Here is a 72,089-nt window from a genome sequence, read left to right as displayed (position 1 = left end):
GAAAATACTATAAATGTTTGCTGTTAGATTACATTACTTATGATAATCATGCAATATTATTTTTCTGTGCAGTGTTAATAAATTTAAAACAAGAACAATTAGATATAATACATAAACAATAATTCTAGTTTAATTAATCTCATACATTAGTAGACAACAAAGAAATTATAAGCATTTCTGACTTATCAAAAATTAAATAATAAATCGATTACCAACAGTTTAAATATATTTAGAACATTTTAAATTTTGAAAACTTAAGCACAGTATAAAGCTATACTAGTATAAACAAAATGTTTAAAATTTATTGCAATATTTAAACGTACAGTACATGTAATTTTTTTTTCTAGTATGAATTTATGCCTGAATAACAATATCTTATTTAATTTTAATCATTTTTATAACATTTTTATAAATACATTAACTATTGTCCTCTGAATACATTACCCTAAAGCTTGATAAAAAATTTATGTTTTTATTCATGCTTGATTAACAATATCTTATTTAGTTTTAAGCATTTTTTAAAACAATTCCTCTACATACATTAAATATTTTACTCTAAATACTTTACCCTTTAGCTTTATTTAATACTATTCTCCTTGTTCATGCTTGAATAACAGTTTTTTTTATTAAGTTTTAAACATTTTCTAAAAACAATCATTTAAATACATTAACTATTTTTCTTTGAATACATTACCCTTTAGCTTTATTAACTATTTATTCTTTTATCAAAGATTTAGAGTACAGAGCTAGAAGTAACAAGTTATGTTTTTAAAGTAAAAATAATCAAGTTCAAACACAAAACTCCTTGTTAAATATTCAATCTTAAATATAGAATAACTTTAATCTCCCACTCTATAGAAAACCAAAGAAAAAGTATTTTTATGTTACAAAACGTAAGTACAAAATGTAACAAAAAAAAACTTTTTTGAAATTGAATATTTTTCAAGTTAACTCACGCACACTATAAAAAAACTTACGACTTTTTTTACATTAAATTTAAAATCCATCTTGCTTGAAGTTGTTTTTTAACTTAAAAGCTGAATAGGACACTTTGTAAATATCTTGTCGTTTATAGAAACTTTTTTTTAAACTTATTTTATATTTTATTATAAACCTTTTCTTTTTAGATTTAAAATACAATTTATTGTTGTGATTTAGAAAAAAAATACAATGACAAACAATTTAGGCTTGTACTAAAATTTAAAAGTGGAAATTTGATAAATATAAAAAAAAATTGTTCTAAATGCCAAATAATATAAATCATTTTTAACTTATTTTTAATTGAAACTAATTAAGAGCTTTAGTTACAGTTACTAAAAAATAAAAGTATAGATTAGCAGAATGCTTATTTTCAATATATTTGTATCTAGGATAGCTCAAAGTAACAGATTAAGTATAAAACTAAAACATTTTTATAAAATGAAATTTAGTTTTAGTTTCAAGTCTGTAACATACAACGCAGACCTTTTTATTGCTCATTTGAACCTGCTTAGTTTTTAGTATTTCGTCCGTTACAAATATCTCTCATGTCAGTTTACAACCGTTTCTGCATTTGTGTTTCTACCTACTTTGAATAAAACTTTATACTTATTTTACTTAATAAAAGTACTATACTTAAAAAAAGGTTCTAAGTAAAAGTATTTATGTATGATAATAGTTTTATTAATATGTAACATTCTAATATGTAATTAGCTTTTTTAGGGTCTTTGCTCCAATGCTCCAACCCACACCACGACCCTGGTTAATATTTGAAATTAGTTCCTTTGAAAATATACTAAAAAAAGCCACAATGTCCGTTTTACATTTTGACTACCATTAATTTAGTTTGTCACAAAGTTGAAGACGGTAAGGTGCATAATAGAAGTAGTGATAGTCAGATAATATCTTTATCTGGCTAGCACTTTATTTTAAAAATGGAAATTAGATAAGTATGAAAAAGGAATTTTTTACTAAATTCCAAGTGTTATTAAATTTTTCAATTTATTGTTAATTGATACTAACAAAATGTTCTAGTTACAGATATTTTATTTAAAAAATACTGATTCTAAACAAAAGTATTTGTAAAAACTAATAGTTTTAAGAGTTATTTAACAATATAATAGGTATTTAAGCTTTTTAGAGGCTTTAGCTTTAATTCTCCAAACTAAAGTACGCCCCTGATTTGTATATAAAACTAGTTCCTTTGAAAATATACTAAAAAAAGCCACAATGTCCATGTCATTATTTGGCATCAATGATTATATCCTAAACTTTAGGTCGGTGAGGTATAAATCAAAAGTAGTGATATACAATATTAATTTTTAGTCAGACAGTTTTCTTTTTTTAGTTTTCTAACTACCAGTTTAGTCTATCTGTAATTTCAAGAACCTAATAACAATAAAGTTAATAACTCTAGTATATTAAGCTATTAGCATTAGTAGATGTGAGTTTGAAAAGTAGGTATAAATCAAATCAATGGTGACGAAATATTTCAATTTGATTTAAAAAATTTTATGAACTTTACATTTTTAAGCTACGTAATTTAACTAAAACAAAAAATTGTAAAGTAGATTATTTAAATTTAAAGGTTAATTAATGTGCTTATGGTATAAAATTAATTTCAGACTTAGACTTGTAAATTACTTTCATTCCCTTTTTACAAATTTAAATTACTAATTTTTTATATCCAGTATTCTTTGAATTAGAATTTAAAAAAGGGATAAATCAAAAAAATAAACAGAATGTATGCTTTATTAAAAAGATATGTTTACAAGTTTTTATTTGTTAATTTTGTCTATTTAGTAGGCAACATTTTTTTTCATTTATATACAACTTACTTTCCTCACATTTAAAATTATCATTTAAAAATATCCATCAACTATTTTAAAGTGAAACATCAAGTGCGTGTTGTGTTGGTATACTGGCAACTTCCTGTTTGACAAAAACTGCATGTTAAATATTTAATATAAAATAAATACAAGTCTCTGCTCTAAAGTAAATCATAGAAAAAGAATTTTTACAAAGTGTAAAACAAAAATATTTTTGAATTTGAATAGTTTGCAAGCTAGCTAACGCATATTAGACTAAAGTTTTAAGATATTTTTTTTAGATCAATTTTAGAATCTAGCTTTCTTGGAGATTTTGTACAACTTAAAGGCTACATTTACATTTCATAAAATTTTATAAATTTGATTTTAAGCATACAATTTTTTGTTAAGATTTAGAATAAAAATTTACAATTACAAACAGTTTATGCTGGTACTTTATTTCAAAAGTGGAAATTTGATAGGTTCAAAAAATAACTTTTCAAAAATTTAAAGTAATATAAAACATTTTTAACTAGTTTTTAATTAAAACTATCTATGATTTTTAGTTACAGTTATTAAAGAATATAAGTGTAGGTTACCAGGATGCCTGTTTTAATATATTTTTATCTAGGATAACTTGGAGTAAAAGATTATTAACACATTTTTAAAAATGAAGTTCAGTTTTAGTTTTAAGTTTGTAACTTACACCTTAGACCTTTTTATTGCTTATTTTAAACTGCAAAATTCTTATCGTTTCCTCCGTTACCAAATATTTCTTCTGTCAGTTTACAACAATTTCTACATTTGTGTTTCTACCTAATTTACTATATACTTATTTTACAGAATAAAAGTATTATACTTAGAAAAAAAATCGTAAACAAAAGTATTTAAAAAATAATAAATATATTAGTAAATATTATTACATTATGTAATTTAGCTTTTTTTAGGGGTTTTTTTTCTCCAATGCTCTAACCCACACAACGCCCCTGGTTGGTGTATAAAACTAGTTCCATGGAAAATATACTAAAAAAAGCCACAATGTTTATTTTGTATTTTTGAAAGCAAAAATTTAGTTTGATTTATAATTTAGGATGGTAAGGTACAGATTAAAAGTAATGATAGTCAGATAACATCTTTGGTTAAGGGTTTAGTTAATTTTGAAACTGTTTAGTTTAGGCTATGTATAAATTTTAGAAGTTAATGATAATCAAGTTAATTGTTTAAGTGTATTTAGCATTAGTGAATTTTAGTTAAAATAAAGGAATAAATTTAATTGTTGGTAAGGAGTTGCTTTGATTTTACTTTCAAATAATGTTTAGAACTTTACATTATTTAGCTAAGTGATTAAACTAAACTGAAAACTGTGGAGTGGATATGCTACAAACATAAAAAATAATTAATGTGTTGTTGGTATTAAACTAAATTTGGACACAGACTTGTAATCTAATTTCTAGCTTTTTTTGAAGTTCAGTTTTAAAGTTTTATTTCTTTTTTATATCAACTTTTCTTTAAACTATACAGTAGAAGAAATTTAATTCTAAAAAAAGAAAATACTTTTGTGTTTCTTTTGAAAATATGTTCAAAAATTTATATTTGTTGCTTTTATTTTTAATATAGGCTTTTTTGTTTCATTAGGTATAACTCAAATATTAAGTTTAACAAATATAAAAATAAATAAGTTTACATTAATTATTTGTAAATATCCAATAAAATATTAAATTAAAACATACTGTGTGTGTTATGTTATTTAATTACAAAATATGTACAATATTATGCTACATAAAACCTAAGTTCATCTAGTATTGATTAGTTAAATGTAAAAAGCATAAAATTGAATGCAACTAGAATGTTTAACCCTAAAATTGTAGTTTAAATTGTAAACACGCTAAGTAGAATAGTTATAAGATTTCAATCAATTGAAAGCCACAAATTACTCTTGCACAAAAGTTTAAATTAATACAAACATCGTTTTATTTAGTATTCAGCGTTTAGAAAATATAGCAATGTTAGCATGTGGGAAATGTGCTCACTAACAGTATTGCCATTATTGCCTTATGCATAAAGCTATTTATTAATCTTGTACCACTAAAATTTATTAAATATGGTGAATTATTTTTTGTAATAGTAAATTTAAATCCTTTAAATTTAAGTATATCAGGTAAAAGAAATATTAAAACCTTGATTTCAATTTTTTCTTTAATGTTTAAAGTAAATGGGGGAGTAATTAAGAAAAATTAAAACTAATTATTTTTTTCTATATACATTACCCTTTTTCTTTATTTAAGATATTTTTCAATCTTATTAAGTTGTAAGCGTTTTCTAAAAAAAATACACAAAGTACATTCTATTTACCCTATAGCTTTGTATAAGACTATTGACTATTTTTATTATTCAAGCTTGAATAAAAAGTTCTTAATAAGTTTAAACTATTTCTTAAATTCTTAAATATTTGAATTTAAATTATTTTTATAGAGTTTCTTAAGTTTTAACAATAAAAAATCAAACACTATTAAAAACTTTAACAACTTTAACTATAAGGATATTTGTTATTACTGAAATCAATTATAAAAGATTACTCTATCAATTTTTTATATAATAGAAATAGTAGCAAATTTCTTTTAAGTTAATATGTAATGGTAAAGATTTTTCATATTCTTTTTGATACTTTATGATTGAATAATGAATTTTACAAGTTGAGCTCAACCAATGAACTTTGTAAACCTTACTTATTATATGCAGGCCATAAAATTTAATCAATTGTAATTAACAGTGCTAAGAATAACAACTTAAAAAATTGTAACATAGATAATTTAATAAATTAATAAATCAGTTTGTTTTGATCCTTAATGACAGCTTTATTTGATTTAAAAGTTAAACATTTATTCAACATAAAATTAAACTTAATTAATGACTTTTAAGTTGTTTCAGATAAGTTTGTAAACTTTTAATACATAAATTTTTGTCTCTTCAAGTATTTAAACCTTTTTTCAATATTTCAGAAATTTAATTAGAAGCGTTCAATGTCATTTATTTACACTCAAAAATGTCTGAAAAGCCTAAAATCTCAAACCAACCTGTCGAAAAAAGCAAACAAAATGTGCAAAAGTGAACACGTCAAAATAAAATACAAAATGTTGAAACTAAGAAAGATAATGTTAAGGTTAGAATTTTTTTTTAATGTTTTTTATGTTGCTCTACTTTTTTTAACAGATTAGACAAGTTGAAATGTATTTAAAAAAAATTTTTATGTTTTTGTCAAAGTATGATGTCAAAGTATTCATAATTCAAAATCAAAAATAATAATAAATATTTAATATTTTATTAATATTTAGCACTAAGCATTATTGCTAGTTTTAAAGTCAAGTTAAAGCTTACAATAAGCAGATTTTTGATTACGCAAAACTGTTGAAAACAAAACACCTAAATGATAATAAATTAATTGTAACAAAAAAGGTTATCAAAGAATTGATGGAAAATAAAAACAAGTACAGTCCAATAACGTGTAGCAAAATGATCTACAAACACAGAAGTTTCATCAGAAAAGAAAGTTATCAGAATGAGTGCTTACGAAAAAGACTTCATCGAAAGTCAAAAAGTTTTAATTTAATTGATGCTAAAGATATTATTAAAGTAAGCCCACTTTTAAATTAATTTTTATTTCGATACTGTACATATTTTTTCTTAAACTTTTAGAAAAGACATAAACTGTACATAAGAATAGCTCAATACTGTTTTATAATTATTTTCTACTTCTTTTATAGTAAACATTTAAAGTAGACAACATACTCTAAATCTATGAGCATATTTAATACAGAATCTTTTAATTAAAAAAAATCTGATAAGTGTAGCTTTTTAAGTTAGACATAATATCATTATGCATTTTTGATATATATAATTTTTATTTTATTCTAGGTTTTGATATTGTTTGAAAACAAGCAGATGTTAAAATTTACACTAGTTATTTAGATATACATGTTTAAAGTTAGTATACCTTTTTTATTTTTTGTTAGTTTCAATTTTTTTTTTTCACAGACGCAAAGTTATAAAAACAGTTGGTTTTCAAATAAAACAAAAAGTTGTTCGAATAAAATAAGTGAAACTAAAACAGAAGTAGAAAACGAGAAAAAAAAAAATCCAAAAGTGTAAAATACGTGAGTTTTTTAAATTATTTGTTATTTGAAAGAAATCTAAAATATCTTTAAAATTGCTTGTATCATTTTTAAAACTTTTAAAAGTTTAACTAATAATAACAATGAGACAATTAAAGTTTTACTGTTTATTACTTTACATAGTGTTTCATATGCTTAACCAATGATCACACTCAACTAACTCTCGAGCTTGCTTTGTAGAACAATAACTTGTCTTAGTTTTTCTTTTAAAATATTTAAAATCATCATTTTTTAGATGCAGTACTTTGAACACTGTTTTTACTCACAATCAAAACGAAGTGACTGTTTAGAGCAGGGTTTCCCAAAGTGGGCGATATCGCCCCCCTGGGGGCGATTTTAGTATTCTGGGGGGCGATAATTAGTAAGGGGGCGAAAGGGTGGGCGATAATTAGTAAGGGGGCGAAAAGGGGGCGATTTTAAAATTTTGGGTTGTCATAAGATTTTTACTTTTTTTCTTGCTATTTTTCCATTTTTAGCTTGCTATTAATTATTGACCCTTAGGTAAAACTTAAACAAAAAAGTTTATTTTATTTATGAAAAAAAAAAAAAAATCTAGTGCTTATGACTCCTACTTTCAAGTAAATACTATATTTTCATTTATATATTTCCATATTTAACAATTACATATATCATAGACGATTGGAATCCCTCTCACTATTTTATAACCTGACATACATGTTATTTGGGGTTATAAATGATTTGTAAAAATCTATGTTATTTATTACTAACTATCACCTCATGATATTTCCAGTTGCTTTTTGAAAAGTCACTAAGTTAGACTAAGAAATAAAACTATACAGGGTTGCCAATTTAACTAGAAACCTGGAAAAACCTAGAATTTGACAATTTAAGCAAAAAAAAACCTGGAAAAAATCTGGAATTTTTAACAATTTTAACATATTAAGTAGTAAAATTTAGATTTGACACAATAAAGCTATCATATTGAAAAAAGTATGGATTCCTTCGAGGCAAATACTTTTGATGTAAACGACTTACAGGAAACCTTCTCAGACTTACAAACTGACCTTGAACTTTAAGTAAATTCTTCCAAAGAACGATATAAAAGCTTTTGGACTCAACAAAAACTAAGGAAAAAGTATCCTATCATTTGAGAGGAATTTAGATTGTTGTTTATAGCTTTTCCTTCTAGCTATGTTGTTGAGAAAGTTTTCAGTTCAGATATCAACATCTTGAGCAAAAGGTCTAATCTAGATATTTATAAAGTAGGTGACTTAAGGCTCTATTTTACTAATTAAGAATCAGATTAGAAAAACTTGCAGGCATTCAGTTTCCTCATCCTTCACATTATATAAGACTTTAGTAGCAGACATTATTTTATGAAAGTTTTTTAATTTTATTTGACCTTTTGAAGTACTTCTTATTTAACCTGGTTTGTATTGTATTTAAGTAGTCTTTTTATAATAACAACTTTATTAAGCTATTTATTCTACAACAGGTTTGCATACTGCCTAATAAATATTATTTACGGTAGACTTCCTCTTGAGTTTGCACTTTTTACCCAAAAAAAAGTGCAAATTTATATTTTTTTAAATTTAACTAAAGTAAAGTCTATTTATAACTAAATATTAATAAAACAAAAAATATATAATATTTAATAGCTTATATAGATTTTTTTTTATGAAAGTTTGTTTTATGTTTTAGTGGATTTCATGTTTATTCATAAAATCATTGCATATAACATATTGAAATTTGTCATTTTGTAAAAAAAAAATGGTAATAATTTTTTGAGTTTGCACTTTTTGATTTTTTTCAAAGTGCGGTCTACTATATTTATTAAATGGTTTATGTTTTAAAGATTTTATTAATTTTATTTTGACCTGGTTAATTTTGTAGTTGATATCCGTTGTTTTACATTACACTAAAAGTTTTTATAGCTTAGTGATTAAAATATTTGTTTGAAAGACCTTTATTTGACAGGTTTTGTTATTACTAGTTTAATCTGTATACAACTTATATCATTACAAAACTATTATCTGATTGTAATATTTTGACAACCATTAAAGTTTTTATTTCTAAAAAGTTTTTTTTGGTTTTAAAAGAGCATAATTTTTAGGTCTCTATTTGAAATGACTTCTACTTTTTCATTTATAAGTTTCTTAAACACAATTTTATTTTCGAACTTGATTTATTATTGTTCAAAAGTTTATTATAATATAAGGAGTTTTAAACTATTAATACAACTGTTTTTTGTTTTATCTTAATTCAATATATTATAGCAAATAGAATATACTTAGTTTATTTTAATACTTCAACACTGGCTTTTAGTTTTTTACTATTTTCCTTTGCTAAATTATTGTAGGCTAATAGCTTGAAAAAAAAACTTTTTAAACAGAATTAGATAAGCCATCAAAAAGACTGCTACAGTTACAAAACAAAATTTAAACCTAGTCAAAAGTGTTTTTAATTGATTACTTTCTGTTCACAGAATTAATTGTAAAACATTGGATTTTTTTTTGAATTTAAATAAAGAAAAAAAAATTGTTAGAATTAAGGTTTAGTTCCCTAAAGATTATTCCAAGTCAAATGCTATTTCATAATATTCTACTACAAAACAAATAGGGTAAAAAGTTAAAAATTAAATTTTTCACTTTACAACTAACTTGCTTACAATATATCTTAACATTGAAATTAGTAAATTTACTGCATTAACTGAAGCTGTTGATGAAACCACTTTTCATGTGAGATAATCAACCAGTCAGTCAAACTTCCTTTAACTAAATCAGAAATAATGTTTTAATGTTTATTTCATTATGTGTAAAATAAACTGTTAACTCTTTTATAGTTTTTTAATCTCTGGTATAGATATTTAAAAAAAGCCTATTTATAAAGTAATTTAAGTATTTTGTGCGGCTTAAATAAGTTACTTAGTATTAACTTCTAAATGTCCGGAATTTGTTATATGAGATATTATTAAAATGTCAGGTTTAAGTTAAGATTTCAGGTGGGTAACGTACGGCTCAGATCCAGTCGCAGATCCATTTGAATTTTGACCCGCTAAGTAAATTGAAAACTACTTGTTCAAAATAAATAAAACTTAGTTTTCTTTTTGATATTTAATATTTTTATATACGCTTTCATTTCATTTTCATGTCACAAAAGTATTTCCTAGATAACTATACTAAATCATTTTATTACAATTTTGCTCGAGTTTTTTAATTTTTTTTATTTGTAATTTTTCTAAATCATGCAGCCCGCAATTACATTTTCTAACGAGTTTAAAATAGAAAATATTTTTTAGTAAATATGAATTGCTGACTACAAAAGTTGTCCACTACTGAGCTAGAAGTTTCAATAGTTTCAAAACAGATCATATTTAAACAGGATTGATTACAGATTACTCAAGGCTTTTTAATAATTAAGTATTTTAATACACTTTACTGGGCTCATAAGAAAATAACTGTAAATTATTTTCTCAAGCCCTGTAAACTACTTTGAAAACAAAAGTGCGTGCATAAGAAGTACAAGACTAAATTACATTTCGAACACAACTTTTTTTAGCTCAAAAGTTTGTACTCAAAAGAAATACTACTTTGTAAAATCGTGGGGGGCGATTTTTTTTCAAGTTACTGAAAAGGGGGCGATTTAGTAAATGAGTTTGGGAAACCCTGGTTTAGAGTCAGAAATACAAACAGAATACAAAAGTGATGATACGTATGCAAGAATGGTTGCGCAGACTGAAGTTAAAACTCCCAAAGAAAAAACTGTTGAAAAATATGTCGTGCCAATTTAATTTTCAAAATTAAAAGGTGTCTTGCCTGATAAAAAAATACAGAAAAGTCAAACTTAAGTTTACTTGAAAAGGAAGACGAAACTTCTCTTCAGACTACAGAAGAATCAACAAAATATACATTGAAAAGTTGTACAAGTTTTTTATTAATCTGCTTGACAATTTTATGTATAATTTGTTTCTACTTATATTATTCAGTCTTCACAAATTTCTTCTATTGGACAATTAACTATGCTTGTAGTTGCACAGGATACATTGTTAAGTTTCCTTGTTCACAAAGGCTCAGAACATTGTTTTCTTATGAGAAGTTTGCTGAATACACAGAGAAAACCATAAAGAGTCTTAGCTCGTGTTTCAAAGCAAAAATATTCAAGACTGCTCTGAATTGGTTGTCAACCTTTATAAGAGATTGTGTTTTCTCTTGTAAATTTTTTTACGTTATTTACTTCTTGTTGTACAATTTTGTTTATGACGCTTCATACGCACTTTTTAGTTGTTTTATAAGTGCCTTAATTAGTTCAGCACTAAGATATTTTGCTGTCCCAGTTTATACAAAATAAAAAAAAATAACCAGATTTACTGTATTTTTTATTACTAAGTTAAATTTAGTTTATGCAAAGCAAAGCAAATATGTTTTATTAAAAAATCTCCTTTTGGTATACCTCTATTTATAAATATATTTTCTTAATATATATAACTAGTTCACAGTAGGAAATTGTTAAGTTTAAATATATTTCTTAAAATATTTTTATTTAAAACTGTATTTAAGTCTGAATCGTTATTTAATAAAAGTATCCTTTAATCTTTCGAATAAAAAATATAAACCCTAGGTTTTAGTTTTGCCTAAGACATGATAAAAATGTTTCATTAAATATTTTAAGTTTTAGGTTGTCGATCCCAAGTAGAAATAAATTTAAAATTGTTTTTACAACTAAACTTGAATAAAAAAGCAACGGTAAAATTAAATAGATAATAAAATAAAGTTTAAAATGGTGCATTTGAAAGTAGTTACTAAAATAGATAATAAAAAGACAAAACTATTTTTGCTTGTAATATTCAAAACAAAAGAATATACTATTAATCATTCAATCATATTATGCGAACGATTATACTTATGGAATCATAGTAGCAAGACAATATTAAAAAATGAACAAAACGCTGAAAAAGTTGCTTAAGCTGAATGACTGAACTAAACTAATAAACATAATTGGTATCTTTAATGAAGATACCAATTTAAAAGATTCAGTAAAAGAAGCATGAAATATAAACAAGTTTTATTTCTATCAAAATTGTTGTTAGAGGTTTGCATTTCAAAAATAGGCTGAAGTATTTGTAAAAGTTTACAAAAACTATATACAAAAATTAAAAATTATCAATAAAAATTAGATTATATCTAATAAAGTACTTATATTACTTAAAAATTAAGTAGCTAATTAATAGAATAAAACCTGCACTATACTTAAGAATTTTTATATTTGTAGCAGTTATTGGTTTTATCTTCTCAGTATTTACTATAAAACACAGCTTAGTTATACAGTTCTTAGATTGTATCACTAAATATTCTAGTAACATATAAAGTACTATATTTTTGTAATCCAATTAGTAATCCAAGTATATGTTTGGTAAATAGGATCATTGCAACAAAGAAATAATAAGATAGTTGAATGTTTTGTTTACAAGTCCCCGAAATCACTTTGATAAATTCGGCCTGCCGATGAGAATAGTCGCCCGAACCTAAATTAGTTTTGACTGCACAAGTTTTAAAACTCTTTAACATAAACGGTTTTTAAATGTACACAAAAACGGCCAGTTTCTATGTTTAAAAAAAAGTTACTGTAAGAATTTTAAGTTAAAAAATTTAATTAGTATATAAAAAATTAAAATTATCTTTTTATACCTTGTCTTATTTTAATTTTTACGACATAAATAGTTGTTCTTCAAAGAGAAAAATAATTTATTTTTAATCTGAGAATTTTTATAAGTGGTTAAGTTTAAAGTTTTACTTATACAGTCTTTCTCGTATGCAATGACTATTTTTTTATAAAAGTAAAAAAAAAACAAACGCTCTTTTTCGCACTTTTCTAGAAAAAAAAAAAATTTTTTACTCAAATTATACAGTAACTTGTTAATAGTCTTAAAATACTTAAGTTCTATCAGAGTTGTTGTTGTTTTATAAAGTAATGAAGATAATTTGAGTTCTAAATTTTAAACAGCCTTGTCTTGATTTTTTAGTGTTTCGCTAAAATTCTTATAAAATAAACAAGTAACAAAAATAAATTCCTTGAATAACTCCTTGTCAATTTAGTTAAATAAATTATTATCAATGTAAAATCTGAAACGAAAACAAGTATAAATATAAACACTAAAATGAGCTATAGTCTAATTATTCTACATCCCCTCTAGTTTATTTAAGATAATAACAAGTTTCAGGCAATGACCAAACTCGTAAAGAGGGGATTTAAACAAGTAACAAAAGTAGATTAATAAAATGAAATTTAATTTTATGCATTAACAAAGCTCAATTGACTTAATAAAAAAAAATCTTTAAACAAGGGATGTATCTAAAGAAAATCAAAACTGCAATAAAACGCACTAAATAAATCCAATACAATTTAAATTCATGCAATTCCACGCTGAATCCTTCCTGGCTCGGCAATCATCACTAACAGCAGCAAATGAACACTCAGCACCAACTTTTGTATAAACAGGAACAAACAGACTTCACTTAAGGTGATTTCTACTTTGGAGTACTCCACTCTCAAGCTTCCCTGGCACATTGAAGTCTTTCAACCTACGAAAAGCAAGTGGCACCTTATTTTTTTAAGAACTATAGGAGCAGGAATGTACTCTTCCTCAACCTCTTTATGATCCGCTTCAACCTCAATAGTTTTACCAGTACTGGCACTGTTGGAATCCTATGTGATCTTTAAAGAAAAATCAGGACGTTGATTACCAACATTGCACTCATGTGAGCTTGGTAGATTACTGCTCCAACCATGGGAAGATTTTGCTTCAATGCTTGTTGAGGCTGGGTTGTACATCCTCAAAAACTTACTGTTCCTCCAAGTAAGTCTCTGTGAACCATCAACTCTGACTACATACTGATCATGTGGAAGCACTTCCATTACAACTCCGCTTCAGTCCCATTTACGTGGATTAGTGCCACTCTGGTTCTGTAGTAGACACCTACTGCCAACATAGAGAGGTCGCAAATCCCTGGCTCTCTGGTTAAGTACTTCGAAATTCTTAACAAATCTTGTACGGAGCGCCTCTTCTTTAAACTTCCATGCTTTTCTCCACATTGGTCGCATATTAGGATTTGAAGTTTGTCAATATTGTTCAAAAATGAGAAACTATCTCGCAGCTGACGTCCATATATGATCTCGGCTGGAGACACTTGACAATCGCTTTCAGGAGTATTTCTCAGATGGAGCATCGCACTTAAAAACTTGTCATTGTCCAAACTTCCGGAAGCGTCAACTTTTGATCTTAGCAACCTTTTTGCCTGTTTGACGGCTACTTCCGCTCTACCGTTTGATCCTAGATAGTAAACTGAAGATATTCGATGCGTAACATCCTAGGTTTTAAGGAAATCCTTTGTTGCACTTGACGTAAATTCCGGTCCACCATTACTTGATATTTCCTCGGGTACTCCAAACCTAGAAAACAAAACAGGGAGGCTTTTAATCAACCCACACGAACCTGCCTGAGAGGTTCCGTGGGTGTGAAAAATATTTCTGACAAACACGGTAAACTGTCACCAAATACCAAAAAATTATTTCCGGTAAACTGGAAGAAATCCGCGATTATTTTTTCAAAAGGGTTTATAGGAGGATCAGATACTTCTTGTGGCAATGATGATTGAGAAGGTGAATTGCGGTTGCGGCTTTGACAATTGGCCCAAATTACTTCAATGTCTTGTGTAATACCAGGCCAGAAGACAATCTGTTGGGCACGATTATGCATTGATGTGACTCCTTGGTGCGCCGAATGTAACTTGTTGAGGACCCGATATCATAAACTGACGGGGATCTCTATACTGTCCTTGTAAAGTTTAACTCCATCGCTTAAGTACAATGCATCATCGTATCTAAAATACGCTGACAAAGATTCATCATGCTTCAAGCTTCGACCTTCTTCAATACACCTGGATACTCTTGAAAAACTTTGTCATTTAGTGTCTCTTCTACAATTTCCTCCTAAGTGAATTAAATGGCATACTTCATTACTCAATGAAGCAATTAGAAGTCACATGTCAGTCAAATCACTATTATGTGAATTCACTTCATTAATTAAGCTTGGATAACGTGATGCTGCATCTGTCGCTAGATTAGTTTTACCTGGCATGTAATGCACTTTAAAAAGCCATGGCAAGGGCCTTTGAGCCTGAAAATGCGCGTGTTGTGAATTTCGTTTAAGGTGCAATCACCAAAAATTTTTACCAGTGCTTTATGATCCGTTACAACTACAAGATCTTTGCAGCCCTTAGTGAAATACTTTGTCTGTTCTAATGACCAAGCAATAGCAAGCGACTCCCCTTCTATGGCAGCATAATTATTTTCTGCCCCATTCTGAAACCTTTAACCTGCAAGCGTCCTTTTCCAGCCGTTAATGAAGCAATCTGGTAACCGGCTATTGCATTTCCAGTGCTTCTGCATAAGGAAGTAGCCCAATCCTTGCTTTTACCAGTCTGGTCTAAGACAAGTCAGTTTCCCAAGATCAAAAATTTCACCGCTCCTTATTGCGTCAATGATTATCTCTTTTGACTCATTAAATGATTGGTTTTAATTCTTCTGTCCACATAAACTTACATTTTTGACTGAGAAAATCTCTAAACGGTGCCACGACTTTACGAAGTTTGGCATAATTTGCAACTTGCTTTATCAGACCAAACCAGATACGTAAATTTGTGGCAGACTTTGGGGTTGGGAAATTGCGAATGGAATCTAGATATTTGGGCAAAGGTTTTACAAGTTCAACAGAAATCCTTAATCCTGCAAAATCAACGGACTTTTGACAAAACTAAAGCTTTTTTGGATTTAGAATGATGCCTGCATTGCCAACTTTTGACTGAAAATTTCGACTTTTAGTGAGCCACCAACGTCCGAAGCCCACAATGGCGATCTCAGGTGGGCTTCGGACGTTGGTTGCCCACTTAAGTTATTATTACTACCCATCATAATTAAACCCTGCCCTATTTAAATACTACCTAATAAATACTAATTTCTAATTGAGACAACTTTATATAATTAGACACGACAGTTTCGAGTGATGAATCTTTTATATAAAACACAACAAGAAGTACGAGCATATACAAAATCATAAATTACTATTATAACACTATAAAAACTGGAAGCTATTTAAATCTTAATTGAAAGACTTAAAATTCATCTTTAATTAAAATAAAATTGAAAGAATCTTTCATATTCTTTTTAATTTATTTTTGAATAATGAATTTTACAAATTGAGCTCAACCAATGAACTGTGTACACTTTACTTATCATATGCAATGCCTATTACTTGATCAGTTGTGATTAACAGTGTTAGAAAAAACAACTTAAAAAATTGTAACTTAGATAATTTAATAAATTTATAAATCAATTTGTTTTAATCATAAATGAAAGCTTTTATTTGATTTATATCAAAAATTCTTTAAACATAATAATCTATTTAATTAACCTGTTTTAAGTTGCTTATATTGTTGTATATTTTTTAGATAAAGACTTTTAATTTACAAATGTTTAGTTTGTTCTTTTTAACTACAATTGATATACTAACAAAAACAATTTATTTATAAGTTTTGGTTTTAAAATTTAAGTTAAACTAAATATGTTTATTATTTCTCTTTTTAATAATTAGTGTGTGATGTAGTTTTTTGTGTGTTTAGTAGGTACACTAAAATAACTTTTTCAGTACTATTTATAACATTTAAAGTAAAAATATTTATTTAGGGTTTTTATTAGTTTAAACAACTGAAAATTAAACTTTTTATAGAACTTTAATTACTTCTACTTTTAGAATATTTGCTTTTACTGAAAATAATTAAAAAAGTTACTCTATAAATTTTTTAAATAATAGAAATAGTTGCAAATTTCTTTTTAGTTTAAATGTAATGGAAAAAATCTTTCATATTCTATTTAATATTTTATTTTTGAATGTAGAATGTAGAATTATTTTAGAGCTCAACTAATGAACCGTGTAAACTTTACTTATCATATGCAATGAATACAATTTGGTCAGTTGCAATAAACTGTGCTAGAGGTAACAGCTTGAAAAAACATAGATAGTTTAGAAAATTTATAGGTCAGTTTGTTTTAATCATAAAAGACAGCTTTTATTTGATAAAAAGTTAAACATTCTTTTACTATTATAATTTATTTAATTAAGAAGTTATATGTTGCTTATAAAGTTGTACATTTTTTAGATGTACACTTTTAGTTTACAAATAATTAATCTATTTTTTTTAACTACAATTGATATACTTCTAACAAAAAAAATAAATTATAAGATTTGGTTTTAAAATTTAGCTTAAGTTAAATTTGTTTATTGATTAATTTTTTAGTTAGTGTGTGATTTAGTTTTTGTGTGTTTAGTAGGTACAATAAAATAATATTTTTAGTATTATTTATAACATTTAAAGTAAAAATATTTTTTAGGGTTTTTTTAGTTTATAAATTAATAGTTAAACATTATAAAAAAACTTTAATTACTTTTACTATTAGAATATTTGCTACTAGTAAAAATAATTATATAAGGTTACTCTATCAATTTACCTATATAATAGAAATAGTTGCAATATTTTTTTAGTTAAAACGTAATTCAAAGAATTTTTTATATTCTTTTTTATAATTAATTTTTGATTGTTGAATAATTACAATTGAGCTCAACTAATGAACTGTGTAAACTTTACTTATCATATGCAATGCAAATAATTTGATCATTTACGCTTAACACTGCTAGGAGTAACTGCTGAAAAAAACTCTAAGATAGATAATTTAATAAATTTATGATTCAGTTTGTTTTAATCTTAAATGATAGCTTTATTTGATTCACAAGTTAAACATTAATTCAACATAAAACTATACTTAATTAATGACTTTAAGTTGTTTTAGACAAGTTTGTAAACTTTTAATACTTAAATTTTTGATCTACTGAAAAATTATTTATAATTATTATCTATATGTAATAATTTTAAGAAAAAAGTTTGGTATACAAATTTGGATTTTTAACTGTTATTGAATAAACTTGTTTATAAAATTTAATTCTTCATAGCTAATGTTTGATGTAGTTGTTATTATTAAAACTTCATATTTTTCATAATCTTTAGTGTTTTTGAGTAATTTTAATAAAAAATAAAGGATAAAAAAAAAATAAAATCTAAAAACCTGTGAAAAAATTTGCTGACTCAACTAAAATGCAATTAAGTCTGACCTTTTAATTAATTCTCCGATATAAACGTTATTACTAATAAATTTAAATACTCGTTATAAATAGAAATTGTATTTTACAACTTCTCCATTTTTTATAAGTTACACAAATTTTACTAACTTTTCAAATAATTTTATAACTCATTTTGTAAAAGTTTTCTAAATGCTTACAATAATCTTATTGTAAAAATTTAGTTTTCTGAATAAATCGTACAAGCCCAAGAAAATTTTTTTTAAAGTTTAATTTGAGTTTTTTACGTTAATGGTTTTAAACAACTTTGTTAAGTAATATTTTTGTCTCTTCAAGTATATTTAAGCTTTAAACCTTTTTGTAATTTTTCAGAAACTTAATTAAAAGCGTTCAATGTCATTTATTTTCACTCAAAAATGTCTGAAAAGCCTAAAATCTCAATACAACCTGTCGAAAAAAGCAAACAAAATATGCAAAAGTGTACACATCAAAATAAGATACAAACTGCTAAAACTAAAAAAGATAATGTTAAGGTTAGAAATCTCTTTTTAAATATTTTTTTATGTTACTCTACTTTTCTTAACAGAATAGACAAGTTAAAATGTATTTAAAAAAAATGTTTTTATGTTTTTGTCAAATTATGATTGTTATTCATGTTTCAAAGTCAATAAAGATATTAAATATTTAATATTCTACTAATATTTAGCATTAAGGCTATATACATGAGTAAAAAAAAACTAGTACTTGTTTTAAAGTCAAGATATAGCTTACAATAAGCAGATTTTTGTCTACGCAAAATTTTTGAAAACACAACATATAAGTGATAATAAACTATTTATAACAAAACAGATTATCAAAGAAAAGATGGAAAATAAAAACAAGTACAGTCCAATGACGTGTAGCAAAATGATCTACAAACACAGAAGTTTCATCAGAAAAGAAAATTGTCAAAATGAGTGCTTACGAAAGAGACTTCATCGATAGTCAAATAGTTTTGATATAATTGATGCTAAAGATATTACTAAAGTAAGCCTACTTTTAAATTATTTTTTATTTGGTACTGTACATATTTTTACTTAATCTTTTATACAAGACGTAAGACTATTACATAAGAATAGCTTAATAAGTGTTTTATAATTGTTTTCTAATTGTGTTATATTAAACATTTACAGTAGCTAACATACACTAAATCTATGAGTATATTTTATAAAGAGTCTTTAAATTAAAAAAAAATTCGATAAGTATAGCTTTTTAAGTTAGACATTATATCATTATGCCTTGTTGATAAAAAACATTTTTATTTTATTCTTGGTTTTGATATTGTTTGAAAACCAGTAGATATATAAATTTACATTAGTTATTTAGATATACATGTATAAAGTTAGTATACCTTTTTGATTTTTTGTTAGTTTCAATTTTTTTTCACAGACGCAAAGTTATGAAAGCAGTTGGTTTTCAAATAAAACAAAAAGTTGTTCACATAAAATAAGTGAAACTAAAACAGAAGTAGAAAACAAGAAAGAAAAAATTTCCAAAAGTGTGAAAAACGTGAGTTTTTATATTATTTGTTATTTTAAAAATCTAAACTGTCTTTAAACATGCTTTATCATTTTAAAAAACATTTTAAAATTTAACTAAAAAAAAATTGGACAATTAAAGTCTTTCTGTTTATTACCTTACACAGTGTTTCATGCGCTCAAGCAATGATCACACTCAGTTAATTCTTGGGATTGCTTTTTAGAACATTAACTTGTCTTAGTTTTTTATTGAAGATATTTAAAATCATCATTTTTTAGATGCAGTACTATGAACACTGTTTTTATTTACAATCAAAACAAAGTGACTGTTTAGAGTCAGAAATACAAACAGAATACAAAAGTGATGATACGTATGCAAGAATGGTTGCGCAGACTGAAGTTAAAACTCCCAAAGAAAAAACAGTTGAAAAATATGTCGTGCCAATTAAATTTTCAAAATTAAAAGGTGTCTTGCCTGGTGAAAAAAATACAGAAAAGCCAAACTTAAGTTTACTTGAAAACGAAGACGAAACCTCTCATCAGACAACAGAAGAATCAACAAAATATACATTGAAAAGTTGTTCAAGTTTTTTATTAATCTGCTTGACAATTTTATGTATATTTTGTTTCTACTTGTATTATTCAGTCTTCACAAATTTCTTCTGTTGGACAATTAACTATGCTTGTAGTTGCACAGGATACATTGTTAAGTTTCCTTGTTCACAAAGGCTCAGAACATTGTTTTATTATGAGAAGTTTGCTGAATACACAGAGAAAATCATAAAGAGTCTTAGCTCGTGTTTCGAAGCAAAAATATTCAAGACTGCTCTGAATTGGTTGTCAACCTTCATAAGAGATTGTTTTTACTCTTGTATATTATTTTACGCTGTTTACGTCTTGTTGTACAATTTTGTTGATGACGCTTCATACGCACTTTTTAGTTATTTTTTAAGTGCCTTAATTAGTTTATCACTATGATATTTTGCTGTCCCAGTTTATACAAAATAAAATAAAATAACCAGATTTGCTGTATTTTTTATTACTAAGTTAAATTTAGTTTAAGCAAAGCAAAGCAAATATGTTTTATGAAAAAACCTCCTTTTGGTATACCTCTATTTATAAATATATTTTCTTAATATATATAACTAGTACACAGTAGGAAATTGTTAAGTTTAAATATATTTCTTAAAATATTTATATTTAAAACTGTATTTAAGTCTGAATCTTAATTTAGTAAAAGGATCCTTTGATCTGTTGAATAAAAAATATAAATCCTAGGTTTTAGTTTTGCCTAAGACATAATAAAAATGTTTCATTAAATATTTTAAGTTTTAGGTTGTCGATCCCAAGTAGAAATAAATTTAAAATAGTTTTTACAACTAAATTTGAATAAAAAAGCAACGGTGAAATTAAATAGATAATAAAATAAAGTTTTAAATGATGCATTTAAAAGTAGTTACTAAAATAGATAATAAAAAGACAAAACTATTTTTGCTTGTAATATTCAAAACAAATGAATATACTATTAATAATTCAATCATATTATGCGAACGATTATACTTATCGATACATAGTAGCAAGACTATATGAAAAAATGAACAAAACGCTGAAAAAGTTGCTTGAGCTGAATTACTGAACTAAACTAATAATACATAATTGGTATCTTTAATGAAGATATCAATTTAAAAGATTCAGTAAAAGAAGCATAAAATATAAACAAGTTTTATTTATATCAAAATTGTTGTTAGAGGTTTGCATATTAAAACTAGGCTGAAGTATTTGTAAAAGTTTACAAATTTCTATACTATGATTCTATTTTTAAATTTTTTTTTCAATATATTGTTAGTTAAGTTGGAACCTAGTAAAGTTTTTTTTAATGTGTTTAATGTGCACATTAAAATTAAAATTAAAAAAAAACTTTTAATAATTTTAGATTGAATTGATCAGGTAACTGCTCACTTGGTTTATTTAAAAAACATTAATTAAAGAAAAATGCATTTTATTATCTAAAAAAATTGAAATATTTAAATTGGATAAAAAAGTTAATTAGTTTAAAATGTTTTAGAAAACATGTTATCAACAAACATGCAATAGCGCTAAGATTTTAAGTAGGAAGTAAAGCATTTTTATACGCAAGTATTGTACGGTTACAAAATTAAGTTTTGTAGAATAACAGTTTGTTTATTAATTTACTAATAACAGACTAATTTATAAATTTTCTAATGGTACATTCAGTTTAATTAATTTTATTTTTCCTCATATACTGAAAAATCAAAAAATTTTACAGTACTTTTTTTATTTGTTACTTACTTAATATCTTTTAAGATTACATTTTGTAAATCAAATAATGAAATAAACTTTTATGTTTTATTTTGGTTATTTATGAACAATGATATAAATAGTTATATCATTTATATATTTATTGAGCATGTAATAACGTTATGAACTATAAATAAAAGTAAAAAAAAATTGAATTTCTTTTTATAAGTATAGAATTATGTTCTCAACAGTTATCAAAAACAAAAATTTAAAATTATAAATAAAAATTAGATTATATCTTATAAAGTACTTATATTACTTAAAAATTAAGTAACTAGTTAATAGAATAAAACCTGTACTATACATAAGAATTTTTATACTTGTAGCAGTTATTGTTTATATCTTCTCAGTATTTACTATAAAACACAGCTTAGTTATACAGTTCTTAGATTGTATCACTAAATATTCTAGTAACATATAAAATACTAAGTTTTTGTAATCCAATTAGTAATCCAAGTATATGTTTGGTAAATAGGATCATTGCAACAAAGAAAATAATAAGATAGTTGAATGTTTTGTTTACAAGTCCCCGAAATCACTTTGGTAAATTCGGCCCGCCGATAAGAATAGTCGCCCGAACCTATATTAGTTTTGACTGCACAAGTTTTAAAACTCTTTAACATAAACGGTTTAAAAATGTACACAAAAACGGCCAGTTTCTATGTTTAAAAAAAAGTTACTGTAAGAATTTTAAGTTAAATAATTAAATTAGTATTTAAAAAATTTAAATTATATTTTTATACCTTGTCTTATTTTAATTTTAACGACATAAATAGTTGTTCTTCAAAGAGAAAAATAATTTATTTTTTATCTGAGAATTTTTATAAGTGGTTAAGTTTAAAGTTTTACTTATACAGTCTTTTTTGTATGCAATAACTATTTTTTTTATAAAAGTAAAAAACAAAACCAAACGCTCTTTTTCGCACTTTTCTAGAAAAAAAAAACATTTCTTACTCAAATTATACAGTAACTTAATACTAGTCTTAAAATACTTGAGTTTTATCAGAGTTGTTGTTGTTTTATAAAGTAATGAAGATAATTTGAGTTCTAAATTTTAAACAGCCTTATCTTTATTTTTTATTGTTTCGCTAAAATTCTTATAAAATAAACAAGTAACAAAATAAATTCTTTGAATAACTCCTTGTCAATTTAGCTAAATAAATTAATAACAATGTAAAATGTGAAACGAAAACAGGTATAAATATAAACACTAAAATGAGCTATAGTCTTTTTATTCTACATCCCCTCCAGTTTGTTTAAGATAATAACAAGTTTAAGGCAATGACATAACTCGTAAAGAGGGGATTTATACAAGTAACAAAAATAGTTTAATAAAATGAAATTAAATTTTATGTATTAACAAAGCTCAATTGATTTAAATAAAAAAATCCAAAAACAAGGGATGTATTTAAAGAAAAACAAAACTGCAACAAAACGCACTAAATAAATCCAGTACAATTTAAATTCATGCAAATCCACGCTGAATCCTTCCTGGCTCGGCAATCATCACTAAGAGCAGCAAATGAACACTCAGCACCAACTTTTGTATAAACAGGAACAAACAGACTTCACTTAAGGTGATTTCTACTTTGGAGTACTCCACTCTCAAGCTTCCCTGGCACATTGAAGTCTTTCAACCTACGAAAAGCAAGTGGCACCTTTTTTTGTAAGGACTATAGGAGCAGGAGTGTACTCTTCCTCAACCTCTTCATGATCCGCTTCAACCTCAATAGTTTTACCAGTATTGGCACCGTTGGAATCCTATGTGATCTTTACAGAAGAATCAGGACGTTGATGACCAACATTGCACTCATGTGAGCTTGGTATATTACTGCTCCAACCATGGGAAGTTTTTGCTTCAATGTTTGTTGAGGCTGGGTTGTACATCCTTAAAAACTTACTGTTCCTCCGAGTAAGTCTCTGTGAACCATCAACTCTGACTACATACTGATCATGTGGAAGCACTTCCTTTACCACTCCGCTTCAGTCCCATTTACGTGGATGAGTGCCACTCTGGTTCTGTAGTAGACACCTACTGCCAACATAGAGAGGTCGCAAATCCCTGGCTCTCTGGTTAAGTACTTCGAAATTCTTAACAAATCTTGTACGGAACGCCTCTTCTTTAAACTTCCATGCTTTTCTCCACATGGGTCGCACATTAGGATTGGAAATTTGTCAATATTGTTCAAAAATGAGAAACTATCTCGCAGCTGACGTCCATATATGATCTCGGCTGGAGACACTTGACAATCGCTATCTGGAGTATTTCTCAGATGGATCATCGCACTTAAAAACTTGTCATTGTCCAGACTTCCTGAAGCGTCAACTTTTGATCTTAGCAACCTTTTTGCCTGTTTGACGGCTACTTCCGCTCCACTGTTTGATCTTAGATAGTAAGCTGAAGATATTCGATGCGTAACATCCCAGGTTTTAAGGAAATCCTTTGTTGCACTGGACGTAAATTCTGGTCCACCATTACTTGATATTTCCTCAGGTACTCCAAACCTAGAAAACAAAACAGGGAGGCTTTTAATCAACTCACACGAACCTGCCTGAGAGGTTCCGTGGGTGTGATAAATATTTCTGACCAACACGGCAAACTGTCACCAAATACCAAAAAAATTATTTCCGGTAAACTGGAAGAAATCCGCGATATTTTTTCAAAAGGGTTTATAGGAGGATCAGATGCTTCTTGTGGCAATGATGGTTGAGAAGGTGAATTGCGGTTGCGGCTTTGACAATTGGCCCAAATTACTTCAATCTCTTGTGTAATACTAGGCCAGAAGATAGTCTGTTGGGCACGATTATGCATTGATGTGACTCCTTGGTGCGCCGAATGTAACTTGTTGAGGACCCAATATCGTAAACTGACGGGGATTACTATACTGTCCTTGTAAAGTATAACTCCATCGCTTAAGTACAATGCATCATCGTATCTAAAATACGCTGACAAAGATTCATCATGCTTCAAGCTTCGACCTTCTTCAATACACCTGGATTCTCTTGAAAGAACTTTGTCATTTAGTGTCTCTTCTACATTTTCCTCCTAAGTGATTACCATTGAATGGCATACTTCATTACTCAATGAAGCAATTAGAAGTGATTCGTCAGTCAAATGTGATTTCACTTCATTAATAAAGCTTGGATAACGTGATGCAGCATCTGCCGCTAGATTAGTTTTACCTGGCATGTAATGCACTTTAAAAAGCCATGGCAATGACCTTTGAGCATGAAAATGCGCGTGTTGTGAATTTTGTTTAAGGTGCGATCATTAAAAATTTTTACCAGTGCTTTATGATCCGTTACAACCACAAGATCTTTGCAGCCCTTAGTGAAATACTTTGTCTGTTCTAATGACCAAGCAATAGGAAGCGACTCCCCTTCTATGGCAGCATAATTTTTTTCTGCCCCATTCAGAAACCTTGAACCTGCAAGCGTCACTTTACAGCCGTTGGTGAAGCAATCTGGTAACCGGCTATTGCATTTTTAGTGCTTCTGCATAAGGAAGTAGCCCAATCCTTGCTTTTACCAGTCTGGTCGAAGACAAATCAGTTTCCCAAGATCAAAAATTTAAACACCGCTCCTTATTGCGTCAACGATTATCTCTTTTGACTCATTAAATGATTAGTTTAATTCTTCTGTCCACATAAACTTACATTTTTGACTGAGAAAATCTCTAAACGGTGCCATGACTTTACGAAGTTTGGCATGATTTGCAACTTGCTTTATCAGACCAAACCAGATACGTATATCTGTGGCAGACTTTGGGGTTGAAAAATTACGAATGGAATCTAGATATTTGGGCAAAGGTTTTTATAAGTTCAACAGAAATCCTAAATCCAGCAAAATCAACGGACTTTTGACAAAACTAAAACTTCTTGGGATTTAGAATGATGCCTGCATTACCAACTTTTGACTGAAAATTTAGACTTAAGTGGGCCACCAACGTCCGAAGCCCACAATGGCGTCCTCAGGTGGGCTTCGGACGTTGGTGGCCCACTTAAGTTATTATTACTGCCCATCAGAATTAAATCCTGCCCTATTTAATTACTATCTAATAAATACTAATTTCTAATTGAGACAACTTTATATAATTAGACAACATACTGTAAAAAGTTTAAAAAACTATTAAACTATAAACCTGGCTTAAATATTTAAACAATTAAACACAGTTGAAATATTTACTTTTAAAACAAAACAATAATTACAATAAGCATTCAAAAATAATTCAAGATCAGTTGTTGCTTCCAGCTGCACACCAAAACAAACTGACTAACTGCTTACATATAAACTTCTGATGTTTTGTTGCATCAGTATTTAGTTTAAAACATTTCGTCATATGATTTTCATTGAGTCGTTCATTCAAGCGTATCTAACTCAAAATATTCTCTGAGCTTACCTTTAAACAATGAATAATGCAAGTATTCATTACATCTTCTCTTGTAGTCTTTTTTGAAGCTGAAGTTGCCTGCAGCGGGTACTGAAAATAAGCCTGTTAGAAGGTCACCCCGCTTGCAGGAAAAGTATGACCAAAAAGGTTAGGTAGACTATCTGCCAACAGTTAGTCAACCTGACCCAACTGAGGCTTTAGATGTTGGCCCACCAACGTCCTTATTTAGTGGGCTTCGGATACTCCTTGGCGGGCAATCACATGCCACATCTTTATGCGAGTCCAGTCTATTCAGATCATATTCATTTAAACTTACAGCGACTAAAAAATTTCGATGAGGCAGTTGAGACCCAATGGTGGGAAAATCCTTTTTAATAATCAGGAAGTCAACCATGGTTTCATTAGAGAGAAAGAATCCAGTCACTGAATCGCTTACATAAACAATTCCATCGCATCTGATAACCTCCTTCTTTTGAGACATTCCGCTAAAAGTAGCTTTGAAAGCCTCTAGAATGTTACTAGAAATTTTAATGGCAGCCCCAATTTTGATTGATACAGGCATTTAATCCTTCTTACAAAAACCAGCCTCCTGAAAGTTTTTCCGACCCCAAAGGTTCGACTGTGGTCAAGTATCAGCTAAAGTTCTTACCCATGCAAACTTGTTTTTGCCATGTAGAGCAATCTTTACTGATGCACGAGGATGATCAGTCGTTGCCTTGGCTTTACGAAAGGAGTTCTTGCTGAATCTGGTGTTATTCAACATGATTTTTATACTTGCGTGTAGTGACAGTATTTGGGTATCTTGTTGCATAAAATAAGAATGATCAGCTTGGATTTGAACAGAATTAACCTTTTTTGATCGACTACGCCAACAAGATAGACAATATTTGAAAGGCTTTTTATTTCGGTTAACTTTTTCGTTGAAAAGATAGAAACGCTTTTTACAGTTCTGGCATGGAACATGTTGGGACTTATCTCCTATGTTGAAACGTTTCTTCTTCTGACTTGAAAGAAATAGACTGCAGATATAGTCCGCAAGTTCTCAGTTGTATGGCGTCCCATTAATTTACTTTCAATAAAGAAAACTTTATCAAATGATGACCTTGATAAGATATCTTCAGTACTGAGAACTTCTCTTCTTATGTCATCGTCTCCAACACCAGCGAGCATCACGTCTTTTATTGCTTCTTCTGTGCAGCTCGTCGCATTGCTTTTCCCACAGTCACACTCACTGACTGTAGTGAAATTGCAGGTTTCTGCTTTGCTTCGTACACGTGTGGCAAACGTTCTAAACGGTTCATCATGGTCCTGATGTAGGTTCATAAGTTCTGCTCTCTTTACACCAATAGCAACGTTTATAACTGCAATCGAATCCATCAGTTTAGCAACGTAACTTTCTGATTTGGCCATCAGTCGAGGATCACTTGCTAACATAAGATCGCCAAGCTTGTCCTGCGCACACTGAAAAAGCTGTATGCTTGCATTTTGGTTGCTTATATTCGAACAAATCTTGAGTGCCTCCCACCTCCGAATGAAAGCAAGCCATGTCTCTTGGCTGATCCCCTGGTCAACCCTTGGTCGAATCAATCGAGGTGCATTTGGCATTACTCCATTATTGGATAATCCAGAATCTTGCTGATGCTCCACTTTGTGGAGGTTGAGAAGGCTACTCACTACATCACCGGATAGATCTGGCGTCTGAAACTCGCATCCACGGATTGGGATCCTTACTACAACGATTTTACTTTTCTAAGATTGTTATTACAATTTACATGAAAAATAATTGCTTGTCAATTTAGTTTGATAATTTTTTAACAATGTAAAATCTGAAACGAAAACAAGTATAAGTATAAACACTAAAATGAGCTATAGTCTAATTATTCTTCAAACAACTTGTTTTAATTTACATTATTTAGAAATCAAAAATGAGAATTAAGTCCTGGATGTTAAATTTTGTGTTAAATTATTCTTGATCTAAATTTAGTTTTGGCTAAAGTGTAATGTTTAAGGAGACAAAACTTTTTAGATTCAATTTTGTTCATTGTTGGCTTTGCATACCACCGAAGTATAACTAGATATGAATATTTCGTTATTTTAAGCAAAAAAATGAAGCTCATTCTTATGTTCTTGCTTAAAATACTGAGTGCATAAACTTAAGCAAGTATTGAAACTTTCTTAAAACTAAAAAAGATAATATTCCATATCACTTTCCTTTAATGATAAATAATCAATATAAAATACTATTGACGTTAGTATTGAAAAAAGTCTTTGTACAGTATAAACCTTACATAGAGGACCTAACTTAAGCTATCTATTTAATAATTATTGAATTTTTGAAATTAATTTAATCTAGAGTCTTAAGTATAGGTAATATTAACAGTGTTTTCTATTAGCTACCCAAAATGTGTTTGATTATTTCGAGGCAGACTTCTATATTGCTGTATAATCGTTTCTCAATCATTAATATCAAATAACTGTTTAATTTTTTCAGGTTGTAAAAAACGTTCAATATCTGGTGTCCTATTTATTAACGCCTAAAAAATAAAAATTTTATTTTTGTTTTAATTTGTCTTATTTAATTTTTAAATACTAACAAACCATTTCTATAACCCGCAAGGCTATAGAAAATTTTAATAACCATCTCCAAATTGATAAAATCACGTACTTGAACAAAATTGTTTATATTGAAATTAAATCAACATAATCTCTTGCGAAATATAGAAAAAAAATCGGCCTTGATATTAAAAAAATCTTTAAATTATTCTTAGACTTTTATAAAAAATTAGAAACTATCCTGAGTTATCCTGAGCAGAGTTGTCTTAACGCACGGTCAGAGGCAATTTAATTCTAACTTTTTTAGGAAAAATGTGAGCTACAAGCTGTAAATTAAAATTAAACAAATTAAATAAAGTCAACAGCTACAGCTAGTAAATTTATTTTTCTGACAAGTATGATCTTAAGTTTAAAAAAGGACAAAATAATCTAAATTAACCTGAATGTCCGTGAGATTTTCTAGAATTTTAAACACTCTGAGTGTAACCCTGTCATTTATTTAACTTCTTCATCAAAAAATGATTCGCTGAACTAATAAAATTAAAGATATTTATAGTTGAAATAAATTTCAAACGTTAAAACAAAGATAAATGAAAAAATTAACACAAATTTAGAACTAATATTTAAACGCATAACAAAAAATAATGAACAAAATGTTAAAATTGATAAGGATAAAATGCATATATGTACATATATATTTTTTTATTGTACCAGTATTTCAATAATCATACTCTTCCAATAAATAGTATAAAAGCCCTTTAAGTGGTCTCTGTAGAACGTGATAAAGGTTAATAATTTTGTCTAAAATCAACTATCTATTACTACGTAATACCTAATTTTGTATAATTTTATTGCTTTACTTACAAGTTTGCTTTTCATTGAATAAAACTTAGCTAAAGACGCGTATTAAACGCAGAAACAGCTGTCCCAAGCAAAAGTTTATTTTGTGTATTTTAATTTTATATATATGAATATATATATAAAAGAATATTATTCTAATTATATAAAAACAATAGATTAGACAGCTGTTTTGTACATGAAATATATAACTTCATTTACTCCTCAGTAAGCTAAAGTTTTTTACAAATGTAAACAGAAACTTGAATTTTGAATTTTTTAACAATATTTTTGACGTATAGTACAGTTTATTTTACGTTTAGCTGAATTTGAAAAATACACTGTGCTTGTTAATTTATGAATTTTAGTAAGTTTAGAAAAAGTTATAGAATGAAGTTTCAAACTATTAGAAATGTTTTTTAAGCTATTAGAACAAGTTTTTTATTACTCGTATTTGCGTCATAAATTTAACTTTGTTATAATATTTGGTTAGTTTTTAATTTTGCTAAAACGTATTTTTGTTAATGAATGCATATGTTTTGTCTTTCGCTTTTTTTATTTAAATTTATTGTTTCTCTTTTATAAACAAGAATATACTCTTAAAAAAACAAAAATAAAATAGTTAGTTTATGATATGTAATTTGTTTTTTAAAAAGAAAATAGTACATAATAAACAAGCGGTAAGTTATTTAATAATACAAAATTTAACATCAAATATTAAGTAAAAGTGAATTACCCCTTATGGAATTTTTTTTAATAACTTAAATCATCAGTGCTAATGTTGTATTTAAAGCAAGCTTTTATATAAATTTACAACTACGTGCATTTTTTTTAATACTTGAAATATCTATTCAAAACCAATAAAGTGTTCAGATTTGTGTTTGATAATGTTTAACTGATGTTTTACCAAGTTTTTGAATAACAAAACTGAATTAGATATAAAAAACAGATAATTAAACTGTAGTTGTTAGATAAAAAATAGATTAAATTCCTACAACAGAATAAATATTTCTTAAGTACAAAGTAAAACAGGAATATTAATTAAAAATAATTATTTATTAAACATCAAAACAAAATATAAAGTAAAAATAGTTAATTACTAAAGCAACAACTAAACAATTTAAATATGCTTTTAAAAGAGCTTTAGAATTTTTTACTAATAAAATGTTAAAAAAAACACAGGCTAGGTACTGCATAGGTGTAAAAAGATATCAAAAATATTTGGCTTCTGACTTATAAGAAATAAACACTTAACTTTGTATTATAGATTACAATTACTATACTTAAGTACTGATAAACATACCTTTAAACTCAAAAACTGATTCCCAAGATTTCAGATACTTCTTATTTTTTTGTTCTTGAAACACATATAGGTAGTAAATCCTCTAATGGTGGTGGAGCTTCTAGAAAGACTTCTACTGTAGTTACCTACAGAGCAGCAGGTGTTTATGATTTATTTTTAATAAGTAACTTAAAAACTAATTACTGTATTACAAACAAAAATAAAAAAAACTGTTAGTATTCATTACAAAAAGATACATGGTCAACACAGGGTTGCCACAGACTTTTGGCAGTTTTCTCCAGGTTTTTTAAATTCTTTCAGGTTTTTTTAAAGTACTTGTTTAAAAATCTAATTTTAGTTTAAACTTAAGTTTAAGATAAAAAATTGTGTTGAAAAGCATAAAAGCATTAAAAACATACTGTAAAGCTACTTTAAGTGTTTTTTTAATAAACTAATTTTTGATGATAACAAAAATAATGTATATAAATGCTGGATTTATTGTGTCAAATGAAAGTTTTAAAACTCACAATGTACAATTTGTTTAAAATGTCAAGTATTAAAATAATTTGTGTTCATAATTCTAAGCTTTTTAAGTTTTTTTCAATTTTTCTCAAACTCCAGGTTTTTCTAGGTTTTTTTTTTTGCCTAAACTGTCAAATTCTAGGTTTTTTCAAAAACTTTTTTGGTTATTTTTAAACTATGTTGAAATTTAAATAAAAAGCTGTAGGATTTAAACATAAAACTATCCTTTAATATCCTTTAATTATAGATTACAATAAAATACCTAAATTATATTCAAAGCACATAATTATAACATAACTTAAATTAAAAGTTATAATAACTACCGTAATATTTATAAGTTTTCAAAAGGTGGCATAATCAGGGTGGCCACATATTTTGGAAAAATTTCTCCAGGTAAAAAATTTTTTTAGGTCATTCAAAGTACATATGTTTTTGACACTTTTTTGTTGTAAGTTAATCTCAACTAAAATAAAGTTTTTTTTTTGATAGATTTAAACTACTTAAATATGCTTTTTAGAACTTTTAGTGCTTTTAATGTTTATCCTTAAAAAAATTTGGTACAAAAAAAATATCTATTTGAAAGATGTTTTGTCTCTACACAAATTTTCACGTAAAACCTCCACGTTTTTATCTGCTTTAATTTTCAAATACCAGGTTTTTTTTATGTTAATAATTTTTGGCCACCCTGCATAAGTTATTCGAGTTATACACCAATTTAAAGTAATCAAAGTTGTTTCAATTTATTAAATTTAATAAAAAAAATTAAATAGACTGAGAAATATAATTCAAATAAAAGTACCATATTTAAAGTTGTCTATATTTACAGGGTTGCAACTCGTTTTTCAAAATTATTTCCAGGTTTTCCAAATTTCTTCTAGGTTTTTTAAAATACATAATTTTATGTCTTTTTTTAGTTTAAAGTTAAGTTTAAGGTAAGAAAATGTGTTAAATATTATAAAAACATTGATAAGACACTGTAAAGCTACTCTAAATATGTTTTTAATAAAAACAATTTAGATGATAAAAAAAAATATTATTTACATAATAGATTTTTTGGTTAAAATCGAAATTTTACTACTGAACATGTGAAAATTGTTAAAATTCCAGGTTTTTTTAGTGATTTTTGTTCAAAATTTTAAGTTTTTCCAGGTTTTTTCTCAAAATTTCTAAAATTCCAGGTTTTTTACCCTAAATTCTCAAATTCCAGGTTTTTTCAGGATTCCAGGTTAAGTGGCAACCCTGTATTTACAGAATTGATTGTTACGGATTATGAATAAGTATAAAAATTTATAATAACATTATCAAAGATAAGTGTGAAAAAATTATGTATTTTACAAAAAAATATCTACTGACTTTATTTTATAATGACTATAATAATTTAAGTAGGGTAAAAATAATCAAATAGTAAATTCAAGTTTGTAAATGAAATCTTAGAATCATTATAAAATACTTTAAAATAAGTTCCTAAAATAACTATTTAAATTTCTAGAAATCTGAAAAAAATATGTCATTTTGAATTTTTTTAATAATTTTTAATTGAATTTTTTAAATTTGTATATATATCTACATTTCTTTAGTCAAAAAAAAGTAGGGTGACATAAACAAGCATTTAAAAATTAGTTTAAGCATAAAAATAATATTAAGCTATAAACCCTCATGTTTGTCAGTTCACTTATATTTATAAATAAAGAACAACTTAAGATAACAAAAACACAAAAAACATGTGTTTCTCAACCCCAAAATTGCTAGAAATAGATTAATAATATTTTATAGTCAAACAATTTTTTATTTTTAATTATTTTAACCTTAATAAAACTAATAAAACATAAACCAAAATTATGTGGATTCATACTTCTGGTTAATAAACTATTCTTAGTGTTAATCATTTAGTTTATGTTAGCAATAGTTATGTTTTGTTTGTAACATTACATGTTGTTTCTTGACTGTATCATTTTCCTACTACCGGGGATTTTATAACCTTAAAAAACAATGCTTTATAGCATGTCTGCCTCAGACTATTTTATAATTTATTTATGACCCAAAAAATTTTCAGTATTTCCTCCATTACCAAATATTTCTATTTTCATTTTACAACCATTTCTGCATTTGTGTTTTTACCTATTTTACTAAAAACTATATTCTTATTTTTCTGAATAAAAGTAGTATAGTGAAAAAAAAATCATTGAAAACAAAACTATTTATGACTAATAATAGTTTTATTAGTACATAACATTATAATATGTATTTCATTTTTTTAGGGGTTTCTGCTCCAATGCTTTAACCCACACAACGCCCTTGGTTGGTGTAAAAAAACTAATTCCTTTGAAAATATCCTAAAAAAAGCCAAAATGTCCAATTTATTATTTGGCAATTAAAATTTAGTTAATCTGAAATTCAAAGATGGTAAGGTTAATATTATAAGTAGTGACAGTCAGATAACATCTTTTGTCAGACAGTACTTTTTTAGTGTTTGAGACAGTAGCTAATAATAATCAAGTTAATAATTTTAGTGTATTAATATATAAGCACTAGTAGATGTTAGTTTAAAAAAAAAGATGTAAATGTAATTAATGGTAGGGAGATACTTTTATTTAATTATTAAATGCTTTTAGAAATTTTACACTTATTAGAACATAACTTAACCTTTATAAAAATTTGTTGAGTATATTTTATAAACCTAAAGATTAAACAAGGTGCTTTTGGTATTAAACTAAGTTCAGAAATAGACTTGTAAATTACTTTCATGCCTTTTTTAGAAATTTAGTTTAAATTTTTACTAATTTTTAATATCCATTTTTTTAAATTAAAAAGTAGAAAAAGAGGTAAATCAAATAAAATAGATAATGCTTTATTAATAAGATATCTTCAAGTTTTTATTTGTTAATTTTTGTCTATTAAATAGGCAACATTTTATTTTCACTTTTATACAACTTATTTCCCTCACTTTTAAAATCATTAGTTAAAAATATCCATCAATTATTTTAAAGTGAACCATGATGTGCGTGTTGTGTTGGTATACTGACAATATCCTGTTTGATAAAAACTGTATGTTAAATATTTAATATTAAATATAAAAATATCTAAATCTTTTCTCTGTAGAAAATCATTGAAAATTACTTTTAGTAAATGTATAGCGAAAAAGCTTCTTTAAATTTGAATAATATGCAAGTTAACTCATGCTTCTTAGAATCATTTTTTAGGTCAATTCTAAAATCTAGCTTGCTTGGAGTTATTGTACTTAGGGGCTAAACAGGACACCTTATAAATCTCAATTCATTTATAATTTATTTCTTAAACTTAATTTTTATTCTGTTTATAATATCACTTTTTTTTTTATTGAAGTATACAACTTTTTTTTGGTAATTAATATTAAATACTACAATTACAAACAGCTTAGGCTGGCTTTATTTTGAAAGTGGAAATTTTATAAGTATGATTTTTTTTTGTCAAGTTATAATAATTGTTTTTAACTAGATTTTAGTCAAAACTACTTAGGAGCTTTAGTTTCAAGTATTTAAGAAATTAAAGTATAGATTAGCAGAATGTCTATTTTTAATTTGTTTGTATCAAGGATAACTTGGAGTATCAGATTAGGTATAAAACTGAAAATGTTTATAAAATAAAATTCAGTTTTAGTTCAAAATCTGTCACTTACACCTTAAACCTTTTTATTAATTATTGCTAACCTAAAGGTTTTTAGTACTTCCTCCATTACCAAATATTCTGCTGTCTGTTGACAACTGTTTCTGCATTTGTGTTACTACCTATTTAACTTAAAACTATGTGCTTATTATATTATATACTAATACTTTACTATGAAACAATAGTTTTATTAGTTTATAACATTATGATTTGTATTTCAGCTTTTTTAGGGATTTTTGCTCCAATGCTGCAACATTATAACGCCTCTGGTTGGTATTTAAAATTAGTTCCTTTGAAAATATACTAAAAAAAGCCAAAATGTCCATTTTATTATTTGACAACCATTTATTTAGTTTGTGTCAAAGTTGAAAATCGTAAGGTGTAGATTAGATCTAGTGATAGTCAGATAATATCTTTAGTCAGACAGTATTTTTTTATTAAATTTTTAAACTATTTAGTTGAGTCTATGTTTAGTTTCACCAAGCTAATAATCTATTAGCATTAGTAGATGTTAGTATGAATAAAAGGTATAGATTAAATTGATGGTATGGAGATATTTTCATTTGTCTATTAAATGCTTTTAAGATCTTTACACTTTTTAGAACATGATTTAACTTGAACAAAAATCTGTAGAGTATATTTTATAAACTTAAAGATTATTTAATACGCTTTTGGTATTAGACTATTTCAGACACAGACTTGTAAATTACTTTCATGCCATTTAAAAAACTTGGTCTAAATTTTACTAATTTTCTATATTTTTTATTTTGAACTCAAAAGTAAAATAGAGATAAATCAAATAAAATTTTGCATATGAATTATTCATATTTTGTCTCTTTAGTGGGCAACATTTAAATTTCATTAGGTTTTTTACAACTTATTTCCCTTAAAGTTAAAATTATTCATTAAAAATATCCATCAATTTTTTTAAAGTGGAACATGATATGCGTGTTGTGTTGGTATACTGATAATTTCCTGTTTGACAAAAACTGTATGTTAAATATTTAATATTAAATATAAGAATAATCTAACTCTTTGCTCTTCAGAGAATCATAGATAAAGTAATTTTTCAAAATGTAACACGAAAAGTTTTCTTTGAATTTGAATAATTTGCAACTTAACTCACGCATATTAAAATGAAGTTTTATAATTTTATTTAAGTTAGTTTTAAGGAGTTTTTGTACAACTTAAAGGCCAAACAAAAAAAAATTATAATTATCAAACGTTTTAAACTAAATGTTAATTGAAACTAAAAAGAAAAGTAACAAATCAGGTATAAAAATGAAATATTTTATAAAATGAAGTTTAGTTTAGCTTTAAGTCTGTAACTTTGACCGCAGACTATTTATAAATCAGTGCAGACCTTAAAATTTTTACTATTTACTCCGTTACCAAATATTTCTCCAAATATATAAAAATAAATAATAAATTATTTACTCAAACAAAAAGTGTTTATAAAAAGTAATAGCTTTGTTTGTTTATAACAATATAATAGGTATTTCAGCTTTTTTTAGGGGTTTCTGCTATAATGCTCTAATGCTAACCCATACAACCCCCTGGTTGGATTTAAAAAAAGTTCCTTTGAAAATATACTAAAAAAGCCACAATGTTCATTCTCTTGTTTGACAACTATTTTTTAGTTTATAATATGGTAAGGTTTAGATTAAGAGAAGGATAGTCACATAACATCTTTAGTCAGACAGTTTTTTTTTAAGATATTTTGAAGGTGTCTTTTTATAATTTTAAGAAGCTAATAATAATTAATTTAATAATTATAGTGTAATAAGTTAATAATTTTAGAAGAGTTTAGCAAGAAAAGTAAGAATAAATTTAATTAATGGTAAGGAGTTGTTTTGATTTTACTTTTAATTGCTGTTTAGAACTTTTCCTTTTTAAGCTAAGTTATCAAACCTAATAAAAACCTTGGAGTTGATATTTTGTAATCCAATGGAATAATTATATGTTAAACTAAGTTTAGTCATAAACTAGTAAACTAATTTCTTGTTTTTTTTTTTGAAATTTAGTTCAGAAATTTTACTACTTTTCTGTATCAATTTTTCTTATAATTAAATAGTGGGAAAACTTAAGAACATATGTGTTTCAATTAAAAAAATCTTCACAAGTTTAATTGTTGCATTTATTTTCAAGAGGCATTTTTCTTTCATTAGGAATAATTATACAATGCATAAAATTAAATGCAACTAGATTTATAAACTGTAGAATTCAAGCTAAAATTGCAAATACGCATAGTAACATAGTTGTAAGACTTCAATCATTTGAAAGTCACAAACTAAGCTGGCACAAAATTTTAAATTAAAAAAATCATTATTTTATTTAGTATTCAGTGTTTAGGTGGTTATGTTAGCAATGTTAGCAATCTTAGCAATGTTAGCATCAGGGAAATATGCTCACTACCATAATTGCCTATTATTGCATAAGTATAAAGCTATATATGAATCTTGTACAAGTTAAGTTTTTTAAATATTGTGAATAGTTTTTTGGACTGATAAAAAACAAGTTTACATTTTAAAATTATTGTTTTATGTAGTAATCTGTTTAAACCTTTGAATTTAAGTTTTACACATCAGGCAGATAATTATTTGTAGTAAGTTACTATAATAAAAGTACTATAAAATGAATTATTTTTTTATAATGTCTTAAATGTTCATTATTAGGGACAAACTAAACATTTTAATTAGGAATGTTTGCCTTCAATTATACCTCAGACCTTTTTATTGATCATCTAAAATTGCAAAATTCTGATATTTACTCAATTACCAAATATTCCTATGTCAGTATACTACAATTTCTTTGTTTTGTGTTTATATCTATTTCACTTAAAGCTATTTATTGCTGACTATTCTTCCTATATTTACAATTTTTAAATAAAATCTTTGTTTTTGGTATTTTGTTAACGTCTAAATTGTGTAATTGAATAAAATTCAGCGTAGAAAAACTAATAAAACTTTATAAAATGGAAAACAAAGTGTACATCAACAACATTGACAACAACATCAGCGCAAGTGACATTGAGGAATTTTTGAATTCATCCATTGGAAATGTGAAAAGTTGCAAGGTAAATTTTATTGGTATTCATGACTGATAACTTATAAGTTTGTTTTTCTCAATTGTCTACAATATTTTATATCGATTAACTTTGTTTCAAAGTGCTAGAAAACTTATTAGCGATCAAATAAAATAAACAAGACTTAATCTTAATGAGTAAACATAAAAATGTTTGTATATATCAATAAATGTTTTTTTTTATCATAAGTAAATTTAATAACTTTAAGATCGTTTTTATATTATTCACTTTCAATGATTTCATTCTTATTAATATTATAACAGATAGCAAAAAATAGGAATGAAGTTTCAAAAGGATATGCTATCGTGGAATTTCAATCTATAAGTGAAGGAGACAAGTGCGTTGAAAAATATCACAACACTATTCTATATGAAAGATTGGTAAGTTTTTTTAAATAAGAACAAGTTAGAATTTAGGCTGTTGATATTAATTTCTAAGTAATTTATACTGCTATTTGGCTAAAGGACAATCAAAGTTAATAATTAGTTCCAACTAGAAGTTTAATTGATGGTTTCATTCTCCTATTTTAAATGTTAAATTTAAAAATCTAGTCTAAGTATTTTTTAGCACTGTTGCTTGCCACTGAATTGCAGTTTAAAAAAGCTTAATTAAAATTTACATGTTATACAGGTTACTGTATGTAAGTACAGAACAAAAGAAGAACTGCAAATGGATAAAGAAAAGAGGATTTATGTTGCATTAGGAGACAAAACTGAAAATTATTTTAAAGAAATTTTCAAGGTAAGCATAAAATATATTTTGTATTGGTCAAAAAGCTGTTAAAGTTGTCATGCCATCAAATTGTAGAATTAATAGTTACATTTCATAGTTTTTAATTTAAAGTGTTTATCATAATAAGATATTTAAGTTATCTATTTCTTTTTTAGGTATACGGTGAGGTTGAAAAATGCGAAGTGGTGAGGAACTTGGACAAAGTGATGATTCAGTTTGCAGAAAAATCATCAGTTGATGTTGTGTTCAGCAGAATATTGATAGATAACAATTTGAAAGGTTTGTTGTTGAAATTTTTTTAATAAGGACTTCAAGAATGGAAAGTTATTAAGAGTTTTCACGTGATGTTTTTTTTCAAATTTTTATATATTTTTCACATTAAGTTTTAGATAACCGCTATTTTATGAAAATTATATTTAATTCGACTGTAAACCAAAGGTTTTTTAACAACTCAAATCTTAGTTCAGTCGTTCCTTTAATATTTATGTAGTGTAATATTTTCTTATCAAAGTCCAATAGTTGTGTTGTCTCTTAAATTTTTAAAAGTATAACCTACTTTTTTTGACCTATAAATTCTACCTACAAATTTTAAACTTATTAAATATTTTTAGAACTGGAAATTAACAGAACTTATGGCATAAAACCGAAAAATCCTACAGACCCAACCTTGTTTTACCCACCTCAAATTATCAGGCTTCGTAGTGATATCGATCCATCGGCTTTCATGCGAGCCCTAGCCTCAAGGCAGCCTATCGATCCGTCGGCTCCCAGGCCTGCCTTATTTCCATTGGCTCATATACCTATCTTCGCTCCGTCGGCTCCTATTCCTACTTTCGTTCCATCGGCTCCTATGCCACCTTTCGCTCCATCGGGTCCTATGCCTACTTTCGCTCCATCGGCTGCTGTGCCTAATTTCGCTCCGTCGGCTCCTATGCCACCTTTCGCTCCATCTGCTCCTATGTCACCTTTCGTTCCATCGGCTGCTATGCCTAATTTCGCTTCATTTGCTCCTATGCCTAATTTCGCTCCATCGGCTCGTATGCCACCTTTCGTTCCACGACACGCACCAATACGTCATGAACCGGGAACCAGTGTATACGTCAGAGGCCTGGCTGATTACGTAGGTCATGCTAAGCTGAGAGAAGAGTTTCAACAGTATGGAAGAATCGTGGAGGCCAAGGTTATTTTTTTATTAAATAACTGTTTTGAAAACTAATTTAATATTTGTTTTATGAATTACTCTTTTGTAGTACTTCAAAGTATTGTTTCTGTTGAATATTTATTATACTATTAACATATTCTTTATATAGTAGTAGCGGTACATGTAAATAAATAATGTTTTATAACTGTCTAATTTAGCTACCCCATTTCTATTAAATTACTATCTTACGTTATTATACTTTAGTTATCTAGTTAAACTACCTTAATTTTATCAGTAAAAAAATAATAATAATAATATAACGAAAAACTTAAAAAACAACCCAGTAAACATTAAAAATCTGCCTAGGTATGTTTTCATCCTGACGGATCGTCCAGAGGTCATGGCTATGTTCAGTTTGCCACCAAGGAGGAAGCAAATGAAGCTGTGAGAGGAACTAACGACACACAGATGCTGGGATGCGGCAACATTGAGACGAAGATCGCTATCCCAAAACACCTGAGGCAAAAATAAACACATCAACGTAGCTGCCACAGTTTAGAGCTTTTTTGTTTGTGCTTATGTAAATTACATAAACAAAATAGTTCTAAATGAAGGCAACTATACACATCAAGGTTTCCAACCATCATTTTCAATTTCATCCACTTTGGGAAACCTTGATCTACGATTATACAAAACAATTTTTTTTATACAAAATTATTTACCCACCGACAATTTTTTGCTTCAAATAGAATAAGACTTGCTGTAAGCAGAAACTTATAGAACTTTAGAGAAAAGTAGCGTAAAGTCGTTATTCAAAAAAGCTTTATTTCGTGATGAAATGTAACTATGAAATTTTTTTGCTAGATTATAACAATTTGCATGATTTTTTCGTGATTTTTTCGCCTAATAAAGTGTCATTAGTTTTGTCAATTTTATCTTATTGCCTAAAAAAAGAACTAAACAACAGTTTTTATTATGTTTTAATTTTGTTTAGTTTAAGTGTAAAAAATGTTCAGCTACTAGAAAAATTAAATTATTAAAAATATTTTAATAAGTCCTTTGAGTTCATCTTTTTCTACAAGGTGTTTAGTTTAGAACAACAGAAAAATTTAAGTAACTTAAACGGAGAATAGCTAACAGTTTAGTCTTAAAAGTTAGTTTGCAAAGTGTGATTTACTAATCAAATGCAAAATGGTAATCAAAAGAAAGTGCTTTAGATCTTAAAGTTCTCCACTGGTTAGAGTAACAGTGTATGTTAAAGTACCAGGGATCAATAAAATTTAGCCCGTAAGCCAAGGAGCAAAATTTTGCAAATTACTTTTCAGCCATTCATGTTGTTTTCTAAAAACTTAGAAATAAACTTTTACTTTCGCACGAAGGGCACTTATGCAAAAAGAGACTTTACTTTATAACACACTTTTGCACAAGTTAAATTTTTTTAATAAACTAATTTTTTAGTAGTTTAATTAATATAATTTTAATTAAATTTATTTTTTTTATTACCACTATAACTCTTTACCCTTACTCTCGGTCGGTTTTTTTTTTCACTTTCTTTTTTTTTTTTTTAAAAACTTTTATCACTTGTTATTTTTTCTCTTTCTGTTTTACTACCACTATTACCCCTAACTCTTATCCGCGGTCGGTAACTCTTTTTTATCGATTTATTTTCTAGTTTAGTTTTATTTTTTATTTTTCTTTTATTTTTTTTCTAATCCCATGAAAAAATGATCCTCTGTGCAAAAGTGTCTCGTGCAAAAGTAAACTTTGCGCAATACTGTCTTCGTGCAAAAGTGACCTTTTGTACAAAAGTGTCTTCGTGCAAAAGTGTCTTTTCGTATATTTTAGACACACACTCGTTAAAGATACTTTCTAGTTATTTATTTTTCTGTTTTTTTTGTAACTTTATGTCGTTTTGTATCTTGCGATCTATAATTAAGATTATACTCTTACTATTTTATATTTATAACTGAAGTTCTTTTTTAGTAGATAACGTCTTCGTGCATATTTGACAAATCTGCATTGCTAACAACTTTTTTATAAATACATTTTCCATACACTTTTGCTTTATAAAGACTTTTTATTATTTCAAAACAATTTCTACTTCTTTTGATAAAACAAATATATAGTTTTTTTAATCATCAATACTTTTTCTCGAGACCGGTTCAAGCTACGTCTCTGCTAATAACTGTTAAAGTTTATACTTGTTAAAAAATTATAAACAAAATAAACTTGACATTATCAGTTGTAAATGGTTTCAAACACATTAACTTTGAACTAATAAAACTTATGCTTTAATGGTAAGAAAACATTTATTTTTTTGAAATGTTAGGTTTTACTTTAATTAAAGTCATAAAAACAAATAATACTGTTTACGCTAGAACTGGAAGTTATTATTTCGGTTCGTCAAATAAGCTTTTATAATCATTTATATTTCATTGTTTTTTCTTTTTTTATTTTACTGTTTTTTAGAAATATTAGAGTTTTAATATTCTTTTTTGTTTTGATTTAGTTTAGCACTTAGATATTATTTTGTTTGCGTTATTTATTCATTAAAAGCAAATTTTGTGAGCAAAAATAATTTGTTTTTAATACTTAGGTTTACGTTAATCTATTTGTAGAATTTTGTCGTATCACTTATTGTAATTATATTTATTAATTATTAGATATATTTGAATAAATAATTAAAGTGATAAGTTTTATACAATTAATCTGTTTTCAAAAAGTTTGTTTTAGTTTTTAATAAATATAACTTAAAAACTAGAATTTTTATCAAAACGCTTAAAAAAAATGTTTATCAAAAGTGTTTAAATGCTACAGACTTAAGTTTATAAAATCTTTTGCACCACAAATTTAGTCGAAAAAATTTCAGAAAGATTCTTACTATATTTTAGTTTTGTAGTCTTTCATAAAAGAGTAGCTTTGCTAAACAAAACCAGCACTAGTTTTTTTAAAAAACGGAAACTGTATCAATTAATAAAATGTTATACACTAGCTCATAAACTTAAATAAAAATTTTTTAATTGTTTAAAAAATTGGCTTTATGATTTTGAAAGGCTTTAAAATTTTTATTTATATTTAGTATATAAAATATATTTGTCCCTAATTTTTGTCATTATTACCTTATTGATAAAATCCCTTAAACAAAAAGTGAACCTACAAAAGCCATTTTAGTTTTGCTGAAAAATCAAACATAATTACACAATTTACTGGGAAAATTGTAGAAGCTGTAAATAAATACATCTAAAGAAATTAATATATTAAATGATAATATTATTATTATGTAAATGCTATTTTCCATGACTGTCACATATCTTTTTTAGATTTATTTAATCACTGACGAGGTCTTTGACCAAAACTTAGTTTGTAAAATTTGTTTTTGAAAGAATGAATTCATGTATATAATAATTTATGTGTCAAAGTTAAATATGTGTTTAATATTTATTGAACCAGTAATTGAATATAACAATACAGTGAATTTTGAAATTGTGGTAACTAAGGATATTTTGAAGTTTTTGAAAATCTTAGGGATGACTTAAGATGAAATCATCTTAAGTCATCCCTAAGATTTTCAAAAACTTCAAAATATCCTTAGTTACTACAATTTTCTTTAAACTCAGTCCCACTCAGGATATTTTGTAGGTTTTTGAAGAGAAACTCAAAATTTATTTACTAAATTTATTACATACTTTTTTTCTAGATTTGAATGTGATGTGGTTTCAGTTGATGTTTTTCAAAGGTACAAAAACATCAGAGCTCTCTCTCCTCTTTGCATTTTTCTAAGAGTCTTTCTTAGTCTTTTGAAGGGTTCACAATTATTTTAACCAATATTCTTGAAGAACTTGATTTTTATTGATATTCAAGCTTTAAAAGTAAAAAAAAAACTTTCTTATATATTTAAGAAAATTAAAGTTGACTCAGGACATTTTTTGCCACCTGGGACAGTTTTTGGTTATGGTTAACTTTAGGTGAGCACCAATATCAAACTGAAACTTATATATAAATAAATATATTCAACGTCTTGTTTAACCATAATTTTAGGCTAAAAAAACGATACTTTGTTTTAAACCAGCTGTATAAATACAAAGAAAGAACTAAATTAATATATTATTAACTAAAACATCTTATTAATTTTATTTTACTTTATCGTGACCAACATAAATTATTTATTGAAATAGTTGCTTTATATTGTAAAATAAAAGCAATTAAATACTGAAATTTATTAGTTTATGATTTATAAGTTTAATTTTATTTATGTATTTATTAAAAATAATTTTTTTGCCTGAAATAATGATCAAATAATACATCAAATGTACTTAATTTCAGCTTGATATTGGTGCACACTTAAAGTTAACCATAACCAACCTTTCTGTTATTGGAATTAAGGTTTCTATAAAAAAGGGACTAAAAAATTCTAGTTTAAAACATTTTAGAGTTTTTTTTAGAAACTAGTGGCCACCCTGTAGATAATAAAAAATTAATCATGTTTTTGAAGGGCATAGGGGGGAAAGTCACCTTTTTTGCTATTTAGTTATATTTTATTGAGTTTTGACTAAGATACAAGTTGCTTTCTACAGGTTTTTAAAGTTTCTATTGGTTTTCAAGTCCAAAAATAATTTTTGAGATATAGCAGGTCAAAGTCAGAGACTACAATAGGTTCCTTATGGGAGGTGCAAACTAAAACAGCAAATAACTAGAAATCACTAAAAATCTACTCCTACATTTTTTGAGGTAACTACTTCAAACTTTCAGGAAATGTTCCTTGCAATATTTAGAAAATTCTGTTGAAATAAAAAAAACTAAAAAATAATTAATAAAATTCTAAAAAAAAAAAACGGTTTTTGTGTTTATTTTTCTTATTATTTTTTAAAATAATTTTTAGTAATTTGTTAATCATTTCTGATAGAATTTTATCAATAATGCAAAAAGCATTTCTTGGAAATTCAAGGTATTCATCTCAAAAATGGTAGGAGAAGATAGATTTTTAAGAAATAGTCTTTTTTTTGCAGTTTTAGTTTGCTCCTCCCATTAGGCACCTATTGTTGCCTTTGACTTTGACCTGCTATATCTCAAATTTTTTTTTGAACTTTTTGAAATCAGTAAAAACGCCTTGTAGCTTAATTAAAACTTAATAAAATAAGATCAAAATGTGAAAAAAGTGTTTTTTAACTCCCCTATGCCCTTAACCAAGAACATACTATTGATGAGAGCATCATATAATAAACATTTTAATTTTTATTTCTACTTAAAGTTATTTTCAAGGCTTATGTGTTTTTTCCTTATAAACCAGCACTAACTAGGTATAAATTATCAAGTTTTGTCATATATTTCTACATTTAAATTTTTATTAAATAAGTTGTTACTTGAAATTTTAAATTATATAGTTTATTCAACTCAAGTTAAGAAAGTTAAAACAAATAGTAGGTGATCATTTTTTAGTAAATTATAAGAAATGTTAATAAAAAGTTGAATATGAGCTTTAATTTGCTTTACTACAACCAAGTAGGTTTATATACAGTAGAATGCAACGTTAAAATACATTAGAAAATACTGCACCAAACAAGTTTCATAGATTCATATTTAATTTTTAATGTCATAAAATGATTAAAAGCTATTATTGATCTTATGTAAATTACTCAAGGCTATAATCACTAAGGCTGTTTTTTGCCTTTGAGAGTGGTAAATTTTATAACACTTGTGTAAAATGAATTTTTTTAATTGTTACTTAGAACACTAAAATTGATATTCAGTTATACTGATATAATTTCAACCAAACATCTTTTAATGGTTTGCAATAATATAGTTTAATACATAATTTTTCTATTTATCTAACTATGTTTGATATAATATCATACCAAAAATTTTGTTAGCTTTTTTGTAGAATTGTATTTTTATATTCGCACTCACACTACCAAACAAAGAAAATGGCACAAGGAGAAATGAATTTTATTAAAGTAAGTTGATATTAAAATTTAATTTAGTGATATCTACATTTTACTTGACAAAATGTATTATAAAAATTTTATAAAATTTAAATCTTTTATTTTTCACCAAGGTTTTTGGAATCATAAATATGATAATAAAATTCAAATCCTAGAAAGTAATTTTTTTAAAAGTTTTTTTTAACAGTAATAGTATTTTAGTGTTTTAATTGTAATTTATCACAACATTTTGTTAAACTAAATTTTTTGATAATAAAAAATTCAAACTAAAAATATTTCTTAGAATATGATAACATCAATAGTAATCAAAACCAAAAGAATAGAGTAATACTAAAATATTATTACTTTAAGTTACTTAAGGGCTTAGGGGAAGTAAAACAGTTTTTTTTTTGAAATATGATTTTATTTTATATAATTTTTACTAAGCTACAAGATGCCTTTTATAGATAATAAAAATTCAAAATAATTTTTAAGATATAGCCGGTCTAGTTGTTTTTTTTTGTTTTTTATTATAAAATTATATTTTTAATTTTTTTTGAAATTCTTTCCAACAGAATTTTTGAAATATATCAAGGAACACTTCCTGAAAATTTTAGGTAGTGATCTCAAAAAACGTAGGAGAAGATAGATTTTTAGTGATTTCTTTATAGCTGTTTTAGTTTGAGCCTTCCATAAGAATCATATTGCTGCCTTCAACTTTGACCGGCTATATCTCAAAATTTACTTTGAATTTTTAAAATCTATAAAAAGCATCTTGTAGCCTAGTAAAAACTATATAAAATAAGACCAAATTTTGAAGAAAAGTGTTTACCCCCCCTATGCTCTTAAAATAACTTAATCAAAATTTAAACATTTTCATGTAACTTTTTTCTTACTATTATTTCAGCACTAAGGACATAAGGTGTCCAACATATGTTTTATCCTGACAAAAAATAATATCAGCTCTTATTTCAAAGCTTACAGTATGTACTATATAATAGTTTTTATAGAAAAAAAAATCAATTAGGTTTTGAGATAGAACAGGTTTTGTGAAAAAATTCCAATACAGTCAAATGGAATTGAAAGTTTTCAAGGTTAATTTTCTCAGTTCCTTTAAAGATTTGCTAAAAATATTTCTCCTTTTTCATTTTTATAGCAATATAATTAAGTTTTCAGGAAATATACTTTTGATATTACTTACAAACAACTTGTAGGAAGTAGATTTTTGAAAAAAAGATTTATGACCAAAATAAGTAAATAAATATTTTTTACTGTTTATATTTATAAATTTTTGTTTTTTACAAAAAATGTTTCCTACAAGTAATTTAAAATTTATAAAGTAATACTCTGATAAAGTTTTAAAACATTTGCTCATTTAAGAAGGAGATATATTTTTAGTAAAGTCAGGGTTGCCACTTCACCTGGAAACCTGGAAAAACCTGGAATTTGACAATTTAGGCAAAAATAGCCTGGAAAAACCTGGAATTTAAGAAATTTTGTAAAAAACCTGGAATTTTGATCAAAAAACCTGGAAAAACCTGGAGTTTTAAATAATTTTAACATTATCAGTGGTAAAAATTCGATTTGACACAAAAAATCTATCAAATAATTAAGATTTTTTGTCATCATCAAATTTTTTTTTTTAAATAACACATTTAAAGTAATTTTACAGTATCTTTTCAATTTTTTTATACTATTTAAAACAGTTTTTTATAAATAAATTAACTTAAAACTTAAAATAGACCTAAACATGTATACTTTTAAAAACCTAAAAGAAATTTGAAAAACCTGGAAAAAATTTGGAAAAAACAAGTGGAAACCCTGTAATGTAGTCTTTTTTGTCATTTTAGTTTGAGCCTCTCATAAGGGACCTAATTAATGCTCTAACTCAATCTCAAAAGTTACTTTGAATTTCAACAAGTGGCTTATCTAATGACAAAAAAAAAAGAGTAAATTCAAAAAAAAAAATTTTTTCCCATCATGTGACATAAAAAATAAAACTAAATTTAAAAAAAAGTTTTTTCCCATTATGCCCTTAATTTAATATATATATTAATAAAACACAATGTTTTACAAATAAAATTGTTTCACTATTTATGCATTATATATATATATATATATATATATACAATTTATAAAACAATTGCACTGAGGATACAAATATTATTTTTAATATAATTATACAACTACATAACTAATATAAGTTGTTTTAAGCACAGAAAAAAAAATCAAACTGTAAATACTAAAAAAAAATTTTGTGAAAAATGGAATGTAAAAATTATTGAAAATTTTTAGTATTTATGGCACAACAAGCTAAAATACCTAACATTTAAAAATTGTCTACATTTTTAATTATTCTAATAACTGTATTAGTGCATTGTTGTTTTACACCACAAATTTTGTACTGATCAGATTGTCATTGAGTTAGTGGTTGTTTGAAATTGGTTGTTTATTTTTTGATGGTTGCCACAAAACCTGGAATCCAAAAAAAACCTATAATTTAAGAAATTTTGAAAAGCTAGACCTAGAAAAAGGTGGGATTTTGGAAAAAATTCATAAAGAACTCGGTATTTTTAATAATTTTTACATGTTTAGTAGTAAATTGCAATTTGTCACAAAAAACTATCATATAAATAATTTTTTTGTTATTATAACATTTCTTTTTTGTTCATTAAACATTTAAAATAGCTTTACACTATTATTTCAATGTTTTTATACTATTTAACACATTTTTTTACCTTCAATTTAATTTTTGACTATAAATAGCCCCAAAAGTGTGTACTTTTAAAAACCTGGAAGAAATCAGAAAACCTTGAAAAATTTATCAAAAACAAGTGGCAACCCTGGTCATTCTTTTTTTATATTACACATATTTGTGTTCCAGTAGTTTAAAAGTTTCTCACTGTTTTTAAGGAGACACACAATTCTTTGGTACAACTATAAAAAATTAAAAATTAAAAACTTTATTTAACAAAAAGAATAAAAATATTCTATACTTTTTGTATTTTAAAAACTTATTAACTAAATTTATTCGACTTATTGTATTGTATGTACTTATTTGTATTGATTAAAGTGAAAACAGCATGTAAATAAGTGTTTTTATAAATGTAATGCAGATATTGGAAAATATCTTCTACTATTGAAAATTTTATAATTCAAGTAAAGCTTTCAATGTAGATTTTTCAAATACTGAATTAAAAATTGTGCTATACACTGATTCTGGCAGTTGACATGCTGGTAAAGTAAACTGTTTGGAAGTTTTGTCAAAATTTTAAAGGGGTAAATTAAAGATTCATCTAATTGCACAAAGATACAAGAAACAAAAATAATACGGAAAAAATAAGTTATGTAAATAGTTTTGCTATCTGTTAAAACTTATTAAGTTAAATGGCAAAAATATTTGTACTAGATCAAATGATGTACAGCAGTAAACATTTGTTTTTTAAACTGATGCAGTTATCATATAGAAAATTAACCATTATGATTTGCATAAACTAGTATTGTTTATTGAACGAAAAATAAGTGCTCAAATATTTGGTCCAAGGACCTTTTAGTTATCGAGTCATACACTAAAATAATGTTTAAAATCATGTCCAGGACAAAGTTAAAGTTAAACAAATAATATATGTGTTTTTCATAATTTGTTTTAAATTAGACACACATGTTAATAGGTAGTGTTGTCAAAACTGATGCAATTATCATATAAAAAAAACTAACTATTGAGATTTGTATAATTTAAATAAAATTAAAAATAAATTTATATTTTTTGATAATTTGTTTTAAATTACATGTCAACAGGTAGTGTTGTCAAAACTGGGCGAGTCCACTGGCGACGATGTGAGTGTGAAAATAAACAGGGTGGCGGAAGAGGCTACAGTTGAAATCAACTTTTGTAAAGGTTTTTGAAGTCTATGCAAATATGTAACATTTGAGCATAACTTAAAAGTGCCTCAATTGGTAATTAAGGGCTTGCAGGGCTTGAAGTGATAAAAACTATTGTTTTTGCTGAAATTAAAAGCAATCATACATAATATTTGCATAAAAATGTAGAAGTCCAGTGCTTAAAAGTGTATTTCAGTTATTTAATTCAAATAGATTAGCATATATAATTGATCTTAAATGTATTTTTTTGTAATTTGTACATTTTCTAGTAACTTACATTTCTACTTGTACTGTTTTTTGTCAGATCTTGTTTTATTGTAAGTGTATAACTATTGAAATTTAAGTAAAAAAATTTCCTTATTAAGAATATTCAGGTGGCAATTTTTTTTTCAATGTTGTGCTTTCTTATAATTAAGTAAGATAAGTTTTACAATATACAATTAATTATTAAAATCAACAATTGAAAGCTGAATTATTGTCACTCTTGAAAAAAACCTATATTTTATTTAAAAAACATTTATGAAAAATTTTGAATATTTTTGCAGTTTCTAACAAAAAGTTTAAAGTTGTATATATAAGTTAATTAAATTCAATTACATGATTATTTGATAACCTGCAAACAAAATAAACATTGAAAACATGAAAAAATTTTCAAGTACACATTTAATTCTATAAATATTATTTTTTTCAGTAAAATGGAAAAATTATACCAAAAAAAGAAATTATAAATTAGTTGTAATAGTTCAGTCCTCAGAAGACAAGCCTAAAATGAAACTGAACCTGACTGTTACTGAATCTTGCAAAACAATTAAAAAACAAATATAGTTGTCAAGTTAATTTACTATGATCATAAATAAAATAATTAATATATTGTTAACATGCACAGAAGACAAGCCGAAGATCAAACTGAACCTGACTGCGAACACTGAATCTTGCAAAATATCGAAGTCAGCCTGCGTCGTCAACAACGGTGGCGGTAACTGCATGCAGCTCAACTTCGACTCTGACACTGGTTTGTTGAACATTGAAAAATTGAAAAAAATGATGTAAAATTGTTAAAAAAAATTTGAAAATTTTAAAGAAAAAAGTTACCTATCAAGCTAAATAGCAATCATTTTTACTATACTCTTTTACTATAATTTTACTTCGACTCTGGCACTGGTTTGTTGAACAAGTGCTTTAAAAATTAAAAAAAGATGATGTAAAATTGTTGAAAAAATTACTGAATTGCAATCAATTTTTCTATATTTTAATAAAAAAAGCTTTAAATAAATTTTTAACTATTTAGAATTTATTCAAAACAGATGTAAGTGTTTTGAAATTAAGATGAGTATAAACACTACTTTGATTCAGATACTATTAGTTTATAATGTATTAAGTTAATTAAAAAGATTATTTTTATTTATAAATTAGAAACAAATAAGTTGTATAAGCTCAAACAAACCTGAACTTTAAACCTGAACTTTAGTTCAGAACTCGGCTCATTATACGGTTACAAATAGTTTAACAAAATGCATTATTAGATTATTTTTTTAAGTAAAAAAAAATAGTATAAGTGTACTTTTAACCATTTAGACATTTTGTTTGTTTAGTTTTTTAAAGAAGTTATCAATTTCGAAAAAAATATTCTATAAATATTAAATAATACTTTATAATGTATTTAAAGGAGCAGTGTTTATACTCAGTACTAATCTTGTTTTTATGTGATAAATTTAGCTTGAAATATTTATGGTATTTTATAAAAAAAACTTAGTATAACAACTTCATGGTTGCCACTTGGTCAGGAAAAGTCAGGAAATCAGGAAAAGTCAAGAAAAATTTAGAAAAATGTCAAAATTCAGGAAATTTGATAAAATTTAAAAAAAGTCAGATTTTGTCAGTTTAAATTTACAAAATTCATTGTTTTTCAAAGCCTTCAAATGGTAAAAATTAATTAAAAGCCCTTTAAAGTCAGAAAAAAATTCCAAAATTTTCCTAGAAATTTACAAAAATATTTAATTTTATTTCCATTGCCTTCACCTGGTATAAATTAGTAAAATATCCTTTATAAAACCGCAAAAATTTCTTTTAACATATTGAACAAGTACCCTACTTGAACAAGCAGATTTTGTAAGCTTTTTAGTATCGATGATCTGTAGCAAGGACACTTCCATAGTGAAACTGTGATATATACACAAAAGCTTATCTAGCATAATTTTAGAATCAAAGTGTTTTTTGTTTAAATAAAAAATTGAGTTCTTTATAAGTAAGCAGTTAGTTTAGTATTCTATGTAACAAGTTAATGTGTTACTTTACCTCTTTATAATTTTTCAAAGTTGTTTTAATTTATAAATTAAGTTATAAGAGAGGTATATGCCAAGATTAAGTTTACTTATTGTTTGTATTTTTTGTAGAGTAACTTGAAATTTTAAAGTAAATAACAGTATATTTGTTTGTTACAAATTTTATACTAAATGATGAGGAAATATTTTATGCAACAGATAAATAGTTTACTTTTTTATGTTTTTTTTACAGTTACTTAAGTATACTCTTTTTTTAATTGATCTTTAATTTAAGGATTATATATTAAAAAGTTTGGGTAGTATTTTATTAAACTAAGTGAACAATTTATATAAGTAAAACTGATTTAGAAAAGTCAGGAAAAAGTCAGGAAATTTTCTAAGCTTGATCAGTGGCAACCGTGCAACTTATTTTACTAAACTTAAAGTATCAATTAAAAACTATGTAAATAAAAAATTGTTTTTGGTTTTATTTTGCTGTTTCTCCAATTAAATAAAATTTAGGTGTTGTTCAAATAGTTGAAAAATTTGTAATAAGAAAGATAAATGAAACTTTTGAATTTTAAGTAAATACATTTTAACAGAGATGGCGCGCTTCTATGCACTGATTGATTTCCGGCCCAAATCTTCATCTGTGTTTGAAAAGAGAACTGCCGAGTCGTCCGCTGTTCAGTACTTCCAGGTTAATAACTGATATACAAAATAAACAGTTAATTCCAAAAAAAAGTTCATTTTAATTTTTTAAAATGAATTATAACCTCAATTTAAAAAAATTCTCATTTTATTTTGTATGAGTTAATTTTTTAGTAAACAAGATTAAAGTTTATGTTATAAAGACTGTTGAAACATTTAATTAAATATCAAGGTTTTAAACAAAATTTTTGTTGATCTCTACCGAATGCAGAGTTAAGTAATAATAACAAAGTGAAAAAAGATAGTCTAGGTTACAATGCGCATCAGTTTTTAACGTTGTATATATTGTAGGTAACTATGACAAAACTTTAAATGTATTGTTTTTTATTAGTTCTACGGATACCTGTCGCAACAACAAAACATGATGCAAGATTACGTTAGAACTGGAACTTACCAGAAGGCAATGGTTCAGAACTATCAAGATTTCAGAGATAAGGTTTGTGTGGATATTTGGTAAATTAATGCAATAATAAAAATAACAAACATATTCACTTTAAAGTTTATACCTTTTTTAATTGCTTGTTTTAATAATAGAAATTCATAGATTTAAGTAATTATAGCAATGATTTATGATTGAAACTGATTTTTTAATTGTTGACTCTCGCTTTGTTTGATAACAATTAGTTTTCAATATAATGGTTTCAAATATTGATATGTAAAAGAACTAAAAATAAAAGTTTTTATTATTATACTTGTAAAAAACAGTAATAAAAAATCTAATATAAATTAAAAGTGATAGTTGCAAAATAAATAAGTAAAACAATAATAGAAAATAAAATCTAATATTAATTCATTTACTTGTAATTGTTTCCTAAAAAAATCTAGATGTGTATTGTATAGCTTGTATATTATAGGGGGTATGTTATTTTTGATTTTTTTTTGAGTTCAACTTTCGTAACCTTTTAAAAGGGTTCCACATTATGTTTAAAGGTCACAAAACAACCTAAATTAAGTTTACATTTTAAACAATAAAAATTAAAATTTTTTGATTTTTAATTAATTTGTAAGCGTTAAATTTATGCATTTATTCAGCTCAAATTTTAAAGTTGTTTGAGAAATAACAGTTTTGTTCTAAAAATAGACCCTTAGAAGTTTTTAGTTTTAATTATTACTTTTATAAAAGTTGCCAATAAACCCTGCAATTTGAGAAAATTTGAGAAAAAATTGGAATTTTGAACAAAAATTACTAAAAATCTAAAAAAACCTGGAATTTTAAACAATTTTTACATTTTAAGTAGTAAAGTTTTAATTTGACACCAATAATCTATCTTATAGATAGCAATTTTTTGTTATCATCAAAATTTTTTTATTTCAAAATTCACACTAAAGTAGCTTTACAGTTAACTTTTTTTAAACCTTTTAGCTTTAAAGTAAAAATAGACTCAAAATCGTTTAAGTTTAAAAACCTGTAAAATATTCATTAAACCTGCAAAAAATTCTCAAATAAATTGGCAATGTTTATGTAAATATAAAATGATTATAAAAGCTTGTTGATGTATCGATTTTTTATTCGAAAAGCGTCAAAATATTTTAAATATTTTAATTTCTTGGCATAGAAAAACTAATTTAATTTATGGCCAACTTAAGTTGAAGTTAGTACAGGATATAAATTTTAAAATTTTAGTTGACATAATTTTAATAAATAAATCTTTGAAACTTTTAAACAGTTGTTTTATTGTATTAATAAAAAAGTTTTATTTGTATAGTTGTTTAGGAAAACAACAAGTTTTTTTTTTCTAAATATGAGTTTTAAAAGCCAAATTGGAATCAATTTTGCTTGATGTAAACATGCAATAAAAGTTTTAATCGTTAAAAATATTTCTGCTATATATTTTTTTAAGTCAAAAAGTTTTTTCTTAGAATAAACGCAAAGAAAATTGTTGTCCAAATTTATTAATCTTAAAAACAAAATGTTAGGATTTAATGTTTTTATTATTACCCTAAAAAAGATTAAAAAAGTTGTTGTAGAAATTGGTTTTATTAAGGTTATTGAATGACATTATACATAAAGACACGAATTAAAAGAAAACTTCATTTAATAAATTTTATTTTCAACCGTAATTTATGGACTTGCGAAAAGTATAAGTTGCTTTAACGTATTTTTTAGTGGGTCTTTTTTTTCAGCAAGCACTAACACCTGAATATTCTCAACAGCTTCTAATGTATAAGTAAAACTAAATTTTCAAACAACAGGTGGTATTGGATTTAATAATAATAAAATAATAAATAAAATTAACTATACATAAATCAACTGTTTGATTAAATTAGAAAAACATGTTATTCAGGTATAGATAAAACCAAAAAATCTATTGCAATAAGTGTTTTTACTGATAATATTACCTCAAACAACAGGTATTATTTGAAACGTCAAATTAAAACAAGGTAGTATCGGATGTAGGAACAAAATTTAATTAAGTGTTTATTATCAGTAATAGTTTTCTTTCTATCACACAGGTGGTGCTCGAAAGTACAAATAATAAATAAAATTAACTATACATAAATCGACAATTTTATGAAATTAGAAAAATAAGTTTTCGAAATAAATACAACCAAATATTCTATTGCAATAAGTATTTTTCTAGTATTATTCCTCAAACAAGTATTGGATGTAGTAACAAAAGTTCATGTAGGATTTGTAATTAGTAATAACTTTTTCTTTCTATCACTGTATATTAACAAAACTCTTTTCCCAAACAACAGATATGTATTGAACTTAGGAACAATATTTCATAAAGTTTCTATTATTAGTAATACTTTTTATTCTGTCACACAGGTGGTGCTCGACGTTGGAGCCGGTTCGGGCATCCTGTCGTTCTTCGCCATGCAAGCCGGCGCGAGGAAGGTGTACGCCGTGGAAGCGAGCACGATGGCGGAACACACCAAGAAACTGGTGGCCAGCTCGCCATTTGCCGGCAGGATAATCGTCATTCCCGGTTTGTATTGAAGTTTTTATGATTTTATATTTTCACTTAAAAATTTTATTCACACCAAGAAACTGGTGGCCAGCTCACCGTTTGCCGGCAGGATAATCGTCATTCCTGGTTTTTATTTAAGTTTTTATTATATAATTTTACATTAAATTTTATTCACACCAAGAAACTGGTGGCCAGCTCACCGTTTGCCGGCAGGATCATCGTCATTCCTGGTTTGTATTCAAGTTTTTATGATAATATATTTTCACTTGAAAATTTTATTCACACCAAGAAACTAGGATCATCGTCATTCCTGGTTTGTATTCAAGTTTTTATGATATATTATTTATGATATATTATATTGCTGTTGGTGGTTCATTTGAATTAAAAATTTAAAATACTGTTAGTAAAATTAATATTGTTCAAGGCTTTTGAGTTAGTCAGAATTCTTGTAGGTTTAGTCTAGAGTTCAAAAGTTTCTAAGTATTAATCCTGGCAGAAAAATTATTTGCTATTTTTTTGCTTAAAAAGTATAAATTAGTTTAAAAAAATTTCACTGGATAGTGTTTTTCACTTTATAATTTTTGTTACAACTACAAAAAAGTCATTATTTTAGTTAAATGTTCTCAATTATGAAATAAAAAACACAAAAGCGAACAAATCAAGGTTGAAACAATTTTTTTTCGGCCTCCACTATAAATCTAATGACTCACGCTTGATATTTATTTGTGTTCACTTAACTGTAAAATTATATCGTCACCTACGCATAATACCATCATTAACATACATCAAAATTAAATCTCTTTCAAGAATTTTTTATATGCTAATAAAATTGATGTTTTTAAAACGTTTGAAAGCAGTTTAAAAATGATGATTTTGTTTGTATTTTAGAATGGAGGGTGAAATAGTTTATTTAAGTTAATGGTTCAAATCATTTATTTTAAAGCTTGTGAATGAATACTTCGGGTCTCAAAAATAATTTAATATGTAGAAGATACATATTGGCAGAAAATTAGAATAAAACTGATAAAAATAATAGAAAAGAAAAACAATAACTTACAGGTTAAATTGAAGAGATACAAATATCAGAAAAAGTTGATACTATACTTAATATATTAAAATATAATATTAAAAAAGAAATATTTAAGATAAAACAATGATTAATAATAAATGTTATACTAGAATATAATTCACAGGAACGATTCAGAGGATACAGATGCCTGAAAAGGTCAATGTTGTAGTTAATAAATATTAAGAAATAAGAAATATTTAAAATTAAACGGTGATTATCAATAGATAAATAAAAACTCACAGGTAAGATTGAAGAAATCCAGATGCCAGAGAAAGTGGACATAATAGTCAGCGAACCGATGGGATACATGCTGTTCAATGAGAGAATGTTGGAAACATATTTGCACGCTAAAAAGTTTCTTAAACCTAATGGTTGGTATTATTATTTAAGTTTATTATAAAAATTAAATGGTGGAAACATATTTGCACGCCAAAAAGTTTCTTAAACCTAATGGTTGGTGTTATTATTTAATTTGTAAAATTAAATGATGGAAACATATTTGCACGTCAAAAAGTTTCTTAAACCTAATGGTTGGTGTTATTATTTAATTTGTAAAATTAAATATTGGAAACATATCTGCACGCTAAAAAGTTTCTAAAACCTAATGGTTGGTGTTATTATTTAATTTATTATAAAAATTAAATGCTGGAAACATATTTGCACGCCAAAAAGTTCCTTAAACCTAATGGTTGGTGTTATTATTTTATTTATTATAAAAATTAAATCCTGGAAACATATTTGCACGCCAAAAAGTTTATTAAACCTAATGGTTGGTGTTGTTATTTTATTTGTAAAATTAAATGTTAGAAACATATTTGCACGTCAAAAAAGTTACCTAAACCTAATGGTTGATATTGTTTTTTAGTTTATTAAAACATTAAATACTGGAACCATACTTGCACGCCTAAAAGTTACCTAAACCTAATGGTTGGTGTTGTATTTGATTAATTGTTAAAAAATGAAGTTAAATTTTGGAAACCTAATTGCAAGCTAAAAAGCTCCTCTAACTTAGTGATTAGTTTAGCTAATTAGAAAAAATATCTAATATTTATAGTTTAGTAATTTTTTAATGATATGACTTGAAAAATAATTGTTTGATAGTACTTTTTTAAACCTTGTAAGGTTTATTTATTAAATGTATACTAATAATTAAACATTTTAAAAGCTAAAAAGTATAAAACATTAGTTTTAACTTAATTCAGTCACTGTATTTAATGTTTGAAATGTGTTATTAACAAGTTTGTTCATGTATTTATAAAAAAACATTTTAACCAGTTAATGAGAAAAATGCTTTTGCTGTTTAAAGATTAGTTTAAGCTAAAACGGTTGAAATAATGTTAATATTAAAAAAATATAAATGCAAACTCAATGAACTGTAGCTTACATAAATTAAACTTTATTCAGAAAAATTACATTCCATTTTTTTATAATTTGAATATTATGAGAAAATGTTTTTATAAAACTGATAGCTTATTAAAACAATAGGATTATTCCTATTAATCAACACAATGTATTGATGCTTAAAAGTTAACTTTATTTACATACAAGTACTTATTAAAAGACTATAACTAAGCAAGCATCAATGGACTGTTTACTTATAAGTAAATCATGTACAATGACCATGAAAATTAGTAGGTACAATTTATTAAGCTAATTGTCATACTTTTAATACATTCTTTTGAAAATAGCCCTTTAAATTAAAAGTAAACAATCTAGTAATAAAACATATTTACATAAAAGTGTATAAGAATAAACAGTTTCTATAAAATTGTTCCAACACAGATTGAAACTAACCCTGATAACTTAAGCCTAATGCAAATACAATAGGTAACAAAAGTTCTGTACAGCAACTCAGCATAAATTTGTATTTGGTTTTTGTTTTGAAATTAGCAGCTTTAATGTTCGCAAACATTGCTGATTTGCTTTATAGTAAAATTTATAAGATCTTGCTGAACTTTATACAGAATATATAAACGTATAGTTAGCTATTCTTATTTTTAGTTTTGTAACAGGACTAATCCTTAATGTTGGTATTCAGTGCGTTAATTAAAAAAATTCAATAAATTTGGTTATGCAGGATTAATAAAAAAACATCTTTCTAAAATTACTTGACGATGTAATAAATGTTTTATTATAAATAATGTTCCCAGCTGTTAATTAATTTTGTCTAGCTTGAATCTAATTTATTTTATCATTCTTTAAATGTATTATAATACACAAGCTTGAACTATAGTTTATTCATGTATATATATATATATATATATATTTAACAGGGTTGACATTCCCCACTGTAGGAGGCTTAAACGTCTAGTAAAACTAAAAATAATTAAAATTGAAACTAAAAACAAACAATGTTGGTAGTACGTATAATTTATTTGTGAATATTTATATTTAAACATATTTTATCATTATAATTACCATTTACATAAAAAAATCAATCATACCAGACAGTTTAAGTGATTTAATGGAAGTTTGATAATTGAATTCAGCAAAAAAACTTTTTTTTAGCCTGTATTAAAATTAGATTGAAAACTTTATATAGTTTTAAGTGTTAGATTATGTATTTTAAAATAAGTTTAAATTAAGAGTTTTATTTAGAAAAGTCAGGAAAATTTTAGTAAAAAGTCAAGGAAAATCAGGAAATTTTTCCCAGCTTGATCTGTGACAACCATGTGAATTATACCGTACAAACTTGAATGACATATTGATAAAATGACAGGTTGAACAAATATTAATATATATATTTCTATCAGGCTTGATGTTCCCAACCGTTGGAGATTTGCACGTCGCTTCATCATATAAATTTAATTAATTCAAATTCATATTTATCTTATTTTGTTATTAATTTCTATCAGGCTTAATGTTCCCAACCGTTGGAGATTTGCACGTAGCCCCGTTCAGCGACGAAATGCTGTACATGGAGCAGTTCACCAAAGCCAACTTCTGGTACCAGCAATCATTCCACGGCGTCGATCTGTCCTCGCTGAGAGACGCCGCTGTAAGTTGTTTTGATTTAAATTAATATTTAATAAAACTTCTGGTGTCAGCAATCTTTTCATGGTGCTCTGTTTTCGTTGAGAGATGCCGCAGTAAGTAGTTTTGATTTAAGTTAATTAAAATTTAATAAAAACTTCTGGTGCCAGCAGTCTTTTCATGGTGCTCTGTTTTCGCTGAAAGATGCCGCAGTAAGTAGTTTTGATTTAAGTTCATTAAAATTTAATAAAAATTTGTGGTACTAGCAATCTTTTCATGTTGATCTGTTTTCGTTGAGAAATGCCGCAGTAAGATTTGATTAATTTTGGAATTTTATGCATAGGAATGTTGCTAGGTTTGCTTGAAAGAAATACTTAAATTGACACTGCTAGACTTTTGTTTTTCAAGTAAAAATTAAATTTTTGAAAATAAATTCAGATATGAGAGGTGCCTCAAGCAACTTCTTAAGAAATATTTTTTTAACTTATATTTATTATTATAACCTTAACCCCACACAGGTCGAGGAATATTTCAAGCAACCGGTCGTAGACACTTTCGACATCAGGATTCTGATGAGCAAATCCGTCAAGTACACTGTTAACTTCTTGAAAGTAAATAAATATATAATATGAAAATAAGCATCTATTGAAAAAGTATATAATAAACTAGTTTATTTACACTGTTAACTTCTTGAAAATAAATAAACCATAAATAATATAAAAGTAAAAACAAGTCCATCAAATACACCGTTACTTCATGAAGGTTAATCAAATAAAATAATCTAATAAATGACTTGTAAGAAAGCATGGTATGAAAAACAAAGTGATACAAAGTTAAACTATTAACTGTTATTTATCAAGGCGGAGGAGGATTATGTTAAATAAACATATACTATAAAAAATAAAGTCAAATACACTGTTAAATACTTGAAGGTTACTCTCTTAAATTTAATTTAGCTGAATTTAAATAATCATTAGAAATATAAAAATCAAGCAATCTCTAAATCAAATCCAACCACAAAAACTGATTACAAAAAATTTCAATTATTTTCTAAACTATTAACTGTCAATTTATCAAGGCTGAAGAAGAGGACCTTCACACGATCGAGATCCCGCTGCAGTTCACTGCTCACTCGAGCGGAACGTGTCACGGCTTCGCCTTCTGGTTCGACGTGGCTTTCATGGGAAGCTTGTTAGTTCACTTGGTTGAATTGTTATATTATAAAATATTGTGTTAGCATGGGAAGCCTTTGGTAAATTAATTAACGTTAAGCTTACGTTACATTCATGGGCAGTAGGACGGATCTGTTGCCCCTCAAAATAAAATTTTTAGAATTCCTCGTAGTCCATTATTTTGTAGGTGGGAAATCACGTAAATAGACAGCACAAAAAAAAGTTTCCCAGCTTTTACCACGGGCACGCTATTTACATTTTTCTTAAAACAACCCCTATGTAAATTGTATGGGACCTTAAAATTTTGACCTTTAAGTTTTGGGCTGAAATTTTTTATGTGTAGTAATCATCACAAGAATACATTCTACACGTTTTCAGACAATTAAAAAAAAAATAATTGAGCTATTATTAGATTTTCTGTATTTTTTGTAATTTTTTGTTATTTGTAAGTTTTTTTGAAGAAGTTAAGAAATTCTTCCAAGAAAATTTCTTCAAATTGTCTGAAAACGCGTAGAATGTGTTTTTGTGATGATTATTACATAAAAAAAAATTTCAGCCTAATTGGCAGCTTGTTAGTATTTGACTGTGTTTGACTATATTTGACTTGTGTTATATTTGACTGTGTTTACATAAGCAAAATAATCGTCATATTCAATTCAATAAATAAATCAAAAAATTTAAGTCAGCTTGGTCATGAAGTTGTTTTTTGCTGTTTATGAAAATCCCATCGGTATTTTTTTAAGTAGCTTATTTGATTTGAATGGTCTTCATGTTTACATCTAAGGCCGTAGTTCCCAAAGCAAGGGGAAAGTTTTTTTTGATATATATTTTATATATATGTATATGATTTTGATATATGAAATTCAATTTTGACAAAGAGTTGATATAAATTGTTTTTACGGAAAGTTAAAGAATCTCATTTCAAAGTGCGGTTACGAAATAAGTAACGAAAATTCACGCATGTCGAATGAGTGTAAATAACACAAATAAACATGGCTCTATGTTGAAAGATATATGAAAGAATTGTTTTACGAGTATTTAGAATAAATAAACACAACAGTAAAATAAAAGTTTTGAAATTTTTTGATTTCCATAGTGTTTGTCAAAAATAATAATAAAACGTTTTGTTACAATAACATTTGAACGCACGGCGCATTTTGAATATCGGAATTTAATTAAGTTTGTTACGTCATAGAAAATCCACCTTCGACTTATTGTAGTTATTTGCGAAAACACACAAAATAATTTAATCAATTATATTTTGTAAATAAATTCATTTAATTGCGTTTGCGCTCAAATTAAAAATAATAATTTAATATAAGTGCTGTTGTAGATGCTATTTTAAGTTAAATAAATGCGTATATTGTTAATAAATTATTGTATTTGATATCTAAAGTATTGAGCAAATTAAATTTAATTTAAATGAACTCAACCTGTGATTAATAAGTTAAATAAATAAAATCTTTTTATTTCACCATTCGTATGAAAGCAAGTTTTAATTTGAGTTTGTTTTAACTGAATTCTTAATACAAAAGTCGTATTAAATCTGTAGGATTATTTTAAACTTTATTCTTAAAAGATATAAAACTTTTTCTTTTAAAAATTTCCATTGGAAAGTGTAATAATTAAAAAAAGAGCTATTTTTGTTTGGAAAATTTGTTAAAGTTTGGACATTTTATTTCAAACTTAACCTTCAAGTATTTGTTGTAAAGATTTTTCACCATTTTGTAAAATTTAAAAACCAATAGAGACTATTGATAAGCCTGGAATAAATTTCAGTGAAAATCTGACGACAAAAAATATTTCGGTTATAAACAATAAAAATGTTGCATAATCCACACAGGTCACGAGCGGTTATAAGGTAATTAATTTTAATGTCACAACCGTTCATGAATTTCAAAACGTAATTGATTCGGGCTTGTATGTAAATTTAAGATGTGCAATATTTATATTGATAAAAAGACAATGTTACGTCGCGTGTTTACGTTTAAACGAAGACAACATTTTTCTTTTCAATAATTTCAAACCTCATATTTTTGTCGTCTGAAAATAAGTATAGAGTCTATTGTGATATCATATGATTTTAATCAAATTTTAACAGATAATTGTTCGAGAACAAGAGAACAATGCCTTTTTTAAAATTTTATTTTTAAGATAAGTTATGTTTGCGGCTTAGAAGTTTTTATGTATGCTTAAAAGTTTTATTTTTTCAAAGTTCTCGTAAAATGTTTATTCATAGAAATAATATTCTAATATCTTGTGAAGTTAATTTAGTTTACAAAGTAGTAACAACATGTTGGTTTAGGGATTATTATAAATGTTTTTAGTACATTCAAAGATTTAAAATATAAACTTTGAATGCGTTATATAAAACCAGTTCATGTATTAAACTTCATTTTTTTTGTTTATTTAGCTTTTTAAAGATGTTCCTTGACTACTTGAGCTTGAGTGGTATTATCCTTGAAAGTATTTGCTAAAATAATTTTTTAAGGTTCATTTTGTAGAATGAATTAGAAGTTAACAAAATTTTTATATAGGAAATTTATAAAATTTAAAAATGAATTTATATCTTATTATTTATTATCATGTATTAAAATAAAAGTTATTAAAAATAAAAAATATAGCTTAAGTTTAAAATAAGCGTTACACAAAAGTACACTGAAAGCTAAAAACAACTTTAAAGATATTGGTTAAAAGAGTAGTTATCGTACTTTAAAAGAACACGTTGTGTTTTGAATACAAAAAAATCTTCTACATAAGTTTTGTCTGTTTTTTCAATAAAAATACATCACAGCAGTAATAAGTTGAAAAAAAATTTAATCAATAAATAAAAAAGTAACAATTTTAAAAACATGGTTTTTATTATCAAAAAAATATAATCACACTTCTTGGAGCTAACTGAAATTCTGGGAAATAATAATAAATTTTCTTCATGAAAGGTCATTTTAAAATTAAAACAATTTATTACTGTTTATACAAGTGTTAAATAGAATTTATTTGCCATAAAAAGTAATTTAAGTTTTTTTCTTATAAGTTTAAATATAAAATGTATATAAAAAAAATCAAATATTTACAACATAAACACAGTTTGGCTATCTACCGCACAAACGAAAGCACTAACACACTGAATGTGCATATAATTATTAAAAAAATGTTATGCGTAATGAAATGATAATTAAAATTATCACACTGTTTGCCAATGTATGAACAAATCCACAATATAAAAAACTTATAATATTTAACAACACATCAAAACTTTCAACAGAAACACAGTGTGGTTGTCAACAGCTCCAACCGAAACACTTACTCATTATATACATATTGATTAATACATATTGATTATATACATATTATACATATTGATTACATAAACTGGTAGATTTTTAAACCATCGTTAATTTATTTTTTGTATTTACTGATGCAGGGGAAAAAAATCACTAGAAAAAACAATTGACTTGTGTCCTGGACTGATTTGCGAAATATTTATAAATCTTTATATACATATTGAAAACGTCAAAATTAATACTTAAATATTTACAACAGAAACACAGTATGGCTGTCAACAGCTCCAACCGAGGCTCTTACTCACTGGTACCAGGTCAGATGCTTGTTCAGAAGCCCGCTCTTCATCAAGGCCGGCGAGATTATGAAGGGTAAAGTGGTGCTCAGGTCCAATATCAGGTTTGAAATTTGTTTTACGTTTCATTATTTAAAGTGTTGTATTTTTTTTATTAGAATCAGATTCATATTTAATTAGTGCAGCCTTATGTGACTCGCGGGCCAAATTGAGAGCCGCATTTATCTAATAAAAATTATAGAAACCAGTAGAAAAATGTTTTTTAAGATCTAAAATATAACAAATTAAGTAATATTACACCAATAATAAAGTGTATTTATTGAATTAAGAGCCTAAATGTAAGTTTTTATCACAAAAAATATCACTTATATTGTTTTTAAAATGTATTTTTTTGCTGAAAAGAGCTCGCGGGCCGCATATTTTGACTTAAGGGCCGCATTTGGCCCGCGGGCCGCAGTTTGTCGACAACTGGTTTAGTGTGATGTATGGTGTAAATTTATAAATGATAAGAGTGCTTTAATTTAATATCATGTTAAATGTGTATTAATTATTTCTTTTATATTATATTAAGTTTACAATCTGCAGTGGTTATAAAAACTACAGTTATGTTTTTCTGACTGACCTATTTATCAAACTTTCAATGCAAATGTTAAGTTTTGTTTCTTTTAGTAGATTAGTTTTCCAACTCATTTATCTACCAAATGAAGCTGAAGTTAATTAGAAAAAAGAATATTCTATTTTACCTCTTTGTTAAAAAAAATCGCAGGTCCACTTAATTTTTATTACCATTAAACATAATAATATTCACGCTAAAACTGAGTTGTACTTGATGTGTTGACTCAACAGGCAAAAATCCATGTAAATATAGAACTAGTAGTTGTAAATGAATAAAATTGAATAAAGAAATTTACCTGTATAAAACACTCAACCATAAAAATAATATAAATAAATGGTTGTTGGGAATAATTAACAAGCAGTAAATAATGTATTAAGTCAGCAGGCCGTCAAGTTATGTCAGTGGTAGAAAGTAAATCAATTGTAATAAATGTCTGTTGAAAATAAATGGAAAATATTAAATTTATAATAACTCAACCAGCAAAAGTAAACATAAAAGCATTTGCAAAAAATAAATATATAGTAAATTACATGTTAACTCAACAGGCAGTCTTATATATTGAAGCGGTTGTAGAAAACATAAAAAATAAATAATTAATAAATAACAAACAATATGTTAACTCAACAAGCAGTCATATGATGTTGATATAGAAGCAGTTGTAGAAAACAGTTGATCAAAATTTTATATTTAAACAGGCAATCTTACGATGTGGACATTGAAGCGGTCGTGGAAAACAAATAAATAAAATAATTAATAAATAACAAACAATATGTTAACTCAACAGGCAATCTTATATATTGAAGCGGTCGTGGAAAACAAATAAATTAAATAATTAATAAATAACAAACAATATGTAAACTCTACAGGCAATCTTACGATGTGGACATTGAAGCGGTCGTGGAAAACACCGGAGTGAAGGCTGAAAACACTCTCGATTTGAAGAATCCCTTCTTCCACTACACTGGCCAACCCTCTACCGCCCCAGCCGGTTTGTAATTGACCAATTAGAAATGTAATAATAAAAATTTTAATATTTTTTAACATTTTAATGGGTTAAACGTAATAACTTAGGTGTCGTAACGTAAAGTGGTTTAGAGTTATTTTGTTTAAATTTGCGTTTAGCTGTATTAAAATAAAAATGTCCTGTTTATAGATTAAATGATAAGTAATGTAAGTTAAACTAGTAATTGTTGTAACATAATATATGTAATGTAGTATTTATATAGGTCAGTATGGTTTAGTATAACCTAGTTGTAGAAGCTTAAAATATCTTAAATATGTATTGAAAAAAAAGTTATTGAGGTTTAATACCTAGTTTATTGTTAGTAGTAAATTATCTATACGCAAAAATCTGATAAAGTGAACTAAAAGATTATAAGTTGTGTTTTACCAAACTCAATACCCATAAAAGAAGTTTAAAAACCGAAGCCAAATTGCTGATTAATGATTTCAAGCAATATAAAATTTAATTCGTTTTTTTTTCTAATTCTAACATTGTTTTCTATATTTAAATATTTTTTAACGGTTGAACTTTGTCAATATAAAATGGCCACGGGGTCGAGAAAAAGTTTTTGGAAAAACTAGTAACGAGTTTAGCTAAAAAGCAAAACGTATAAATTCTAAAACAACCCAAACTAATTTTCGGAGCGCAGTCTGTCTTGCAACACGACGTTGTGTGTTTTAGGTAGCTCGGTCGCTGCAAGTAACAAAGTAAAAGTTCCACATGAAGTTTGCCTCCTTTCAATCAAACGTTTTCTCCTTTTATTTTTTCTACAAGAACCAGGTAATTCACCTCCGGACCAAAACGATCTTAACACAGATGATCCAATTGATGGACCCAACGTTGATGATTATGGTTTGCCAGTTTTCGGCCCTGACGAGCTCGACTGGGCGTTGTTGCGATTATCCGTCGCGCCAAACGATGGTTCGTTCAACTGCAATTAAACTTATCTGCGGACTGTGTTTTATTTTGAGTGTTGTTTTTTGTAAGGCGATTCACCTCCGCACCAAGACGACTTCGCGGATCCCAACTACCTCAATGACTACATGGACAATCTCAACAGCGATTTCCATAACGCACAACATAATGGTTTGTTGACTGCAAAATGTATCAAGTTTATTTGCGGCATTGTTTTTATTTCTAACAACTAGGGGGTTGGGAATGTACGGCATGTGGAGTGAAAACGACCGGATTACCAATTTTAAGAGAGTTCAAAAAGGAATCCAGCCCGTGTAAAACCGCGAACTATAAAATCCAGACCTCTAAACCAAATTGTGAAACTAACACCAAGTTTTCTGGGAATTAAAAAGAAGAAAAAAAGATCTCAGGTACGAGTTACTGTAGGTTTGAACACTGGAAAAAGTATAAGAAAGGGTCACATAGATTTTGTACGACAGCTGAATAGTTTTTGTGAACAAAATGAAATTGAAATGCTCTGGCCCGCCAAAGATTAAATTTTATCTACTTTTTATGCCGATTAAAAACATTGCCCGCCCCCCATTTCTTAACAAATGAATAATAAGTTGCTTCACACCACATACTTGCACAAATTATTCCTCAGCCAACACTTTTTCAATCTCATCTTTATTTTTTTTGTGTATTTTAGAACATGTGAAAATAGAGATGTTCTCCACAATACAAGTTGCCAATTATAATTCTTAACTTGAAATTACAGAACATTTGAGCCATGCTTTTTGAAATTGAAATTAATTTTGAGTTGTTTTTGTTGGTAAACTAGCTGAATATTTGGTCTATCGATGAAGGTCAGTAAAAAGTTTATCAGATAAAATGTTTTGGATGATACTATAAAAAACCCTGATCTTAGAATTCAGCTTGAATTTAAATTTCAATATTTTACTACTAGACTAACGCCTTTTTAACTAATTAAACTTATAAGCTGAGTTAATTTAATGACCATTATAAGCTGGGGTGACCAAAATTTAATATTTCTGTGTTTTCCACAGAATATTTTTGTTTTTACTTTGTGGAAACTTGAATTAAATGTATACACAAAATATTCTGAGCACCTAGGTGACAAATTCTAACATTGCATAATATTTATTTTCAAGTAAACCCAGTTCATAAAATTTTATTTCACAACGTAACTAAATAACTACAACGTTCAGATAATTATGTTGTACAACCAAGGTTATACACAGGACCAATGATAACATGGCAATGATATTAATTATTCGTAACGAGTTTCACAAAGTTTTAGTTTTTGAACTAAATTATGTAAAGTTAAGTATTAGGGTGATTGAAATTAATTTAGGCAGTTAATTAAACTTTTAGTAAATGTTTTCCTTTTAACACACAGGGTCTCACACAACATCGCCAAGCGACCCGCACTGCAGCGGCGTTGCCAACAACAACCAGCAGTACGGCGGTAACCATGGCAACCAGCAACAACAGTACGGTGGTCAGCAGCAGCAGTATGGTGGTCAGGGCGATTACAACCAGTACAACCAGCAAATGGTTTGTTAAAATTAAAAGTTGAAATAATGTGTTACTTGTTGTCGTTTAATTCAAGAAATTAATTTAATAGTAGTTTGATGGTTTGTGAAAAAATTATTCTGTAACGTCAGAAAAAGTTTAGAAGATTGTTTAAAGAATAAGTTTACTGTTTTAGTTTGATTTAAAGTGCAATTGCAAACTGGTTATTGAATGAAAATTATTTGATAATATCTACTGAATTTATGCTTTTCCTTTTCTTACGCACTCAAATTATAGTGAAGTAATTCTGATAAGTCTTAACAATTTTTCTTACAACTTAAAGTGGTTTTGTTTGTCTAAAGGACATGGCCAACATAAAATCTAAAAAATGAGTTACAATAGTTCAAAATCAATTATGACGTAAAACACAATTAAGATCTGACATTTCCTATTAATTTTGAAACCTTTTTGTAGTTATAATGATAAAAACTTAAATACTTTGATATTTAAAATTTTACTAAATTCTCAACAAAATCAATTATGACGTCACAGGCACCCAATCAGCCTCAGGTGGCGGGAGAAGTGGTGAAATCGGAGAAGAAAGTTCATAACAACGCCTACTGCGCCACCGTTCCGCTCAGTTAGTTATAAATTTCTTGCAATAAACTGCTAAAATATAAAATAAGCAAAGATTTGATTTTGAATGCTGTTTTTGTTTCAAATTTAGTTGATGGGTTTAGTAAGTTTATGAGTTAGTTGTTGATAAGTTTATTGTTGTCAATAAGCTGATTTCAAAAAATATACTTTTGAATTGGCACGCATTGTAAGTTATGTTTTTAATTACTTTTTTACATTATTAGTTCGATTAAGTTAAAATAAAATAATCTTATTATTTTTTAACTGATGTATTTTACATAAGAAAAACTTTTTTGCCAAAACAACAAAAAATTATAAATAACCACCATATTTTTTTACAACTGAATAATCACCAAACAGTCGCCGGTTCAATCCCATCAGTGGCAGCCCAGCCCTCAGCCCAGGAGCAGTTTTACCGCGAGTAACCGTGACGTCACACTGAGCTCCCGTGGATGCCGTGACGTCATTTTTTCACTCGAGAAAAAATCCCCGCGAGTGAAAACGCTTTTTTTTTTTGTAAAAAAACTGAAAGGGCGTAGGATTATATGAATATATAGTAATTTTTTGTTAATGTATATTTTACGAAGCTTGTATATTTTTGGCTTTATTTTTTGTGATCTGCACATCATCTTGACTACTAGGTAATTTTTAATAATAGAAGTGAATAACATCAGGTTTAAATTGTGTAAATTTTTTCTTTTTAATATGATGGCCGTCCTTAAGTATAGGTATACGTGTTTGTGGGTAAATAAATAAAATAATAAATTTGAATTAAAAATTGTCGCCTAAAATTTTTTTAGGTGCTACAACGAACAATGTATTTTTTCTTGCAGTTTTTTGTATAATAAACTTTTTGTAAACACATTTCAGTTGTGTGTTGTTATACTGATAGTTTGAGTAAAGAAGTTTTAAGTAAGCATGTTAAATTGAATGAATTGTTTTACCTGTTAGCTAATAATTTATATTTTTAATAAAAACTTAACCTGAAAACACAAAATTAATAAAATTTTGTTGACCAAGTAGATAAACTCCCTCTAAGCAAATCAAATCCGGTGCTAGTTTTCTCAAATTTTGCTTTGAGATATGTTATTTCACAAACTTCTAACGGTCTACTTTCGTAGCAGTAAGAAACATCGAAAAAAAATCTGGAAGAAATTTAAAAACCTGGAAAAAAAAATTAAATCAAATTGTTTAAAATTACTATACATTGATTTACTTTCATTCAACTCAAAAATTGCTAAACTTTAGCTAAATATTTATAAACATTAAATAAAACTTACCTCACAGTCTAGGTAGTATTTATGTTATATTCGAGTCGGAATATATTCCAAGGTGTCTAAGCCTTGTTTTTTTGTCAAAATATTTGATACTGTGTTGTTCTAAAAACAAAAACGTTTGTCTAGCAAGTTTAAAGAACCTAAATTTAAAAAAAGTTCGAGTAGTTAAAATAAAAATAATTTTTTAATTAAAGAAATCAAATTAAAATTCATAAAGTCTGCAACTTATGTACACTAGTATGCTACTGTTTATTCAATTATATTTTTATTGATTTTAATTAAAAATTAAAGTAGTTTTAATAAAGTTTTAACTACTTTATAGCTACTTACAGAAAAATTATAAGTAAAGCTAAATTTTTTTAAAGAAAAAATTAAATTTTTAACAAACAAAGCAAATAAAAGTTTTGATTAGTATTATTTTTTTTTTAGTCACGTCAAGTTTAAAATAACCTTTAAAAATAAAATGTATGCAATGGCTCTTTTTGACTTACTATGGTACAACTTTAACAAACTTTTTTTAACTAAATAAGAGATATCTTATTAATAAAATCGACAAAATGCTTAATCTACGTCACAAAAGCTTACACACTTTTTTTAAGCTGCTATAAATCAAGTAACAAAATTTTTATTTTACAAGTAACGTTGTCGTTTCAATCTGTTTTTTTTTTAATTTTTTTCAACTACTGTTTCGAATCTTTACATTAATAAATATTTATCAATCTAACCTATTCATTTATGCATTCATGAATGTAGTAATGCTCTACAATGCTACTATTCGGATGTATTTTGTGAAAGTGTGTACACTTGTAATATTAAAAGTTATAAAGTCCTATCATTCCACCAGTTGTGAACTTTTTCTATTTTTAAATATTTTTTTACACCCCTAACCTTTACTTTTGGTTGGTAACTATTTAGTTTGAAATTTCAATAAAATCCTCGAGGGCGCATTTGAAATAAAATAATATTGAGATTGCTTTTCCCTTTTTTATTCTCCTAAATAAGTCGCTCATTATTCCTATAATTTCACAACACAGTTCTCCAGGTAAAAAACTACTTATCTGTAAGGTAACAATTAAACGAGACAAAGACACTAAATTCTCTCCGTACTTTTAACTAGTCTACTTGCTTTTGTTTTATAAGCCATATTTATCACACTTTTAACTCACTTTCTTTGTTTTTTTTTTCATTAAATTTCATAGTGTATATTAGTTTATACTAGAATTAAATAAAACTAATCATTAAAGCTAAGATTTAATTTTTGATAAGCAATACTTACATTTACTATGTGCACTAGGGTGCTTATAAATATGACGACTTTAAAGTTTTCAGCTAACTATTTTTACATTTGACAAATAGCACAATAATACCTAATACAATTTTTAAATAACTTAAAGAAGCTTTAACCTTAGCAGATTCAACTTTTTACAAAGAAGACTAGAAAATTGTCCAATTTCTTGTTAAAATGAAGTGTATGTTTAGTTTTTATAATTTTAATTCTTTGTATAACATATATGAAACTGCAAAAACA

At 26.4% G+C, this 72,089-nt stretch overlaps 1 protein-coding gene across 1 annotated transcript; it reads left to right on the top strand.

The window, feature by feature from the left end:
• Positions 1–45,992: 45,992 nt before the first annotated feature.
• LOC145849127 (histone-arginine methyltransferase CARM1-like) lies at positions 45,993–70,148 on the top strand. Its single transcript, XM_082954221.1, has 15 exons — positions 45,993–46,072; positions 49,838–49,937; positions 50,808–50,933; positions 52,785–52,882; positions 53,225–53,329; positions 55,667–55,826; positions 57,120–57,248; positions 59,733–59,875; positions 60,369–60,461; positions 60,929–61,041; positions 64,566–64,703; positions 66,082–66,203; positions 68,533–68,690; positions 69,201–69,288; positions 69,645–70,148. Exons 1-15 carry the CDS (start codon positions 46,043–46,045, stop codon positions 69,707–69,709), a joined length of 1,668 nt encoding a protein of 555 aa, XP_082810347.1. The 5' UTR covers positions 45,993–46,042; the 3' UTR covers positions 69,710–70,148.
• The last annotated feature ends 1,941 nt before the right edge of the window (positions 70,149–72,089 follow it).

The sequence above is a fragment of the Thalia democratica genome, chromosome 1, assembly GCF_965202585.1.
Source record: "Thalia democratica chromosome 1, ktThaDemo2.hap1.1, whole genome shotgun sequence".
Lineage (NCBI taxonomy): Eukaryota > Metazoa > Chordata > Thaliacea > Salpida > Salpidae > Thalia > Thalia democratica.
Note: the sequence above shows the minus strand (reverse complement) of the source record. Positions and strands in the feature narration are given on the sequence as shown.

Bases quoted from the DNA above. Each gene is read 5' to 3' on its own strand.
- LOC145849127 (XM_082954221.1), top strand. From the start codon at position 46,043: ATGGCACAAGGAGAAATGAATTTTATTAAA. The intron at 50,934-52,784 runs GTTTGTTGAACA...ACATTTTAACAG, and splicing joins CAACTTCGACTCTGACACTG to AGATGGCGCGCTTCTATGCA. The intron at 55,827-57,119 runs GTTTGTATTGAA...AAAAACTCACAG, and splicing joins CAGGATAATCGTCATTCCCG to GTAAGATTGAAGAAATCCAG.